At 43.4% G+C, this 72089-nt stretch overlaps 2 protein-coding genes across 2 annotated transcripts in view; one reads left to right on the top strand and one right to left on the bottom strand.

The window, feature by feature from the left end:
- Positions 1-591, bottom strand: part of LOC133349173 (growth/differentiation factor 6-like) — a 17704-nt gene extending 17113 nt beyond the window's left edge. The window contains 1 exon segment of the mRNA XM_061562441.1: positions 1-591. This exon segment is cut by the window's left edge and continues 519 nt beyond it. The gene's annotated coding sequence lies outside the window, so the exon portion shown is untranslated.
- Positions 592-35407: 34816 nt separating this feature from the next.
- LOC133349172 (tyrosine-protein kinase SRK2-like) lies at positions 35408-71229 on the top strand. Its single transcript, XM_061562440.1, has 8 exons — positions 35408-36300; positions 48572-48693; positions 52080-52246; positions 53620-53788; positions 55572-55730; positions 60880-61061; positions 63021-63177; positions 69333-71229. Exons 1-8 carry the CDS (start codon positions 35918-35920, stop codon positions 69542-69544), a joined length of 1551 nt encoding a protein of 516 aa, XP_061418424.1. The 5' UTR covers positions 35408-35917; the 3' UTR covers positions 69545-71229.
- The last annotated feature ends 860 nt before the right edge of the window (positions 71230-72089 follow it).

Genomic DNA, 72089 nt, shown 5'->3' with positions numbered 1-72089 from the left:
ATCGCGTTTGCCGCGGCTGTCGGCGAGAAAGATTGGTCGGGGGTTTGAGTTTCACGCAGCCAGGTAGAGCTATAATTAGTGAAATGCTCGTCCATGCGCAATGGACTACCACTTCGCATATATCAAAACCACCACCACCCCCCTCCTCCTCCTCCTCTGCCTTTGTTTTGATTTATGGAACGCTTCCTCGCGGTAGATTTACCACTACAGAACACCGTTCACGCTTCTCCACAAATCGAGTTGACACGGCAATCCGCATCTGAGCTCTCGGTTACGAGACGCCGCTGTACAAATGCTGTCGATGATATATATAGAGAGAGCGAGCGAGAGTGAGAGACGATGATGATGGTGGTGGTGATGGAAGCCGCCGGGAAGTTCCGGATTTGAATGCTGCAGGTTGGGAGTGACTAACACTGCTCCGAACGCCCCTGGCACCCAACACTAACTCCTCTCCTGCGCTGCTGCTGCTACATGTGCCGCTACGGAGCGCAATATAAGGCGTCGTCTTTTACCAAAACGGCTTGCGTCACCGCCGCCGAACGCACGCTGTTCGCGCAATGGGCTCGTTGCGTGGACCATATACCTACTGGGATCAGCGCGCGACGGATGTATGCGACCGATTTTCAGAGTTGCGGATTAAAAATGTAAAACAAATAGACTTACGGGGAATTAGAAACAAACACCGCCTCCCCCCCCCACCCCTCTCTCAAAAAAAAGCAAAGGAACTTTGAGAGCGGTACGCGCGTGTGTGTTGTGTGTTTTTTTTAAGTGTCCCACGTAATAGTTGTACACTTTTGTCGTGCCACCTACGGTCATCAACGTGAATTGGGACGAATCCCGCGTCGACAAATGGGCCCAGATAACGAATGCGGTTTTTTTTGTTGCAGTTGAAATGTGTTGATGGCTGTTCGCGATATTGTCACAATCAAACGTCGTTCGCGCTCCTGTGATGATGATGATGAATGGGATGAGCCACGAAGCACTTTATCTGCACGCTATATACACATCCCGCAAGGATGTTTATAACTGGAATAACTTCCAAGCTTTGTGAAAGACAAGGGGGGGGGGGGGGGGATGTACAGTAGACGTATGGACAGATATTACAGCAATGGCAAGGTGATGGGCCTACAAACGACGAACTTTTGGACCATCGTACATTGTAAGACATCGACAGGAAATACACGAGTTGGATTATGGTGATATCCATAAGACGTTCAATTAAATAATTGATAATTACCACACGGTTACGACAAAGAGTCTAACATGTCTCTAGTTAGCCTCATCTCGGCTACGTTATGCAAATGTTAAGTGGTATGAATGCGGTTAAAGATTCAGTTATGCACGATAACGCAAAGAATGAATGGGTAGTTATATATAAACCTGTATAAGGTTACTGCAGTAAGGCTACCTACACAGTTGACTCATTGTAATATTCCTACTTCCTAGGAGGTGTAATTGGTCTATATACATTATACAGTTTATGCAAACATCGTGACCTCATAGGAAAATGCGAGCTCAAAACAAGAGGCTATTTAGAGTCTGCTTCGGGATCCTTTATTGCAAAGCTTGTTCTAATTTCTCAAAGTAATACTTGGGCGTCAACATGACGTGTTTCCTTGCGTCAAGGCTCTCGGAAGCCCAAGGAATTCCCTGGGATTTGATTCCAAGAACCGCGCTCCACGGAGCCTCGCGTGAGCAATAGCAAATAAGCCACCGCCACCTCCTGAAGTCTTCATTTTGCAGACGTGGAACCAGTGGTAGTGGTGATGATGATGATGACAATGATAACGATCATGATGATGAGGATGGCGGTGGTTGAGTTTATGGTACGGCCAATTGTGAACACAGCAACCAAATAGGTTGCTAACGCTGTGTCGAAGATAATATAATTACATTAGAGACATTAGTGCCAGTGTTGTGCCCACCTTTACGGTTAGCAACAGACAATGGGTCCAATTATTTTACACACTCGGCTCTATACCTTTAACTGGCACTTGACATTGATGTGAATTCATCTGAGGTTGTTTTTTTTTATTTTTCCGATGGGGGGGGTGGGTGGGTTGGATTTTATCACGGATCATCGGGTTTCTTTCCTTACGGTTGATAATCCATCCGCTTACGCGATTATTACTCGGCCACGTACATTCCTCAGCTCGTGTGTTCTGCCGTTAACGAAAACTACTGCCAACACAAACAAAAACAAGCAAATGCCAGGAACTCTTTGCGCGTTCTATAGTTTATTTGACCAACGCTGACATTTACGTTGGTAGGAAAAGGGAACGGATGGTGGGTTTTTTTTTGTTCCTCGTTCGTTTAAAATGTATCCCCGCTTCTGCAAGACAGGATCGAGAAAGCGAAAAGCGAACTCGAGCGTGGCCGAGGAGAAAAACGCCGACTCCATAAACGAGTCGCGCTGTATGCAAAGTAAAAAAAAAACGTCAATCACGTCCCGTGATTAATGACCCTACCATCGATTAACGTGCGTGAACAATGCATTCCTTTGCGTAATCATAAAAACGAGAGGATACCTAGCGCGTTTATAGGTTCAAGAAATAATTGGCTACAGCCATGGCGGGCGGTGACCCGATCGTCGATGCTATGCGGTAGGCGGTGGTTCCGCTTCATATAAAACACAGCGTTGTGTGCGAGTTGGCCAGAGGTCAACCTGAAGTAAAAAAAATTGACCGCAGCATGAATGCATGAGAAATGCTACCGTATTGTACAGATTTTATGTTATATAATACGCAGCCTTTTTCTAACTCCCCCCCCCCCCCACATCATTCGCGTTTGCTGTAACGAGCATAGGTGAACGGCTGACATCTACTGGATTAATAAGGAACATGCAATTACAAGCCCCTAGAAGTTGGAAGAGATTCGTGTATCCAGATCAAAGTTTCTGAGTTTTTATATTCTGCACGGAGGCACGCGTCTGCCTCCAAAAGCATAGAATTATAACCTACGAATGTGTGTATGTTTAACGTACTTCACACCTTAATCAGCCGAAGGACAGATCTAATTACCACGTTCATTTTAGTTTAGTATATATATGCAGCGGTATAGGAACTCGATCAGCCTTGCTGGATGGATGTATAAGCCGCGGTTGCGGATTTAGAAGTTACTGTATGTGTATGCAATTGAACAACATACACGATAAACTCGGTGGTGACCTGAGTTCAATTCCCGGCCACGGCTTAACATGGGTGGCGAGCGATAACTGAAGCAGTCCTGCATTGGAGCAGCCCCCCCCCACCTCCCTCCACTATTTCACAAATCTGCATTGACCAGTGTGGTACAGCGTGGTGAAGTATGGTCAAACAAATCGTCGCGGTCATCGCCCCACGCTGATCGTCTTCACCCAGCAATGGATCGTTGCAATTTTCACCACACTTCACCAATTTTCACCACACTTCACCAATTTTCACCACACTTCAATTTTCACCACACTTCAATTTTCACCACACTTCACCAATTTTCACCACACTTCAATTTTCACCACACTTCAATTTTCACCAAACTTCACCAATTTTCGCCACACTTCACCAATGTTCACCACACTTCACCAATTTTCACCACACTTCACCAATTTTCACCACACTTCACCAATTTTCACCACACTTCACCAATTTTCACCGCACTTCACCAATTTTCACCACACTTTACCAATGTTTCACCACACTTCACCAATTTTCACCACACTTCACCAATTTTCACCATACGTCACCACCTCTGTTCAAGTGCAGGTCGACGAAGCAGCGGACCCGAGCGCTGACTTCGACATCACTCAACGGCTGGGTGAACGTAGACGTGTGAGCATATAAGTACAGTACAACGATATATTTGCAGCACCCTCCTGCGTTTGTTCGCCACGAAATGACAACGTCGCCCCCGCGGCCTATGCCACCTGTTATGCGTGGTGATCGCCCATCCTAGGCGCTATCGAGACTCGAAAGGCCACTTAGCCGCGCTGTGACTACATCACACGGAATTGCGCCCCACTCGTCACGTGCGTTAGTCAGAGCAACGAAAAAAAACACGCGTAATCTTTAAACGTAATATCGTTAACGAGACGGGCATTGCCTTTGACTTGACGAAGACAAAAAACCGAGTTCCTAAAGCCATAGAGGACAGGGTTACTTATCATTTATTCAGCAACGGATCACTAATTACTCGGCGAGAGGCGAGACGAAAAATGCTCCATACAACCCGCACTGACCAGCGTGGTGAAGTATGCTCAAACACCCGCTCCACCCTAAGGCCACCCGCGTGACAAACGCATCTCATCTAATTGAATATTGATAGAGCGCGCCTCCACTCAGAGCGCTTGACACCGTTTCAATGTCCTCCCTTCACCAACCCGCACTGACCAGCGTGGTGAAGTATGCTCAAACAACCCTTCCCACAGAAAAGACACCCAATCCGTAACGCACGCACCTCCAATCGCGGCAGTCAATGTCCCATCTCTAACAGAGTCCCATAACAATCGTACTCGGCACCGAGCAAGGGAAAGTTTGGCCGAAGACAGAAATGATTTGAGACAGGATTCGCTTTTACGAGCCGCGTTTATTATCCACCCCACCACCCCCCAACGTCGCAGCTGCAGTTGCCAGCTGCCTTTGCCCGTTGGATAGGCGCGGGCGTGCGTGGCGTGGAGGCAAACAACCGAACCACCGATAGAGGATCAATATTACACGCGGATACCACCAATGCAAACACCGCCCGGGCCACACGGACGGGCAAACATCGTGCGTGCGTGCGCGCGCGCGTGCGCTGTGGGTACGTGCGGCCAATGCCCCCACCCACCCCACCCAACCTCGTCTCAACTCGATGAGAAACGCCGCGTTCATTTGACGCTCGTGTCGACAGCTCCGAGAATCTCGGCACTTTTGTGCAGGGGTGAACGATTTGGGGGAAATATTCTCATTGCGATTTTTCCGCGAGATATTGCGATTAAATTTTGTTTTTTTTAAGTCAAGCTTCAGTTCAATATTCACCGTGTAATAGATTTAAAACATGTGATGGAGCATTGCCACATGATGCCATCAAAATATGAACTGCTATATGCATTCTAAGAAAGTAATAGGACTTTTCAAATCGCAGCCTTTTCGATTTTGCTGATCGCATTGTTTCAAATTGCGATTTCGATTTGAAATCGATTAATTATTGACTTAAAATTGATTAATCGTTCAGCCCGAGTGCCGTACGCGCGCTTTGCTGTTTCTCGTCGGGGAGTGCAGTGGTTTAGCGAACTGGGCCACCCGGGTTCGATTCCCGTTCGCGGCCATCAACACCAGCGACGATTATTTGAATCGGTTCTGGGCCTCCTCTAGGTCCACTCGGTCTCACATTAGTAACCTGGTGTGTAAACGTTGCCACTGGGGAGACAAAGGCGGTTGGGCGTGGTTCTGGCTACGCACCCCCTAGTATAACAGCATTTTCCCCAAAGGTCTGTTAAGGCTATAAGGAGGTCGTTGTCTTTGTTGTCTCTGTGCATGTGTGTTTGTGTTTTGTATTTATGAATGTATTGTATCGGGGGGGTGGTAAAAACAACCCCTATACTATCAGCCTACTAAAAGCACACAAACTCGCACTTGTTGCCGTGTTTTGGTTTACGATATTGGCACGATATTGTTGCTTTGTCTTGTTTTACAGTCTCGGACACATGTGGCGTGTAACGTTGTTCTTTACCTTGTACATACTCAAAGGTTAGATGTGTGTACGTTTTAGTACATTAACTGGGGGGGGGTTGTTGGTCGGTAAATGTATACAGAAATGGAACGCGGGCAATGAGGAGATGGAGCGATGGAATCAGCTCACGTGGATTCACGAGAGAAAACAACTCAACTTTTTTTTTATTTTACCTAGTCAGGCCCACTGAGCTAGGTAGCTCGATTTCAGAAGAGACCTGGGTATCACGAATGATAGCTCTACGAAGTGGCTGATCACGTGGAAATGTATCGCAGCCAAATACTCGGAACGCATGTTTCTAAACGTGTGGGGAAACGACCTTACGATCCGGAGAAAAACGCACGCTACCACGAGGAGAACGTGCAAAAGCAGGATTCGAACCCACGACCTCCTCCATACCAGGCGAGGTATATACAAATGTGGAGTGGGGAAGCCATAATCCAGCAGTGGATTGCTCATGGCTGCTGATAATGATGATGACGACGATAAAACACTTATTACCACTTTCTGAGAGCTGTCGGAGAGAGTAGCTTTCCCACCGAATGATGGACGCTTGTGTTGCGCCCGAAACGTCGTGATTTATTTTATTTTATACCTACGTGACTTTACCGAAAGAACCAAAGAGTCACAAAAGCTTCAAATCAAGATTGAGGAGCAGTGGTTACAATTCTCTAAACCTGACGCTCTGAGTTCAAATATTATCCGCGACTAACATTAGTGGCCAAGTGATATCTGAACCGGTCGTGGGAGCATCCCTACTCTCCACCGCTACTTCAGCCGTCCGCACTGATCAGGGTGGTTAAACATGGTGAAGATCGCGTTATTTATAAATGTGTCGTAATCCTCCACCACCCGACACGTCCAATCAGTAAAAAAGTGTCACGTTGACAAAAGACAAATAGTTCACTGCTTTAGCCCACCGGTGTGTTGAAGCGTGAAACCACAACATTTACAATTTGAGTACGACGTTTCGCTGGTAATTGCATCCAGCATCATCGGGCAATTCGCCATTCTGGCCATTCTGGCGAATTGCCCGATGATGCTGGATGCAATTACCAGCGAAACGTCGTACTCAAAAATTGTAAATGTTGTGGTTTCACGCTTCAACACACCGGTGGGCTAAAGCAGTGAACTATTTGTCTTTTGTCAACGTGACACTTTTTTACTGATTGGCCGTGTCGGGTGGTGGAGGGTTACGACACATTTATAAATAACGCGATCTAAACCCAAAAATCGTTGATTATGAATAATATTGGTCGCGAAAGCCTGCTACGTGTTAAACTAAACATGGTGAGGTATGGACACGTATCCCCCATGACTAAAACAAGTGAGATCTCCATTCAGCAATCATTGCAGTACTGTTAACACGTACGCGTAGGAGTTGCTTGGTTTGTTTCATGAATATCACGTATTACTAAAGTTATTACTTAACATACCGTGCCACAAATAGGCGTACTATATTTTACAGACTACATCAACACCATGACATAGCTACGATAACAACTTAACAATCCCAACAAACTGTGCACACACGCACGCCACCAACGCATTATGCCACTGGTTGATATATCTACGTAAACGTACTCAATTGAAACGAATATTTGACCCAGGTTTCCTCTATCTAATTGGTCGAATCCGTGCAAGTGTTTACGACGAAGCGATGAGTTCAGGTCGTGTACGGGAGTGAGACAGATCGCGGCATCGCGAGAGATTTGCGATGGAGGACTTCATCCAGCAGTGGAGAGACAAAGCAGTGATAACCACGTGTGACCTTTTTCCAATTCACTCCTTTGATGAAGGTTTCATAAACGGAAGCCACTCGTTCGGATCTCACTCGCCACCGATGCAAACCGTGACCGGGTATCGAACTAAGGTTGCCCAGTGTGTAGGGCAGTGTGCTAACAAACTGGAACCTGCGCCAACGCTCTACTCCTGGACAGACAACAGCTGATGAGGATGACCACAATGTTGATACTGTGACTGAATCACTGTGACATTTTATATTCGTCACAGATTTTACGAGTCGTGAAATTAATCTCACGCGTTACCATTTGTATAATGTGGAGTCAACTCGTAAGATCTGCATGTGCACGCACGTGTGTATATTTTCCTTGCAGATATGTATTGTGTTGAACTTCTTTCGCACCGTACGTAGCCAATCGTTGCTAATCGGAGGTGCTGTGTGAAGGACAACAAACGAAACACAGCCCTTTGACAACAAACGGCTCTTAATAGCCCAAGACCCTTCCACGCGATAACCACAGCGGCATGCGGTCATCAAAACAAAATAACACTTGGTAAATGCAAATTTTTTAAAACGTATATCAGTTTCAGATTACCAAAATATTTGACCTCTGTATGTGCATGCGCATGCATATCACGTGATGTGCCTGTAGACTCCTCAATATTTGAACCGTGTACAGTTACATTCTTCGAGTAAGACGTAGTACACACGGTCCGTACGGCCACGGATGCTATTCGGTGCATTCATTCGGGAGCGCCTCATCCTGCAAAAGTTTGACAAAAAGTCCGTAAAAGATGTCAACATAAATTTCGATTTAAAGCTTTCGTGACTGTAGGGATTCATCTTCTTGGTTCTTTCGGTAAAGTCACGTAGAATGGAAATAATAAAATAATAAAAATAAAACATAATAAAATAATTCTCACGACGTTTCGGCCATATACCTGCATTTCCCATAAATATGCTAAATTCCTCTTGATATGCAAATTCCTTTGTCAAGGCGCTCTTCCCCCTCCAACCCAGCTTAAATATACGCTACCAAACCTGGTGGTGTTCATTCAGACGCTGTCTTTCTGACAGACCTGTTCTTCACCTGACGACGGCTGCTTGCGTTGTGGCCGAAACGTCGTGAGAATTATTTTATTATGTTTTATTTTTATTATTTTATTATTTCCATTCTACGTGACTTTACCGACAGAACCAAGAAGATGTCAACGTTACTTAGAGGCTACGCTTAGTATAGCTACTAATGCAGATTAATTGGCACGCCGTGGACATTAATGGGCTTGAAACACGCAAAACGTGAACACCGCTAGACGTGTATTATTGCTCCTTGTACATGTTCACTTGGGTTAGTAGAGGTAGTAGTGGTGGTGGTGGGGGGAAATGGCTGAAGTTGTGATGTAAGTGGGTGTGTTGACAGCGATCCGTGACACAAAAAAAAACAATCCAGGGATCGTCATTACGGAGAGTCGATGCAGTCTCTTGCAATTGATAGGCACCAGAAGAAAAACCGCATTGAAGTCGAACGTGATTGAAAGGCGAGATTAGACAGCAGAGCATAGCGCAGTCGCCTCGTCTCTGTCTAGGCATTTTGAGAGCCCTAGCCTCAGTCTCGTGTGTCACGCGAATATGACAAATGCAATCGGATGGAAACATGTTTGGTGGTGGTGGGGTGGGTGGGGGGGAGATGTGGTCTCTTCACGACACCCCGGCGCAATGCTGAAATCCGATGTTGACCTTCGTTGTCAGTCCACCGAAGACCTCTGTCTTGAAAGCCCTCTATACCAGCGTGGACGGCACCCTCGTGTTCACCTTCTGAAGCGCTCGCTCGTCACCGTGGCGTGCGTGATGACCACCACCACAACCACCACGTGACTTTTCTTTCGTGATGTGCGCGGTGCTTTTTGCGCCACAGCGCGTCGATTTGTAGCGTTTATTTGCATTTGTTTGCTGGTAACTTTGTGTATTTCGTATCGAAATCGCCTCCAGTGCTTTTGCTGCTGGCGGCAATAAAAGTTGTTTAAAAGTCCGTCTTGAAGCTCGCACTGGAGAAGAGAAAGAGCCGTTGACACGCGTGCGATTCAATTGCCAAGCACGCGCTGCGAGCTAAATGTGTGCACTCCGTGTGTGTTTCACTTCTTTCGCACCGTACGTAAGACAACCGTGCTAATTTGAGATGCGGGAGGCTGGGGGGGGGGAAGGAAACGTGACCTGCTCGTGTGAATATTGGCCCTTTCATCATCATCGTCTTCGCTCATCGTCAGCCACTATTAATCCACTGCCAGATTAATTGGCCCATGAGCGTATTGGATGTTAACGAGTCCCAATTACCTGCGTGTTCGAATGAGCGTTGCGTAGTATTTACTTATAATAACTGGCGGCCCTGCGATAGGGGTTATAATACGGCTACAATATGAACTTGCAGCCTTCCAATTGGCAGCCAATGCGCCAGCATCTTCTTGGTTCTTTCGGTAAAGTTACGTAGAAGGGAAGTAATAAAATAATAAAAATTAAACATAATAAAATAATTCTCACAACGCAAGCAGCCGTCCTCAGGTGCCGCGACTCTTATAACCTGGTCTTCACCTGAGGACGGCTGCTTGCGTTGTGGCCGAAACGTCGTGAGAATTATTTTATTATGTTTTGTTTTTATTATTTTATTACTTCCCTTCTACGTGACTTTACCGAAAGAACCAAGAAGATGAATCCCTGCAGTCACGAAAGCTTTAAATCGAAATTTAATGCGCCAGCATTTGCGTATAACGTAATTAATTCACTGCCCTTTGCCAATCCACTGCTCGGTGAAGGCCTTCTCAAGCCATTTATTCGTAAGACAACATTTGTTGTTGTTGTTGTTGTTGGTGGTGGTGTCTTACTTGTTTACCGACTCTGACCAGGATATGAGTTCGCATATGCATGTGTTGTGAGTCCAGTCGCTCTACCAACTCAACTATATACCGAACATTCAACCGCGATCACGTGGAAGGTTAATAGTAAATGGTGGTAATCACGTCTTCTGAGTAATAATGTTTTTAATGTCAGGTTTGGATGTCGGGCTTCATCGAAACAAGCCTGACCTTCCAAGCCCCAAATAAAGCAGCTCTGTGAAAATACCAATTCAAGAATCGCCCTACGACGGAAACTTGCAAGAATTACGACGGGCGCCTCAGCTGTTGTGCTGCGAACTGCCAGTAGTGCTCGTAATCGAAGCTGCGAGATGCAACATGGAAATAACGCAATGCACATCATAACCATCCTGCCGCCAAATGTCCGCAGAGGCACGTAAACTGCAAGTGAGTGTACACGTGCTCTTGTCAATTACAAACCTACCTGTCAACCAAGAATAAATAAATAAATAAAAATCACGACGTTTCGCAGACAACACAAGTCTCCGTCATCAGGTGGGACCGTCACAGCCAGATTTGCTGCATCAATCTGGCTGTGACGGTCCCACCTGATGACGGAGACTTGTGTTGCCTGCGAAACGTCGTAATTTTTTTTTATCAATTTTAATTTTATTTTTTACCTACGTGACTTTACGGAAAGAACTAAGAGTATGAATCTTTGCAGTCACGAAAGCTTCAAATCTAGAATGTCAACCAAGACCTCAAAAATGTCACCTTTCCAACAACTCAAGTCCAGCTCCCCCAGCCTGGGCCGCATTGGGGCCATCCTATAATCTCAGCCAGATCTGGCAGGACGCTGGCAAACAGAGTGGAGCAACGACAGACGCTTGTGTGGCGCCCGAAACGTCGTGATTAAATTTATTTTGTTTTATATCTACGTGACTTTACTGAAAGAACCAAAGAATATGGAGCAACGTGGCCATTCAGAACAAAAAAACCCCCAACTTTATTCGAGACCAAAATATCGCTCCTCCCGGCTTTGACATTCCAAAAAGACATTGGTAAAACCATCAGCTGCATTAGGACTCCAACATGTTGATGCGCACATCTCCTTCATAGACACTTGTGCCATGCAACCAAAACTATGGACAATGTCGTAAATCACCGTTGTCTGCACTCATTTAACGAAGGAGGAATAGCATAACTACACAATCTCTCATGAAGCAATCTCGTGGCTAGCAGACATTGACATTTCACTCCGGAATATATTTCCAAAATCGACAAAGTAATAATATTTGCAATGATTTACCCAGGAAAATCTCACTGAGTTTTGAGGCAATTTATTTTAGTGACTGATTACTCTGCCAACTGTGCGTTCCATTATTCAGAAAATATAACAATGGAGGTGGGGATAAAAACAAAAGTCTCTCCCCTGTTCCCCACGTGTGCCACTGAACGGGAGGTGATGGGTGGTGCTCGGTGACGTCACCGCTTGGAGGGGGTTTCCCACCTTCAGGGGCCCAAATTAATCAATCGACGTAACGCTTTTGGCTGATTAATCCACTTTGCTGAGTTAATCGACGAATCGACCCAGCTTCGCACGGAATTGTTCTTCTCTCGTACCCGGGTCGATAGGAGGAAATCTCTGATTTCTGGTTCACAAAGTAAAAAAAATTAACCCGTAAAAACAAAGTTTTTCACTATAAATCCTTTATATGCGTGTTCAATGGGTCACAACCCAGCCCACATTGGTCTTTGAAACGGGCGGCTAGAGTCCTCTCGTCCTCTGGCTTGAGATGGCTGCCACCTATGGGTCAGATGATTGCCTGCCACCATTAAGCAATTGGTAATTAAATATAAAAAAAAATTCCTAAAATGTTGAAAAATTTGGAACAAAAAATTTCACGAAAATAAATTGTCACGCACAACGAGTTTGTGTGCAAAATGTCAGCTCGATTGGATCACAGGAAGTGGGTAAAAAAACGACCGAAAGATTTGCACGGTCGTAAGCGCGCAAGCAAGCAAGCAAGTGAACTTAATATAAAGGATTTAAAAAAACACTGGCTCCATGTTCCCCCACACCTAAGATTAGCACGGTTGGCTAGAAAGAAGTTCAACATACACACATACATCAAGTGGGCCCTTCACGCCGATCCAGTGCTAATCCCGTTCATGAGTGGCTTATTGGATTATGGGCAGAAACCGAGAGAAAACCAAAGCAGATAAACTAAACTAGAAACTTCTTCTTGGTTCTTTCGGTAAAGCCACGTAGAAGGGGAATAATATAATACAAATAAAACATAATAAAATAATTCTCACGACGTTTTATTTTATTATGTTTTATTTTATTATATTATTTCCCTTCTACGTGACTTTACCGAAAGAACCAAGAAGATGAATCCCTGCAGTCACGAAAGCTTTAAATCGAAATTTAAACTAGAAACTATTTTTATTTTACCAGGTAAGGCCCACTGAGCTATATAGCTCTTTTTTTAGAAGTGACCTGGCTACCAATGATAGCTAGTTCATCGAAGTGGGCTTTTCATCACGTGTGAATGTATAGCAGCCAAATATACTTAACACAGTTTGATTCTAAATGTGGAGAGAAAAAACAAAAGATCTGGAGAAAAATCCACGCGACGACGGGGAAAGAGACACTCGATCTCCAAATATACAGCAAGCGTCAGGGTCGAGGTCGAACCCACGACCTCCTGTAAACCAGGCGAGGGAGTTAACATCTCACCACCGTGGCACCCCGTGCATATGACGATAGATTCAAGGCACGGATGCAATCCATGCGAGAATCTGTGAATTGAACACAACGCTCTACTGCCATCTGATGGTCACCTCGTAGCCCAAACCTAAAACACCTGATAGTATCGACATCATGGGACCTTCTTTGCCAGTACCAAAATCTGAGAATAAGTTTTCCCCTTTTGTCTGGCAACAAAACAGGTGTTAAGATGTTAAAACACCAAACTGAAACCTTCTACAAGGAATCATGTCTGGATTAACTACAATATTTGTGGTCAGAATGCAAACAAAAACCGTACTCTGATAATATATGCATTGTCTTTGAAACTGATTGGTCCACACCAGAGACAGCTTTCTTTTGTTCCGAGTCTAAAAACGGTGTTAGACCAGAGGACACCAAAACGCTTCAGTTTAGTGTTTTAACATTTTAACACCTTTTTTGTTGCCAGAAAAAAGGGGAAAACATATTCTCACCTGATAGTATATATTTATTACATATGCGTGTATTTCATGATTAATTTATCTCGCGTATCTGGTACTCTAACTGTGTGACAGTGACGCGTAAAAGCATTCGCGACACAAATCAAATCCCAGGCAGTATCTCGCCAAGTCAACAGGCTCAACGTTGCTTAGCTTCTGGATTCGGATGAGATCGGTCTCAAAGCCCATGGCTATATACATTGACTGCATATAAGTAATGATTCTCACTCGGCTGGCTATATCGTTACAACACTTTAGAACGACATGCAGGAAATGGAGTGGAGCAGTGATTAGCACGCTGCGCTGGGAATGCGGCCACCTGAGTTCAATTCCAAGACACGCCTAACATCGGCGTGGATGAATTATGGTCAAGCAATATGATCCACACGGCGTAGGGAGATCTTCATCCAGTGGTTGAATGACAATTGTCCGTAAATTATCATTATTTTTATTTTGCTGAACGCTGGCAAAGTCATTTACCGCGGGTGTTCGAATGTGTCTCGAACAAACACAAATTAATACTTAACGTTATTGCTCATACGGCACCTGTCGCTGTCTCTTCGTGCCATATAACGCGTAAATGAGTGAATGTGGAAACCCATTGTTTCTTAAGCAGGTGCTTGTGTGACCTTTTTAAAAAAAAAAAGAAAAGGTGTATAAACAATCACGTTACACACTTTGCTGATAACGCACGTGAAATTGGTGGCGATAATAGCCAGCCCCGGGTTTATTACGGAGCAGGTGCGGGGAGAAATCTCTGTTGACTTTTATTTGTCCAAGTACACCGTCTCGTGTCGATAAACTACAACCGTGGCTCTGTGCTCATGAAGAATTTATCAGCGGCTTGAAGGCGTTGCGTATGCGTGTGAACGGTGATAAAGTCGCATTTTCTCTCTCTCTCTCTCCTTTTTTTTCAAAAATCCAGCCAGTGCAAACACGGTGGTGGGTTTTTTTTTGTTGAGGCTGCTACTTCGCACCTGAGCTCCTGCCGTGCAGCGGCACCTGTCGTACCGACGGTTGAACGTCACTTTGTGGGCAGCGCAGGTGGGCAGAGTCTATGCGAAAGTTGAATTGCAATTCCCTGCGCAGAAACACGGGTCGCTGTGGGGTCGTGCTCACCACCACACGTATATGCTATCCGTAGATTTTTTTTTTGCGGTAATGCAATCAAATGAGATGAAACCATTTTAAAGCTATGAAAAAAATTAACCCGTAAAAACAAAGTTTTTCACTCTAAATCCTTTATATGCGGTAGCGGCTAGAGTCCTCTCGTCCTCTGGCTTGAGATGGCTGCCACCTATGGGTGAGATGATTGTCTGCCAGCATTAAGCAATTGGTAATTAAATATTTAAAAAAAAATTCCCCTAAACAGTGTAAAATTTAGGAAAAAAAATTTCACGAACATTAATTGTCACGCACAACGAGTCTGTGTGGAAAATGCCAGCTCGATTGGATCACGGGAAGTGGGTTAAAAAACGACCGAAAGATTTGCACGGGCGTAAGCAAGCAAGCACGCAAGCACGCAAGCAAGCAAGCGAACTTAATATAAAAGATTAAAAAAAAGCATTTACCAGGTAAGGCCCACTGAGCTATTCAGTTCGTTTGTCAAAAGCGAAGCCGGCCACAAATGATTCCTCAACGAAGTCGCTTATTACGTGGAAATGTATAAGCAGCCAAAAATACTCTGAAGATGCCAACAAACTTACGGGAAATTTGCTTAAATGTCTAAGCCTAAAATCTCGTTGGGGGGGGGGGGGGGGTCATAATTCCATAAACATATAACGTATTTACCTAAGTGTAAATCATGGTTGCTGAGCACAGGTCCACAAACGTCGAGCGGTCAGTAACAAGCAGCAATATTAAAGATGCACGAGATAATAGTCAATACATCTCTTGAATTGAGCAAGGTTGTAAGGGACGGATTAAAGGAAATTGTGGATAGAAACGGATAGAGAAGCGTGTTTGACCTACAGTGCGGTGGTTATGTACGTGTTGAACTTATTTCACACCATTGGAACCTCATTTGCCAGTAAAAATATGATAATTGGTCCAACCCATTTGAGACTAGGCTCTAAGGAAAGCTGTCTCGGGTGTGGACCAATCAACTTCAAGGACAGTGCATACATTATCAGAGTTATGTTTTTTGTTTGCATTATGACTGCAGGTATTGTGGTCTATGCAAACATGACTCCTTGTAAAAAGGTGTCAGTTTTGTTGCCAGATAAAGGGTAAAAAAAACCAATGATCTTCTTTCACACCGTATGTAGCCAACCGTGCTAATCGGAGGCGCGGGGGAAGACACAACAAACTAAAGACAAAATGCAGTCCTAAAGAAACGAGTTTGCAATCCGGCGTGGTGGTTACATAGAGGAAGGGTGACACGAAACGGTCACGTCATCGACGTGAGTGCACGAACCGTGGTAGTCGCGATACGCGAGTGATACGGAGGCGGCTGACCGACGATACACGAGTGAATGCAGTGAATCAGTGAGCGCTGGATCATCACTCAACCTGAACCGTGTTGTCATCGACGATTGAAAAATCCCGTGAACAATCGCAGCGGAGTGCACGCCAACATAGCGGTGGAGGAGGGGTATGAAATGCAGAGGAAATGACGCAATGAGGTGCAATCGTCAGACAGTCGACGTTACAACAATGGTGCTTTTTAACACGTAGGCTTTCGCGACCAATAGTATTCATATTATAGGTTTTTGGGTCAGATCGCGTTATTTATAAATGTGTCGTAACCCTCCACCACCCGACACGGCCAAACAGTAAAAAATGTGTCACGTTTTTCAAAGGACGAAATAATTCACTTGTTTAGCCTACCAGTGTGCTGTTGATTCTCTCTTCAGCACACAGGTGGGCTAAAGAAGTTAATTATTTTGTCCTTTGAAAAACGGTGACACATGTTTTACTTTTCGATTTAGAGCTTTCGTGACTGCAGGGATTCATCTTCTTGGTTCTTTCGGTAAAGTCACGTAGAAGGGAAGTAATAAAATAATGAAAATAAAACATAAAATAATTCTCACGACGTTTCGGCCACAACGCAAGCAGCCGTGTTGTGGCCGAAACGTCGTGAGAATTATTTTATTATGTTTTATTTTTATTATTTTATTACTTCCCTTCTACGTGACTTTACCGAAAGAACCAAGAAGATGAAATTTTTTACTGTTTGGCCGTGTCGGGTGGTGAAGGGTTACGACACATTTATAAATAACGCGATCTGACCCAAAAACCTATATAATGGACGGTGCTGCCTTGACGTGCCATCGTGAGGGCTGGTCTGATGGCGACACCGCGGCTGATTGACCTTCTGACCTTGCCTGCCCCACCAAATGGGCAAATCGATTTGGAGTTGGCAGAGTCGCCACACCTCCTCGCGAGCGCCTCTCGCGGCTGCAGTGACGCATCATGGCACTCGGTGGTGATGGTGGTGGTGGTGGCGAGGTTCCAGTTTAATTTATTTCCAGTTTAATTTATTAGGTATAGCCCTGTGAGCCAATTGGCTCTTGAAGCGGGTGCAACCGCAACAAACAAAAAACTAAAACATGAACAAGAAAACATCTTAAAGTGACTAAGCGCAAACAGAAAAATACAGGAAAAAACAGCAAAACACAGAAAAAAACCTCCTGGTAGGGTTACCACCTGTCCTGGTTTTCCTAATTTTTTTTTTAGGGCTAGTCCAGTGAATTCTGAAGGTCTTCCCGAAACATTGATCATTAAAAGCCACGGTTATTGTTAATTACATAGAGTTACCACCTATAGCTCCCATTATATATGACGGTTTTTGTTGTGTACCTGTATGCATGCATATTGGACATATTTTGCAGCGTGCGTAACTAATGCGAGGTGGCTCACAGGTGGTAACCCTCTTGAAGAGGCTCGGATGCAGTATAACACAATGACAACCGCGAATGATTAATGTCACAATGATTCCTTCATTCTACCTGGGCTGAAGTATATTGAGATATCAATGGGAGTTAGCAAAAGTAGGGCAACAACGGAGGGGTGACAACACATTCCTGCGGAGGGAGCTGGTAGGAACGTTGGGTTGCTCGGTCAATGGTCAGGGTCAACGGCGGCGTGGTGTATTCCGCAAATATGGCCGACTGTGAGGGCGGGCACAAGCCGGCGTGAGTAGGTTAAACGTTGAGTTTTATAAGGGCACCACGGGGTGACCAGCCCCTCCCCACCCAGCCCCACCCCTCCCACCCCCCACCCAGCCCCACCCTCCCCACCTAGCCCCTCCCCACCCTCCCCACCCAGCCCCTCCCTCCCCACCCAGCCCCTCCCTGCACGACGGACGGACGGACACAATACTCCCTTGTGGGCTGGTGTAACCAGGAGGTTCCTACCAGTATAATTTGCGTGTCTCTGGGAGCACAGTCTGCTGTGGCCATTCGTGAGGAGGCGCTGATGCATCCATGAATGTGAATGCATTTCAGTGAATCTGTTAAGTTACGTGCTCTATACGTTACCAAACACTGCCACCTCTTGTCATTGACGGATATTTTGTGGTCGGTTATTTTAACACCTTTAAAAATACCTGCCCGTCCAGGGGCGCACGTGGGAACGCGTGTTATCGCAAGAGTCGAGGAAGAGAATTGATGATTATCGGTGGAGTAATCAAAATGGTTATAAAGTTAGAAGCCGATGACCGTACTTGGATATCCCACTCCACCCTGGACCTTTTCAAGCGCATTTGCCGTTCGCCTCGCCCCCCCCCCCCCGCTAATTATTATGAATGTAGGGGAGTGTCCATTTGGAGGAAGTCACCTGTTCATGATTATTAATGAGGTGGGCTGTTCGATGTGGAGTGACGTCACCCGCTCATGATTATTCATGAGGGGGGCTGGTCGACGTGGAGTGACGTCACGAGCGTTAAGGACATTCCTGTGTGATTATAGTAGATATATTCTTTGGGTCTTTCGGTAAAGTCACGTAGATATAAAAAATAATAGCAATTAAATAATAAACATTAAGTGAATAAATTTTTTTAAAAATACATTATTTTATTTTATTGTTATAATTTTTTCTATCTACTTGACTTTCACGAAAGACCCAAACTAACATGAATTCCTGCAGTCAAGAAAGCTTTAAGTCAAGATATAGTAGGTATGTTTAATTTTACTAGTTAAGGCCCACTATGCTATATAGCTATTTTAGAAGAAGCGAACTGGTCACAAATGATAGCCCAATGAAATGGCTTATCGCGTGGAAACATATAGCAGTCAGAATACTCTGAACGCCTGTTGAATATAATTATAAATGTGGAGGGAAAAACCGGAGGACCCGGAGAAAAATCCACGCGACCACGGGGAGAGAGACACGCAAACTCAAAATATACAGCAGCAGGCGTCAGGGTCGGGATCGGGATCGAACCCATGACCTCCTGTATACCAGGCAAAAAAACGCATCCAATATCCGCACTCTGAAGCTCAGCAGGTCTGAAGCTGGGCAGGTTCTATCAAGCGGGCTTGCAGAGGTGTTCTCGTGAGCTGCGAAATATGTGGCCGGCAAATAGCAGTGCCGAGTTCCACTCTCTCGGTGTGCGTGGTGGGTCTTTTCCGCACAATCAAGTTTCTTCCCATGTGCGCCCAAGGGGCCGTCCATAAATGACGTCACGCACCTAGGGGGCGGGAGTCAGACATTTGTGACGATGTGTGACGATGAGGGGGGGGGGGGGGTTGAGAAATGTGACGTCACATCAAAATGCGCAACTTTAAATAAATATAGACAACATGTTCTACTTAATTAAATAGACTTTTTAATCAATGTTTTCTCCTACAACATCAGAGTGCAGCGCCACATTAAATACGCGCAACAATGACAATAGTTTAAAGCGATTTGAAGCGTGTTTTATTTTCAAAATGGAAATATGGTTTTGGGGGGGGGGGGGCGCAGAGCTTTGTGACGTCACGTGACGCCGTGTTACGAGAGACGGGGGGGGGGGCGTTCAAAAATCGTTAAAAATCACTGTGACGTCATTTATGGACGGCCCCCAAACACTCATCGGTTGCATTGACAGAACGTCACAGGTATCGCAGGGTCAAGCTCTTTAATCAATGAACGCCACTCGGTTGTTCTGGGTGGACACGCTGACGTTTGAAGGCGGTCCGGTTGATTGGTTTAGACTGCACACGAATGCACTTATAGGCGTCTCTGTAAGACGGCTGTGTGTCCAGCGAGGTCCAAATGTCTTGTGACCCACAATTATCTTCTTGGTCCTTTCGGTAAAGTCACGTAGAAGGGAAGTAATAAAATAATAAAAATAAAACATGATAAAATAATTCTCACGACGTTTCGGCCACAACGCAAGCAGCCGTCCTCAGGTGAAGACCAGGTCTGTCGGGGAGACAGCGTCTGAATGAAACACCACCACGCTTGGAGCGTATATTTAAGCTGGGTTGGAAGGGGGGAAGGGCGCCTTGACAAAATAATTTGCATATCAAGAAGAATGTAGCATATTTATGGGAAATGCAGATATGTGATTAATACTACTTGTGAAATGCGTAGGAGGTGGGCGGGGGGTTTCAAAGTCATATTATGCCCGTGCATTATGCAGGATTAGCAGCATCAAAGGGAGGGGATATGGGTAGCATTAATAAAGGGAAGAAATGTTAATAGTATGTAGCTGCAGTAACTAAACAACCACGTAAAAAAACTAAAGTATAAACTACATAGTATCACAGTATCATCAGTATACACAATTAATTGACTCCCAACATTTCTTTCGCTTGCGTATTCATTTGTGTTTTCAATAAACTTTACTTGCAAAAAAATATTAAGTTTTAGAGAATTATAAATGGGGGTCACGAGACATCTGGACCACCCTGTAGATTCTGTGTGGCAGGTAACGGAATTGGACTCCAGATGCTCCGTTACGGGGTGCTGGCTGTCCAATATAATGATGATAATAATCCACAGTGTACGGCCAGATGAACCCCCCCACCCCCCTCCTCCAGACTATGATTGTTAATCCTATCTAAAGTACAGTCTATATATATATGTACTGTATACATGTCAACAACGTTTGCAGAGGGATCAATCCGGAGTTATATTTATAATCAACAAGCAACACGTCCTATGGACTTAACCGTCTGTCCTTACCTCTCTCCAGGCAGCCAACCAGACAGCAAAATCTTCTTGGTTCTTTCGGTAAAGTCACGTAGAAGGGAAATAATAAAATAATAAAAATAAAACATAATAAAATACAATGTTTTGTATTTTATTATGTTTTATGTTTTTTTAAACATAATAAAATACAATGTTTTGTATTTTATTATGTTGTATTTTTATTATTCCCCTTCTACGTGACTTTACCGAAAGAACCAAGAAGATGAATCCTTGCAGTCACGAAAGCTTTAAATCGAAAGCAGACAGCAAAACGTATTGTTTGTCATACTGTATAGTTATCAGAGGGATCAATATTGATGTCATTATAATTATAGGAACCAACACATCGATGTTAACTATGTATCCTAGCAGTTTTTTTGTCCATCCCGTATTTACCTTATTCGCATGCTATTATCCAACAGATTGGAGTGGTGGTGCTTCGTGCTTCCCGGCCACGCATAACTAAAGTGGCTACCACATTCTGATAAGCTCCCCCCCCCTCTCCTCCCCCGTCAACTTGTTTTTAAGGGCTTGCATCTTAAATCCCTGCCTCACTTGATGCAGCAAATCTGGCTGTGACGGTCCCACCTGATGACGGAAACTTGTGTTGCCTCTGAAACGTCGTGATTTTTATTTTATTTTTATTAATTTTAATTTCATTTTTTACCTACGTAACTTTACCGAAAGAACTAAGAGTATGGCGGGTAATTTACGTGCTAAAAATTAACCAGTAAAAACAAAGTTTTTCACTATAAATCCTTTATATGCGTGGCCGCAAGAGTCCTCTCGTACTCTGGCTTGAGATGGCTGCCACCTATGGGTCAGATGATTGCCTGCCACCATTAAGCAATTGATAATGAAATATAATTTATTTTTTCCTAAAAAGTGTAAAGTTACGGAAAAAAATTTTCACGAAAATAAATTGTCACGCACAAAGAGTCTGTGTGCAAAATGTCAGCTCGATTGGATCACGTGGAGTGGGTTACAAAACGACCGAAAGATTTGCACGGTCGTAAGCGCGCAAGCAAGCAAGTGAACTTAATATAAAGGATTTAAAAAGAAGGGCCATTGCCCAAAGAGCTACCTATTAACCATATGTTTCCTTTGAATGCATTGTTACAGACGATAGTGTTTAGTTTGGTTTAGTTATAAGTGGTGTGTGATATCTGTACACCTGCTACACTAACTTCCAGCGACCAGCCGAATAAAGTATGGTCAAACAAACCTTCATTACCGACATCACCGTGGGAGGCTTTAATCCTGCAGTGGAGTGACTCAGAGCTGTGAATGATTGCCCTTCGTTTTCAAAAAACTACTTGCAGAACGGTGTGCTGAGACCGAAATAAAATTCATAATGAAAGTTTCTGGGGGTAGATCGCTTTATTTATAAATGTGTCGTAACCCTCCACCACCCGATACGGCCAAACAGTAAAAAAAATGTGTCACGTTTACAAAAGACAAATAGTTCACTACTTTAGCCCACCGGTGTGTTGAAGAGTGATTTAACATCATTTACAACTTTTTTTGTACTCAAAAATGTTGTACTCAAAAACTATAAATGTTGTTAAATCACTCTTCAACACACCAGTAGGCTAAAGTAGTGAACTATTTGTCTTTTATAAACGTGACACATTTTTTTTACTGTTTGGCCGTATCGGGTGGTGGAGGGTTACGACACATGTATAAATAACGCGATCTAACCCAAACACGTTCATTACGATTAATATTGGTCGCGAAAGCCTACGTGTTCAACTGACCGAAATAAAATATCTGCGTCGTCGTTCTATATACATCGGTGGTGGTTACTTTTGATCGACACCTACGCTGTCTATGGGCTTATCATTTACAGCGCTAAGGTGCATTCCATTTGGCCCGCGTGTAGACTGTATTCGTTTGCGCAAGCGTGACTCGTAAAACCCGCCACGAGATAAGAAAAATAACGTTTAATAACCGCGCAAGACCCTTCCGCCTACGCATATTGAAGTCGGTGTGGCTCAGGTAGGTATGTAGGTATGTTAGTATGGGTCAAATATTCACGGCTTTCGTGGGCGGTGGGCGAGGGGACAGTTTCCCCCGCCACTCAAAGGCGAGGAGGCTTCGTGAATGTACTATGTATGTTGAACTTCTTTCGCACCGTACGTAGCCAACTGTGATTATCGGAGGTGCGGGGGAGGGGGCAACGGACTAAACGCAAAAAACTGTAATGTATAGATATGAAAACAAATTTAATCTAGATTTAAAAAGTGCATTGCTCCAGTGGCTTCCTGATAAAAAAAAAATGGATCTTCTTCTTCTTTGTATGGCTGATGCAGATGCAGAGCAACAGCTAGAATTTATTCATAATAAAGGTTGTTGGGTTAGATCGCGTTATTTATGAATGTGTGGCAACCCTCCACCACCCGACACGGCCAATCAGTAAAAAATGTGTCACGTTGACAAAAGACAAATGTTTCGCTACTTTAGCCCACCGATGTGTTGAAGAGTGAATCCACAACATTTACAATTTTGTGTTAAACTACAATTTAATATGGAATGAGGAAGGGGGGGGGATCAGAAAAGTAGGGGGGGGGCTAATCTGGATTTTTACCGTCGGCCCCCAACAGAATTTTTTTGCTGATCCTGACCGCGATTGGCATATTTTTTTTTTCAAAAATAAGTTCACCAACACAAGAATTGCAAGCAGGCCGTCAATGCGGAAAGTGCATTCGCTTCGCCAATTTGTATACGGCGACGTTCTAACTTACCCCCGTCCGACGGCAAAGTGACCTTTCGTTGGAATTCACCTCGAAGCAAATGTGAAGTGGGCCTCGAACGAAGGGAGATAATAAGTATAACCCGTAAAAACAAAGTTTTTCACTCTAAATCCTTTATATGCGTGGCGGCTAGAGTCCTCTCGTCCTCTGGCTTGAGATGGCTGCCACCTATGGGTCAGATGATTGTCTGCAGTATTAAACAATTGGTAATTAAATATTTAATTTGTTTTCCCTAAACAGTGTAAAATTTTGGAAAAAAATTTTCACGAACATTAATTGTCTCGCACAACGAGTCTGTGTGCAAAATGTCAGCTCGATTGGATCACGGGAAGTGGGTTAAAAAACGACCGAAAGGTTTGCACGGTCGTAAGCAAGCAAGCAAGCACGCAAGCAAGCAAGCACGCAAGCAAGCAAGCGAACTTAATATAAAGGATTTAAAAAAAGTGAATTCAACGTTAGCAGCTTTGTGAACGTGTGCAGGAGCTCTGCAGCGCTGCGCTACAAACCCCGGCCACCCGAGTTCGATTCCCGCTCACGGCCACCAACAGCAGTCACGATTATGTGAATCGGTCCTGGGCCTCTCCTAAGTCGACTCAGCCTCAAACCAATAGCCGGTGCGATGTACAAAAACATCGCCGCCCGAGAGACAACAGTTTGTTAAGGCCATCGGGCGGATATTGTCTCACTGTGACATCGAAAGATGGTGATAGACGGATTTAGCAGACAATCATTCACCAGTGGATTGACCATATAGCGTACGTATGGAAGCATATTCAGTACGGATCAACTAGTGTATAGCTTTAAAACTCATTTGACAGGGTGTGACCGACGCGTCGTGAGGAGGCTATTATCTAGAAGTAATTCTAGATTTTAAGCTTTCGTGACTGCAAGGATTCATACTCTTTGGTTTTTTCGGTAAAGTCACGTAGGTAAAAAAATCTAATAAAATAAATGAAAACAGCTAAATTAAATCACGACGTTTCGGGCGCAATACAAGCGTCCTTCTTCAATCGCTTAAGTGTGTTAAGTGTGTCTGACACTTAACACACTTAAGCGGTTGTGCTTTCGCTACGTTGTCCCCACCTGAAGAAGGACGCTTGTGTTGCGCCCGAAACGTCGTGATTGAATGTAATTGTTTTCATTTATTTTGTTAGATTTTTTATCTACGTGACTTTACCGAAAAAACCAAAGAGTATCTAGAAGTAGTTTGACAATGGACGATAAAAGATGATTCCCAACGGATAGAACCCATTATCAAACAATTAGCAGTTTGAGATAGGTCAATGCAACGACACACACACTTGGTAATGTGATAAACTATAACCCATCAATGTCATCCGTCCTATCTGAGTACCAGGTGCGTTCATAACATCTATAATTATATTATAATTATATAATAAATATTATTACATAACATCTCGGGTGCGATTGTTTACAACGCATTTTCGGATGACAAGCGTATGCATTGGTCGAGAACTATGCTGCCAGGAATCGAACATGGGATCAATTGCAATTGTCTGGATGTTGAACGGATTTTTGGAAGGAAAACAAACTGGCTTCGATCTGGCTTCTCGAAACCAGCGAAGTTGCTTCATAGTCACCATCGTCAGCCAAGGTCAATAAGGCTTCCCCCATGCAGCGGTACCTTGTACGGGGTGGTCTAGATATATTGTGACCCCCCCCCCCCCATTTAATTTTCTATAACTTAATCTATTTGGATAGCAATAGGTGTGAACATAGAAATGAATAAGCAAAGGAAAACAATGTAAGGGGTAAATTTTGATATAAAGCTTTCGTGACTGCAGGGATTCATTTTCTTGGTTCTTTCGGTAAAGTCACGTAGAATGGCAATAATAAAATAATACAAATAATACAAATATAAAACAATAAAATTCTCACAATTATTGTTTTATATTTTTATTATTAAGGGGTAATTTAATTTGGGGTCACAAAGCATCTGAACCACCCAATTTAATTCTCTACAACCTTTTTTTTAAATACACCAATGGGCGTGAAAACAAAAATGAATTAGTAAAGAGAAAACAATGGTAGGGGTCAATTTATTGGATGGTCACAAGACATCTGGACCACGCCGCACAAAACGATCCTTCAATGTGACAATTCAGCCGGCACCTGCACGCCAGTTGATTGCATCGCCACCCATCACCGTGGTGGACTCTGTGTTAATTATTTCCCCAACATCCATTCAGATCACCTCTAAGTCAGCGGCACTCGTGAGAAAAGGCTTGAGTCTCTACACTCCCCCAACTGTGTCGTGTTTTCTTATTCGTCGAATAACTGAATGAATGCTCAACAGAGTATTGGACTACTTAAATAACTATAGCTATCGCACGGCGCTGTGTATCTCACCTTTCGCAGCGAAGGTTCAACTATGCTCAGCATCTCGCCCACATACTCCCCGCCACACACTGTGGCTACATCGTTTGAATATCTGAACATTCCATCGCACGCGTGAATTCCCTGCACGCGTGCTTGTTTGAAGGGCGGAATGCGACTCATCCACAAGGGGGGTTAGCTGCTTGATTTCGATGCTAGACGTCGAGTGTAAAAAAAAAAAACCCAAAAAAACATGAAAATTACGAGAAAACCCCATGGCAACAGAAATATAGAATAACAAATGGTCTAATGGGCGCGGTTTTGCATCAGCAGTGACCCACGCAATTTGAAGAGGAAGGATCTTTGTTGTTGGTTGACCACGCGGATTCGTTGAAACTCTCGAACAAACCGCGCTACGAGGTGGCCAGGATCGTGGCTGAGCTCTAAATGTGCGAGCCCTTCAAATCCGTGCCCCGCGAAGCTCTCTGAATGTTACCCCGCGATTGATTTCGGCCGGAACAGTTCGGAATGATTTTTTTTACAGGATTAACTTTAGACCCGCGGCCTTGTCCCATCCAATAAATATATCACGCGCGATATTGCGGGCAATAGCCCTTATGCTCGTAGAAATTATCCACGTTGGAACACGGAATTCCTTCCCAAATTCAACGCAGTAATTGAAGGAATTCGCGCCCACAATCGTGCTTCTCGAAGAAAGGAAGAAAAAAAACATTCAAAACTCATTCATATTTTGTTCAAGGTTTTATTCAATTATATTTTTACCATTATTTTACACTTTGAGCTTAAAAAAAGTACACGCACACATTGTTTATGCAACACTGTTGAGACACATGCTGTAACAAACTGATTTTTAAAATTGTAACAAGTGGAAACTAATATACAATCTTAGTCTTGTGGCCAACGTGGTTTGATATGAATGCATATTGTCTCGAAGAAATATTTTCCCAATGCAAATGTTCATTCATTATTATCCACAAACATGCAATGTTATTAATGTTGACCAAACGGCTCAATGCAGGACCCTCCTGAAAGAAAGTATTTGAACTAAGTACAACTTTACTGGGTAAATACAAAAAGCACAAAGAATGATGCTTCTTTCCTATGGCTAATAATAACAAGGGGTACATTTAGTATTCGCATCATTCTCATAGCACGATGATTCATGATGGCGCCATGTTTAACATGCGCCTATAGTTTGTGTTTAAGTATGTTGAACTTATTTCGCAACTTATGTAGCCAAACGGAGGTGCTGCGGCCGGGGGTGGGGACATTCTAACACAAAAAAAAACAATTTTAAAGAAATGTGGTGTTGCCTAATGTATTAACACGCTGGTGATTCAACAAATGTTGCATAAATCTTGATTTAAAGCTTTCGTGACTGCAGGGATTCATATTCTTGGTTCTTTCGGTAAAGTCACGTAGAAGGGAAATAATAAAATAATATTTATATTACTGCTTTATATAGATATTATTTTATTATTTCCCATATACGTGTTTTACATAAATATTATTATATTATTTCCCTTCTACGTGACTTTACCGACAGAACCAAGAATATAAATGTTGCATAGTTTGCGTCATGGCGACAAGTGATTTGGCCTACTATTTTTAGAAAACACGTCACGAGGAACATTGCTTCCCGTAGAATGCGAAGCAGCAGACCGCGTATATTTTATTTCGTGTTGTGAGATACTCTCAGGATGAAGCAGGCAGGCCGACTGAGCTGGATCTGTTTCAAAAGCCTTACCGTCGTCTACAAATCCCTTCATGGCCTTGCCCTAGCACATCTTGTCGATCTTGTGTCTTCTTTCTCGGTCGCCTCCTCGCCCTCTACATTCCCAATCGTTGTTGCCTCTCTCTCTCTCTCTCGATGTTTCCTCCTTCTCCTCCTTGTGCTCAATCCACCCTGTCTCTTTCTCTCTCTTTTTTTTTACGATCAGAGGAAACAAGAAGATGCTCGGTGTAGTCGGCACTTTGCTTCGTTCATCATTTCGTTTTTTTATGCTTTGCTTTATGTAAACCCCACCCCCCCCCTTTTTTAATGAAATATTTCACAAAAGATTTAACGTTCTGCTCTCCTTACCTCGCCCCTCTCTCTCTACCCCCCTCTCTACCCCCCTCTCTCTCTACCCCTCCTCTCCCTACCCCACTTCGCTCTCTCGCTCTTTGATTTTTTTAAACCACGACAAGTGCTGCATCTGCACCCAGCCCTTCTCCCAGTCCAACGGCCTCCGACGGGTAGCTCACATCAGCATGCAGAGCTCCCCGTCATCTGCCACCGAGCACACGGCCTCCTCCATCGCCCACTGCTCCTTGAAGGCCGGCACGGCGTGGGTCAGCCGCGCATGGCGGAACTCCAGCCCACACACCCTGGGGGCTCCGAGCAGAGCGCGGAAGATGCCCAGGCTGCTGGCCGGACGTTTCCTCTCCACGGCCACCTTCCTCGCCCTGTGTACGGCGAGCTTGGCGTAGCCGACGAGCACGTTACTCTACTCGCCTCCCTTCACTGGAATAATCTTCCCCTCCACATCAAGTAGTCACCTTCCATCGTTCGATTCTGCTCCTTACTCAAAACTCAATTGTTTCCCCGAGCTCACTCCACGACCTCCCCCCCCCCCCTCACTAACCTCCACCCTTATTGTCCCCTCTTCATATTATCACGCTATGGCTATCACTCATTAACCCCCATTCATTCATTCATTCGGTCGTTTACTGTCATCAATTTCGCTTTCAACGAATTCGCGTTATCATCACACACATTTGCCCCCGTTGCTTCCTCTCTCATCGATGTCATTCATCTCATCTCCGCACATTGCATTCAGACATGGCACCGTTGCTAATTCGTTGTAAAGCGCGCCGCTGGTTGTAACGCCACGCAAATCCGATTAAGGTTGATATGAGAAGCGCAAACCTCGACAACGGGAAGGAAACGCGCTCGGCCATGTCAAGAAGAAACACGTTTCACTTGTTCTAACGTTTCACTTCAACCTATTACATATACACACACATACACACAACGATGAAAAACAGAGATAAAGATCCCCCGTATAGTCGTAGCAGACTTTGAGAGGAAGTGCTGTTAGCGAGCACCTATGAAGGCCGGCACGGCACACGAGGGGGTGGCTGGCCACCACCACGCCCGGCCGCCTTTGTCTCCCAAGTGGCGATGTTTACACACCGCACTAGGCAGTCGACCTAGCACCCTGCACGCAGAGAAACACATTGCAATTATATAAACATCCCGTGAATGGCTGTAACGCAGACGTGACTCACCCACATCGCCTATGGGGCCGTCCATAAATGACGTCACGCACCTAAGGGGGGGGTTCAGACATTTGTGACGATGTGTGACGAGGGGGGGGGGGATTGAGAAATGTGACGTCACGTAAAAATGTGCAACTTTAAATAAATATAGACAACACGTTGTACTTAATTAAATATACTTTTAAATAAATGTTTTCTCCTACAACATCAGAGTGCAGCGCCACATTAAATACGCACTAACATGACAATAGTTTAAAGCGATTTGAAGCATGTTTTATTTTCAAAATGGAAATATGGTTTTGGGGGGGGGGGGGGCAGAGCTTTGTGACGTCATATTTGAGGGGGGGTGGTCTGACTTTTTGTGACGTCATGTGACGAGAGGGGGGGGGGGGTCAAGCATCGTCCAACATCGCGTGACGTCTATGTTGAAATGCGAGGGGTTTGCGCGGAAGAAATCTGCGTGCTTGAAATGTCGCTCGACTGGATTCGCTTCTATCTGATCGCAGAGAACGAGACGTGCGTGGATTTTTTTTTGCGTGTTGTATTCAGACTATTTCGGTTTCTTCCCGCAGGCAAAAATTTCAGGCGCGGTCTTGAATAGACGCCCGTCTATTGCACCGATTTAAAAACGGGTACATTGTGTCCACCACGCAAATTACTTGATCATGCCACTGCAGAAAGCTCGATAAGAGACACTGGAGGTGCATTGAAACAAAACATTAAACATCCACAATGTGCACAAAATAATATTCATAATGGGCCGTCCATAAATGACGTCACGCGACTTTGTACGATTTTTTACCCCCCCCCTTCCGTCGTCACACTTCGTCACAAAAAGTCAGATCCCCCCTCAAATATGACGTCACAAAGCTCTGCCCCCCCCCCCCAAATAAAATAAAACATGCTTCACACCTTTCGATTTAAAGCTTTCGTGACTGCAGGGATTCATCTTCTTGGTTCTTTCGGTAAAGTCACGTAGAAGGGAAGTAATAAAATAATAAAAATAAAACATAATAAAATAATTCTCACGACGTTTCGGCCACAACGCAAGCAGCCGTCCTCAGGTGAAGAATGAAACACCACCAAGCTTGGAGCGTATATTTAAGCTGGTTTGGAGGGGGGGAGGTGGGAAGAAGAGCGCCTTGATAAAATAATTTGCATATCAAGAGGAATTTAGCATATGGAAAATGCGTAGGAGGTGGGCGGGGGGGTTCAAATTAATATTATGGCCGTGCATTATGCAGGATTAGCAGCATCAAAGGGAGGGGGAAGGGGTGTAGCATTAATGCTACCCCCTTCCCCCTCCCTTCACACCTGATTGCTTGTGTTGCAATCGAAACGTCGTGATTTAATTTTCATTTTTTTATTTTCTTTACCTACGTAACTTTACCGAAAGAACCAAAGAGTATGTTTCAAATCGCTTTAAACTATTGTCATTGTAGTGCGTATTTAATGTGGCGCTAAACTCTGATGTTGTAGGAGAAAACATTTATTAAAAAAAAAGTCTATTTAATTAAGTAGAACGTGTTGTCTACATTTGTTTAAAGTTGCGCATTTTGATGTGACGTCACATTTCTCAAAAAGCCCACCCCCCCTCGTCACAAATATCTGACCCCCCCCCCTCAAGGTGCGTGACGTCATTTATGGACGGCCCCTAAACGGTAAAAGTGCAGCCCTTCAATTTGTATCTCACGCCACTGAGCTCCTCGAAGAAGAATTCATTTGGCCGAACCGTCGTAGCTGGTCAGAACATGTGGGAATGCTCTCACGCTTGACGCACACCGCATGCCTGTGGGATATGAATGTCAAGGCCTGAATTAAGCGAATTTGACTATTATCTCACCGAACCAGTTTTATAGAGCAACAGGTTACAGTAAAACAACAAGTAAATAATTTACAGGCCTTTACAAATCTGTCCAGACACTTTAACAACTGCACAGAGCGTTAGGTAGACTTTTGTCGGTTTTCTGGGGATGTTTGACTATAAGAGTTGGAACGTCAGGTTCCGGGTTCAAGATGGACTGAGCTAATATCCCCCCACCCACCCACCCCCACTTCAGTTTCGCAACAAACTCAACAAGTTCGTCAATTTTTCGATTTATAGCTTTCGTGACTGCAGGGATTCATCTTCTTGGTTCTTTCGGTAAAGTCACGTAGAAGGAAAATAATAAAATAATAAAAATAAAACATAATAAAATAATTCTCACGACGTTTCGGCTACAAAGATTAATCCCTCGAAAATGGTGACACTTTTATTTTTGTGTTACCTTACCTGAATAACGTACCTTACGATTAAATGCAATCGATTGTTTTTGTTTGCCATTTTGTTTCGCAGATAATTAATCGGTCGATGTAAAGCTTTCGTGACTGCAGGGATTCATCTTCTTGGTTCTTTCGGTAAAGTCACGTAGAATGGAAATAATACAATAATAAAAATAAAACATAATAAAATAATTCTCACGACGTTTCGGCCACAACGCATTTCACAAGTAGTACTAATTGCATCACTGCATTTCCCATAAATATGTTAAATTACTATTGATATGCAAATTATGTTGTCAAGGCGCCCTTCCCCCCTCCATCCCAGCTTAAATAGTCGCTCCAAGCCTGGAGTGTGTCATTCAGACTCTGTCTTCTCTACAGACCTGCTCTCCACCTGAGGACGGCTGCTTGCGTTGTGACCGAAACGTCGTGAGAATTATTTTATGTTTTATTTTTATTATTTTATTATTTCCATTATACGTGACTTTACCGAAAGAACCAAGAAGATGAATCGGTCGATTGTTACATCGCAACATCGTGAGAGGTGACGGTGGCGTTGGGAGGACTTCATACAGCAGTTGATTGCCCATGGCTGATGGTGATTTTTGTTTCGATAGGATAAACGGTACGGCCGCATTGCATGTATCTAGTTTTGCAGTCGTGGGATGGTGGAATTGTGTTAAACGTAACGCTTATTGTTCTCCGGTTGATATTAAGAGGAAAAGAGTGAACACCTATTGTGTGTGTGGACTTACTGTGCAGGCCCAGGTAGGTTTACAAATTGCGTGGCCTGTGTTCTAAAGCTCGTTGGAGTGGGATGTCTATTGTGTGGGGTTCTTCATAACAAAATGAATGAAAATACGATAAAAAAAATAATCTATGCCTCGAGTTTCCTGCCTGGATCCTGGCTGGACTCCTTTCCAACCAAACAAAAACTCTGCTGTTTTTAGTGGCTCCTGTGGACTGCTGCTGCCAAATCGGTGGAAGAAGTTCGCAAGATAGCAACGCAGAAGGAGCGGTGGAAGTGATAAATACAGAAAACTCACACGGTTAATTTAAAACAGCTCTAACTTTTCAAATGTGTGCTTCTATAATTACGATTCTTTTCGCCCAGATTATTTACACTCTATAGAATGTAATACAAAAAATACGATACATATTGTTTTGGAATTCTACGGATTACTTTCAGTGCTCCGAGTGCAGGATTTGTGAGACGGTTATGAAAAAATTAACCCGTAAAAACAAAGTTTTTCACTATAAATCCTTTATATGCGTGGCGGCTAGAGTCCTTTCGTCCTCTGGCTTGAGATGGCTGCCACCTATGGGTCAGATGATTGCCTGTCACCATTAAGCAATTGGTAATTAAATATAATTTATTTTTTCCTAAAAAGTGTAAAATTTTGGAAAAAAAATTTTCACGAAAATAAATTGTCACGCACAACGAGTCTGTGTACAAAATTTCAGCTCGATTGGATCACGGGAAGTGGGTTAAAAAACGACTGAAAGATTTGCACGGTCGTAAGCGCGCAAGCAAGCAAGCAAGTGAACTTAATATAAAGGATTTAATGACAGCCGTCGATTATTTTCCGTTGGAGAGAAACAGGATCCCCACGAGTTGTTTTAATAATTATTATTTGGCGGCTGAACTAATCCATTGACCCATACACATGGCCGAGATTTATACACGCCGTTATTAATGTTTTTATTCATCAGTCGTAATTTCCTACTTTATTTAAAAGCACGTCACGAAATGTATACAAGTATGCCACCTTCCAAAAACATGCAATTGCAATTACATGCAAATATCAAATGCGGTCCGTTCCCGAAAAACCCCGATCTTTGCATCGTTTTAAACAATTAAATGATATGCCCATGTGCGTGTTTTACATTTCTGTACAGTATGTATGTTTGTATGTATGGTGCAATCCGTTTACATCCGTTCATACGTGCTCCGATCCAGTTGGATTTTGGTTATTTAGCCATGGCATTCCACGGGAGGCGAATTATTTATTATAGGAATGACACGTATTTGTGTTTAGAATGATACTTAACGCAATTTTAAACACGACAAGGCATCTCACGGACGTGTCAAGCCAAGAAGTCAAACAATTAAAACAAACACCAGAGACTACCGTACTTTTACAGGTAGGAACAACAGATTCCACACTGCCCACCAGGGATTATTTGTCTGTCGTGCATAGCCCCTCCCAAACGTGTACGCTCCCGGATTGGTTGAAGTGCGTCACGTGACCGCGAGCTTTCTGTCGCGCACGAATGCGCTGTCCAACCACGTTCCTACCTGCCCACTCCTAAGGAACGTGAATACATTTTACGCAAAGCATCATCATTACAAAGGGCAGCAGGTTGTCACAGCCATAAGCTGATGGGCTCCATTCCCGACTCCTGCATCTTTCTGCATGCGAAGTCTGTATGATTTATTCCTGTTCTGCATGGTTTTTCTCCGGGTTCTCTACTTTTCTCACGTGGCTAACAACAGAAAATTGTAAAAACTGGTATTGGCCAAAATTCCCGATGCTACGGTGAAAAAGAGCGTAGCTCAATGGGCCTTAGCCGAAATAAACTGATCTGAAAATTTCGATTTAAAGCTTTTGTGACTGCAGGGATTCATCTTCTTGGTTCTTTCGGTAAAGTCACGTAGAAGGAAAATAATAAAATACCTGTTCTCCACCTGAAGACGGCTGCTTGCATTGTGGCCGAAACGTCGTGAGAATTATTTTACTATGTTTTATTTGTATTATTTTCCTTCTACGTGACTTTACCGAAAGAACCAAGAAGATTATCTGTAAATTACTCAATTCGGATTACACAAAGCAACACCACCCCCTACTTTTAAACTCTTGGCAAAAAAAAGAGTTTCGAAACCCAGTCAGGCTTTGCGTTAATATAACAAACGTAATAATTACGCTAATTAAATATTATTAGTTACCTAGGTGTCAATTATGGTCAAAGTCCACATCATTGATGCAGAGTTTGCCAAAATATCTCACGGACAGTCTCTGTTGAGCTCCTTCGAGTGCAGGCTCTTCTGCTAACAGTGACGTGAGGCAAGACATTTCATGGCTGCACATCTTTTTAAATACTTTATATTAAGTTCACTTGCTTGCTTGCGCGCTTACGACCGTGCAAATCTTTCGGTCGTTTGTTAACCCACTTCCCGTCATCCAATCGAGCTGACATTTTGCACACAGACTCGTTGTGCGTGACAATTTATTTTCGTGCAAATTATTTTCCATAACTTTACACTTTTTAGGATTTTTTTTTATATTTAATTACCAATTGCTTAATGGTGGCAGGCAATCATCTGACCCATAGGTGGCAGCCATCTCAAGCCAGAAGACGGGAGGACTCTAGCCGCCACGCATATAAAGGATTTATAGTGAAAAACTTAGTTTTCACGGGTTAATTTTTTCTCTCTATCATTTGCCAAATATTTCGTGTGGTGCCAATCCCACCCATCCCTTTGGCTTAATCACTCCCAAAATTTCGCCTTTGGTCACGAAACGTTCACCGACGCATGCAGAGCAAGGATGAAACCCAGAGAGCGAGCGTGGAGAGAAGGGATTGCTGATGGTGGGGGCAGTAATCTAAGCTCTTTTTTTCAACGTAGCATCGGGATGATTGGTCAATACCAGTTTTTACACTAGAAATAGCGTGAGGTTAGCGCGCTGCGCTACGAGCCCGATGACCCGAGTTCGATTCCCGCTCACAGTGACGATTATCGTCACCGTTCCTGGGCATCCCCTAGGTCGACTCAGCCTCAAATAAGTACCTGAGTGCGGTGTGTAAATATCGCCGGCCGGGAAGACAAAGGCGGTCGGGCGTGGTCTTTTCCACCCACCCCCCCGTGTGCAGTACCGGCCTTCATAAGTGCTCGCTAACAACACTTGTTAAGGCTACACGGGACACCTTTGAGGTGGGGTGATGTGTGAGGGGGGGGCGCAGTTTGTGTGTAGATACGAATCCAGCTTCACCTGGATGGCCCAGGTAACGTGAGCGCTTGGGCAATGCAGAGAACGAGGAAACGCGTACGCAAGAAAAAAGGCTTATCGCCTACGTGATATAGCGAAGGACGGGTGAAGCGCCTAGCAAAGCCGCTCACCACCCCCACCCACCTCCCACCTACCTACCTACCTACCTGGGCGAGAGCTGTCTCGCATGCACGCGACTCTGGCAAAGGAAAGCTTCTAATAATAACGAAGAAGGTCGCGCCCGTCCGGTCGAGCCGGATTCCACGCGCGCAACTTCCTCCTTCCTGATCGAGCGCCGGCGGGTTTCGCGACACGAGCGAAGAAGGGGTCGTCCCGGCTTTCTCGGCAAAGCTGCGGGGAGCTTGTCAACGCGGCCGGCGACTCGCGCGTTCGCTTAAACACCGCGAGCAAACGACTACGAACAAAAAAGCAATTTTCGCTTACTTTGAAAAGTTTGGCATCATGGCTCCCCCCCCCCATACCCACCCACGTCTTGAGAGAGGGAGAGCCAGCTGTGTGTAGTTGAGATAATGACGATTCGTGCGAAAGGGTGAAGTTGTGTGGGTAGCCGATTGCTGCTGTCGTTTTAGGTTGTTGTTGTTGTTTTAATAGCCTCGTACAATCTTCGAAGAAGAACGGCGAAGGACCTGCTAGACGAACACCATGGGGACGTGCTTAAGATCGTGCTGCCCTTGCTGCGAATGCCTCTGGAAAATGTGTTGTCCCCCGGCCCCGAGAAGTGATGATACTGACTTCCGTCGTCCAACTCAATTGTCGAGTACAGCCCCACTACCGCCGATAACTACACATAACAATCCGACGTTCAAGCCGCTGCCTCTCTACGTGGCCCTCTACGACTACGACGGACGAACAAACGAGGATCTGAGCTTCAAGGAGGGCGAACTCCTCGAGGTGACGGACAAGACGAACCCGGACTGGTGGTACGCGCAGAAGAAGACGGCGAGCACCAGTAACGCCCGCAGCAACACCCGGGGATACATCCCGGCCAACTATGTCGCCGAGTTTCAGAGCCTCAACGCCGAGCCGTGAGTCGCTTCACAAAGCAACAACCACACACACACACACAATGCCGCCTCCTTCTCCTCCTCCTCCTCCTCGACACCTTTTCCCCTCCTCTGTGGTCGTGACTTGTCTCGCTCGCCAACTTTTGCTGCTCCTCCTTTTTGCGCACCGCCACGGTGCGTGGAGGAACGCAACAAGGGTTTTGTTGTTGTTGTTTTTGTTGTGTTGTTGGTGTTGTTGTGTATTGTGGTGTGTGCTGGGGAGGGACAAGCCCCGCGCGCGCAAAGCTGCCGCCTTCACCTGTCCTCACCGATGCGGGCGGTGGGAATATCGGACACGCGCGCAACGATGCGCTGTTTGTTTTTAACTCGTACATGATGCAGCAGCAGCAATGTATTCAGGAGCTGAATGACCAATGTCTGAGGTCTTCTAGCCCACGAGAGGGCTTCAGGAACGATAAACATGGAACGATTGTGGATAGGCGTCCGCGTGTACTCCTCAAGTCAGCCGAGCAGCGTTCCGGAAAGTACTTGTCCTGTACGGTATATAAATATGTGACTTATAAGTCCTGTGTCCCACACCCCCCCCCCCCCCCTGGGCAGCTGATATCAGGGGTGTAGGGAAGAGGGAACGATGCCCATGCTGGGGGGAGGAGCTGGGAGCACAGGGGGAAAACGGGAGGACAAATGGATGTTTGCTCTCCTCGAAAAATGCATTCTGGATAGCGGGGTATACGGCTGAATAATACCAATAATAGCAGTACAAATTATGCCGTGTTCACACGCGGCTTTTTTTAATCGTCGTATTATTGTACCGTGCAGGAAATCATTTGTTTTTCGAAGGTTGCAACTTGTGTATATGCAGAGAGACGCTCTCGCCAAAGTGATCGTTATTAGAACCCGAAATGTTTAATCCGATTAACAACCTCGCATCCTATCCGCATGGCCACAGACCCCTCCACGCAGCATGATTACGCAGATTTTTTTGTCACGAGACAATTTGTCTCAACTCCAGCCTTTTATGACTGGTGGGTTGAGGGGTTATAGAAAAATATACACGGCCATGAATTTTACTAATAGGTGAAAGTCGCGTATTGGTGTGTACATGATCTACTGGTAGTCTCGTGACGTTATAGGTCTCGGTTTTTTGTCATTTGCTTAATAGCACACACCACTCAAGACGATTTAATTCAGGGCAGTTCTCCCTTCTTCTGAGTCAAGGCTGTAGCCATGGAGTCAACATTGGGGGGGGGACCAAATCTTCCAGGGGGTCTGGGGGTCCCAACCCAGAAAAAAAAAAATCTCAATTTGAAAAGAATTTCCTGCCTAAAATGTAAAAAAAAATCACTAACACATAGGATGGACTTTTTATTTATTTATAGTGTATTGTATTGTATTACATTCTCTTAGTTTTTTCGGTAAAGTGACGTAGGTAAAGAAATGAAATTAATTTTTTTGTATTAATTGTAATTAAATTTTTTTACCTACGTGACTTTACCGAAAAAACTAAGAGTATGAATCCTTGCAGTCACGAAAGCTTCAAATCTAGAATTGTATTACATTGCTCTGTTTTTTTTACCTTTTCTTGTTTCATTGTATGTAATTGCAGATATTAGGGATTAATAAAGTACAACCATAACCACAATTATATAAACAGAAATCTATTTACACTATGGGGACCTCATTTGCCAGTAAAAATATGATAATTGGTTCTTTACCCTTCTATCTGGCAACAAAACTGACACCTTTTTGCAAGGAGTCATGTTTGCATAGACCGCAATACCTGCAGTCATAAATACAAACAAAAGACATAACTCTGATAATGTGCACTGTCCTTGAAGTTGATTGGTCCACACCCGAGACAGCTTTCCTTCGAGCCTAGTCTCATATGGGTTGGACCAGATGACGCCAAAAGGCGCACAACTCAAGGACAATGCACCATCAGAGTATGAGAGCTCGGGGCAAGCATCTACACTATGGGGACCTCATTTGCCAGTAAAAATATGATAATTGGTTCTTTACCCTTCTATCTGGCAACAAAACTGACACCTTTTTGCAAGGAGTCATGTTTGCATAGACCGCAATACCTGCAGTCATAAATACAAACAAAAGACATAACTCTGATAATGTGCACTGTCCTTGAAGTTGATTGGTCCACACCCGAGACAGCTTTCCTTCGAGCCTAGTCTCATGGGTTGGACTAGGCTCGAAGGAAAGCTGTCTCGGGTGTGGACCAATCAACTTCAAGGACAGTGCACATTATCAGAGTTATGTCTTTTGTTTGTATTTATGACTGCAGGTATTGCGGTCTATGCAAACATGACTCCTTGCAAAAAGGTGTCAGTTTTGTTGCCAGATAGAAGGGTAAAGAACCAATTATCATATTTTTACTGGCAAATGAGGTCCCCATAGTGTAGATGCTTGCCCCGAGCTCTCATACTCTGATGGTGCATTGTCCTTGAGTTGTGCGCCTTTTGGCGTCATCTGGTCCAACCCATATGAGACTAGGCTCGAAGGAAAGCTGTCTCGGGTGTGGACCAATCAACTTCAAGGACAGTGCACATTATCAGAGTTATGTCTTTTGTTTGTATTTATGACTGCAGGTATTGCGGTCTATGCAAACATGACTCCTTGCAAAAAGGTGTCAGTTTTGTTGCCAGATAGAAGGGTAAAGAACCAATTATCAGAAATCTATTTAATAGCAATATATTGGGTGGGACATTTTGAGCATATTTGAATATTACGGCCTAAGTTCTCATTCTTCCCGATGATATGTCCCAGCTTTTTGTTGTTGTGGTGGCGAACTCGAGAGACAGCTGCTGGTGCATGCAGGGAAAAAAAACACAACGTGCCCTTGCACTCTTCTGAATGGCCACTTTTTGATAGCATTGACACCCGGCTGTAATTTTTGTTGTCAAAACAAAATACGAAGACATTTCAATTTAAAGCTTTCGTGACTGCAGGGATTCATATTCTTGGTTCTTTCGGTAAAGTCACGTAGAAGGGAATTAATAAAATAATAAAAATAAAACATAATCAAATACAATTATCACGACGTTTCGGCCACAACGCAAGCAGCCGTCCTCAGGTGATTCAGACGAAGTCTTTCCGACAGACCTGTTTTTCACCTGAGGACGGCTGCTTGCGTTGTAGCCGAAACGTCGTGAGAATTGTATTTTATTATGTTTTATTTTTATTATTTTATTATTTCCCTTCTACGTGACTTTACCGAAAGAACCAAGAAAAAATACGAATGTTTGTACAGGTGACTCCGACAAAAGAAGCCTCTCCTTTAATAATCCCTGCAGTGAACACACAATGTGGAGAGCTTCTATAGACATTATTATCGTTATAATTTATGATGATTATTTTTAGCCATGCCAGTATTCAAGACCTAATATCAATCTTCACTGATCTCAACACCTCGGCCGGAAATCAAACTCAGTGGCATTGCTTGTTAATGCCAACCCTGTAAACCACATATATATCTTGATTTGAAGCTTTCGTGACTGCAGGAATCTAGTGGAACTGGATTATTTTTTCCGCCTGCGGACGACCGCTTGTGTTGCGATCGAAACGTCGTGGTATATTATTTTTTGTTTAATTTTATTTTTCTACCTACGTGACTTTACCGAAACAACCAAGGAGAACACATATGTATAGTTTGGAGGTTAATAATGAGTACATGGCTATTGCTGGACCATATTAAACTGCCCTGTACTATTGACAAAAGACATCACTTTGTTGTACAACAATTCACTGCAGTTCAGTACTGCACTATATTGTCAAATGAAATTGCGTTGTATCACACTTCATGCAAAATTATGTGGTGCTCTTTCAACCGCATATTATTTACACATTAAAAAAGTTACCAAAACATGATCTCGGTGGTAAATGGTAGCAAAAATCACCGTTATTTACCATGTACACGTACTGTACTGACACGATAGAGGCATTTGCTGTTGCAAGCAAAGCTCTTTGTAAATCCTTTATATTAAGTTCACTTGCTTGCTTGCTTGTGCGCTAACGACCGTGCAAATCTTTCGGTCGTTTTTTAACCCACTCCCCGTGATCCAATCGAGCTGACATTTTGTACACAGACTCGTTGTGCGTGACAATTTATTTACGTGAATTTTTTTTTCCATAACTTTACACTTTAAAAAAAAAAAAATATTATATTTAATTACCAATTGCTTAATGGTGGCAGGCAATCATCTGACCCATAGGTGGCAACCATCTCAAGCCAGAGGACGAGAGGACTCTAGCCGCCACGCATATAAAGGATTTATAGTGAAAAACTTTGTTTTTATGGGTTAATTTTTTTGCATTTGTGAAAAGGTTACACTTCAAAAACGCCCTTACTCCATCACTTGCAATGAGTAACCTGTTAACATGATCAGCGCCGCCATTCTCTACTTCCTTGTGTACGTAGCACATTAATTTTAATGGAGCTTATCCCAAGCAAAGGTTTGCGTTTACCTTGGGCTCACTGAGTTATTTGCATTTTGTACAAGGCAAGGTGCATACCGTGTTGTAGGCAAAACCGGATTCGATCTTGACAAAGCAATTCTTACCAGCTGCATCTAACCGAATATGCCGGTGTACATAAGTTAATCTAGAGGACTCTATTTTCTGTCCTGTGGCTCTGTATGAGAACTAGTGAGTGCTATTTAATGAGTAACACACATGAGTGGTAATGTAACCTGGTTTGTAAAGTGAACTATTTAACACGTAGGCTTTCGCGACCAATATCATACATAATAGAGGTTTTTGGGTTAGATCGCGTAAATATATTAACGTATCGTTGGCTCTCCAACCACACCGGTGTGCTGTACTAGTGACGAATTGGCCACGTTCTGTTTACGTGACAACCCTTACGAGTTGGCTGTGTCGGGTGGTGGCGGGTTTTAATGACACATTTATATTTTCACGCGATTTAACCAAAAAAACTTTTTATGGATGTGAACTATGTCCAGAGTCAACATCAGCAATGAGGAAGCATAAACATCCTACTCCTTCGGCTAAACATTTGTAAGGCTTTGTGGCACAGCCTTATACAATATTTATCTTTAAGTCACCAATGTTCTGTTATTTCCCTGCCAATATTGATTAATAGATTGTCGGTGATGTTTTGAGCAGCAATGCTACTCCTTCACGACACTTAGGGGCAGGTCAGAGAGGCCTGTAACTCGGAAGTTCCCACCATGGCTGGCAGGTGTAACAAATAACACTGGTCAACACAGTTTTTCTGACATAAGGTATTCCAACGGTTTTAATGTAATTTTGGGGTGCTGATTCCAAATCTGGCATCAGTTTTTGTCTATCGCATCAGGTTTATGAGATATCAAATATTGCATTTTCAATAAAAACTGCAGAAGAAAAATATTAAATAAGTGTGGATATCTACTTAAAATTATATTATAAACACACTATCCTAAAAATACAACACCATATTTTAACACTAAAGCAGTCACTGACTCGCAACAACTTGCAATCATAAGTCACAGAGTTAATTTCGGGTCAAATCAATGAAAATGGGGTATGCCGCCAGCATAAAATGATATGTGATAGAGCAAATCTGAGATCAGATTTGGAATTAGCACCCTGAAATTAGGCTAGAACAGCTGCAAAAGTCCAGGCCAGAAAAAAAGTTTTTTTTTGTTGACCAGTGTAATCGATTGCTTTAGGGATATCCAATTAAACAAATGCACATGAGATTCCGACCATGCTCCAACATCCAAAACCTCCATTTCATAATAATTTAACATTTTAATAGAATGAATGCGTCATGGAAATGTCTCCTTCCGTGGCATCAAAACCCATGGGGGCATCGAAATGCCCTCATAAAAATATTTAACTCCCCCCCCCCCTTTCCTGCGGTAAATACCTGCCTTTCTACACTGAAATGCCAAAGCTACAAATGTAGAATAAATGACGTAGACTACCAGAAAACCGGGCCCCAATCCATTCAAACCCCCTCCACAAGCCACTTTGTAAGCCACACAAATATCAGCCATGGGAATGGCTTTATGCTTGCTTACTATCACCATACTCACACTCTAGGAATGTTTACCCCCCCCCCCCCCAGACCACCACCCCCTCTTTCCCCTGTATATCCCCCTCCCACATATCTAACAATGCAACGCTGTCATATGTGGTTACAAATTATGATTTGATACACTTGTATTGTTTTAATGATCGGTGATGCATCCCGTTGATTTGTTTTAAACTAGTTTTCTTAATCGTTTTAGCATTTATTATTTGAGGTCATTTAATGGAAAGATATACTGTATGTGAGAATTCGGTGAGAATCCTGATGATGTTATTTAATCCTTAAAAAAATAGTTGGATGCAAATAACTTGATGCTGTATGCCCCCATATTCTTAATCTAGAAATCTAAATCAGCTCAAGCCTCACTTGTGTGGCCACCACCACTCTGAATCTCCCCCCCCTCTCCCCACCCACTACGGGAACAGATTCTGCTCCACGCAGCTTTACTTCTCGCTTGCTCCTTCTCTCTCCCTAATTCCCGTCTTTCGGCACCATCTAAAGGGATGAGAGGGTGATGAGAGATGACCATAAACCATCACGGCAACTCCGGTCATATTCTTAGGTTTTTTCGGTAAAGTCACGTAGGTAAAACATTAAAATTGATAAAAGTAAAATAAAATAAAAATCACGACGTTTCGGAGGCAACACAGCCACGACAGCCGTATCAAGTAAATGAGCTCATTTACTTGATACAGCTTTCGTGGTTGTGACGGTTCCTCCTGAAGACGGAAGCTTGTGTTGCCTCCGAAACGTCGTGATTTTTATTTTATTTTACTTTTATCAATTTTAATGTTTTACCTAGGTGACTTTACCGAAAAAACCTAAGAGTATGAATCCTTGCAGTCACGAAAGCTTCAAATCTTGAACTCCTATCATCCTCGCAGTAGCGGCTTTTGGCTTGCCATCGAACAAAGACGGCCACGGCATCGCGTGCTTTCAGATACGTTTCTGCGGCCGTCTGGAACGCTCTTCCTTCAGATATTAGGAAGCAACACGAGCAATGCAAGTTTGCATTTATATTGAAAACTAATTTCTTCAGAACTGCTTTTTGTGTTGAGTTTGTTGTACTTGTCTGCACCTACGACTTGTACAGTTGGCTACGTACGGTGCAAGATAATTTCAACACGTATACAGGCATGCATGCATCCCTGACATATTGGCCTGGTCATTCCTTCTTCCCATCCTCCTCCCTTTCCTGCCTGGTGCTGCTTTCTTCCATCTGCTCATCTTGAGCTGTGCCCTCCTTTTGGCGAATTCCTCCCCCATCATCCGTACCTTGTCCCGGTTATCTTGCCACCTCTGCATTTTGCACGACGACTCTACGCCCCTTGCCCCACGGTGTGTCGCGGGTAAAACTTTGTATAAGGTCCAACACAATAATCTCGTCTGTACAAGCACATTCCTGTGCATGGGTCTGTATGAAGGTTCATTACCTGTTCAGCTGGTTTTTGGCATCCAACAAATGCAGAATGGAGTTCAAGTTTTACCTACTCATGCGATGCTGTATCTATGAGAAGCTCTTAAAACATAAAAACCCCAGCAAACCTTAAAACCTAACGCTTTTTAACGCAAGAAAATACACTACAAATAGAAATGTACTTTAATCATCATCACCAGTCATGATCAATCCACCTCTGAAAGCCTCTCAATCCTTTGCCATCCATCATGATACCTGCTTTTTTTTACATATGATCTCTCTGCAGAATATTTAAATGGCCTTTCAGGTTTAAAAATGATACTACTCTTAACTACTGTACTCGATGTGAATGTAAGTTACTCTGTGCATTTGGAAACATTGAATATCATATCTCGGCCAAATAAACCCCCATGATCTGCATGGCTTAGGATGCCCTCGTCAAAGTAGTAGATTGACAGATAGACCTGTACACATAGGTGTGTAATAAATCATGAGATCTTAGCATAGGTTTGAGATCCCGAAGACTGGGGGTGAGCAAGCGATCCTCGGGCTAGATTTCCAGCGAGGACCACAACCCCTTTTACGTCGAGATCCGGGAAGGCACGGAACCTTCCATCCCCACCACCACCTCAGGCTCTCTAAAATGATCATGGAAGGCCTCATGGTTACGATCCAAAGTAGCATTGGGCTCGCGATCCCTCGGAATCTTCAGTGCGAGCATCGCTTAGATCCACCGAAGACATTCTCGGCTGTGACTAGATTGGAATGGCATTTTTTGTTGAGAAATTCTTCTTACTGGAATCTGGAGTTATCTTGGTCTGCCCGTATTTCCTTGTTCTGCCCGGATTTCCTTGTCCTGCAATGAATGCACCTCTGACCGGCCAATGAAAACCTTGAACGCTTTTGTCAAATGTCTTTAGTGTGCACCATTTTACCAAACGTATGCCTAAAATATACGTAAAATAGAGCACATACCTGTAAATCCCAACTACGCTCACAATATTTTGAGAATTTGGTTCAAATAATCCTTCACCAACGTCATGGTTACACTTGAAAATGTATCGTCATCATCATCAGCCATGAAATTAGATTTTTTGAGGACCTTTCCCGGCCAATGCCATCATTCATCGTCTTGAAATTTCATGATTGATCTTACTCCTGAATACTGATCAATTGATGGGTATTTATTAATTCATTGCAGAATATGAAAGTGCATGAGAACCACTTTTTTTTGTATATTGTGTATACAGTATATTCACATGAGACCCTCCAACCATTTGTAGCTGCCATATTCATCACAAAAATACGATTATTAAATCGAATGGCAGTCTTGAGTCGTGATAATCAATAAACATAGATTCAAAAAAATACATCTTAGAAAAACACACCAAGATGCTTAATTCTATGCATCTCAATGTACTGTATTGTTAATTACAGCTTGTCATAGAATGCAGTTATCACTAGGCGTATTTAAACAGCAGTTGCTATACACAGTAACCTCTTTGTTTGGACCCTTCTGTTCTGGTTTATCTTTGGGGCAGGGAGAAGACCAATGCACTCGCCCCAGGGATCAAGGTCCATAAATCATAAATTCGATCCAACCCAGGTGTCGATGTTGTGTTACAAGTCAGGTACATAGGCACACAATGGCATTTGATTCAGGGCAACAGTGAAGTTTAACCTTACTTGAGAGATATAATTGTTTCTATGCTTGGAATTCATAACTGCCGGAATCTTCTTGGTTCTTTCGGTAAAGTCACGTAGCAAGGAAAACATTAAAATAATTAAAATAAAACATAGTAAAGTCATTCTCACGACGTTTCGGCCACAACGCAAGCAGCCGTCCTCAGGTGAAGAACAGGTCTGTCGGAAAGACCTGTTCTGTCGGAAAGACCTGTTCTACACCTGAGGACGGCTGCTTGCGTTGTGGCCGAAACTTCGTGAGAATTATTTTATTATGTTTCATTTTTATTATTTTATTATTTCCCTTCTACGTGACTTTACCGAACCAAGAAGATGAATCCCTGCAGTCACAAGACAACTTAGATTAAGGCCATCGGTCTTATTTCGTACTACAACAAACAAACATGGCCAAACCAGTAAACTTTTCGTAATCACCAAAATAAAGCAATGAAACAGTGATCATAGGAACTGTGACGGAATTTTCACAATAAACGACAAACAACATGTACTACCAAAACCCTGCAGCCATAGCTGGCTGCGTGAGTTCACTCCACAACAGCAGGAGCATCAATCAGAGTATTAGAAGTCAGTGATCGTTAGTGAAGGGGAGTCCAGTACATCACTCGCCACTGATGCTCGTTGTAGCCGTGAATCGAATGTAGGTTGCCAGGTTCAGAGCGCAGCGTGTTAACACTTGTGCAAGCAACTTTCCAGTGCTCTCTGAGTGAAGGTAAATGTTTGGCTTCAGTGTTGCAATCGTGATGACTGTTGAAGTGACGTGGTGGTTGAAGCATATTGGCACGTGAGAGAGGGCTGCGTCACACAGTCTGGCACACAAATACATTTTTTTCGCTAATTGAGTACAAATTTGGACCAGCACAGAACATTGACGTGATGTTTTTAAAACAATATGGTCAATTATGATTTATTTTTTGTGTGTAAGCTTTGGTGCTTCTGGTAAAAAAAATAGGAATAAAAATAAGAGTGATTTTCGCCAAGGAAAATGCATATTTATTTTGTTCATGTTGTAAGAATATGACATGACATTTGTAAATATTTTAACCAAAATTCCACAACAGCCATACAGAGTAACCAATGTATTAGCAAATTACTTTTCACCACTTGGCAAAGATGTTAGTTTTGTGAGCTGCCTTAATTTACAATGTACATTCAACTTCCACGATTCTGCAATTAGTATTTTAATTGTGAACGTATAAACATGTTTTTCATTATCATACTTACTCTGTAGTAAAAAAAAATTTAAGAATTAGTTAAATTGTCTTAATACTGTGCTCGAGTATTTTGAGACAAATTTTGGGCGAGCATAGTAAAAAAAAACGTAATTAGAAACGATTTACATGTACAGTGATTTGAGCATAGTAAGTGATTCATATTACGTAGTATAGATTTTTGTGTTGAGCAATGAGGCTTATTTGCTTCAATACCTCTATTTGTCCATAAACACATTTTATGAAATTTGCCAAACTTTCCAAGGCAGGACCCTTCTAAAAGAATCCGTGTGCTTTATAAACATCGCTATATAAATAATGGGATCGAACGACCCGAAAATTATCACGCTTATTTTAACCCAACGTTATTTTAAATGTTAACTTTTTGCAGAAATGTTATACTATACTGTGGTGCTCTTTGAGTTTTCATGTGCTAACCTTCATCAGAAATTAATGGATTTCAAATTAATTTCCCCCCCTATATTCAACAATCTATCTTACTCATGACCAGGATATGAATGTATGGACTTTGTGGAATGAATGCATTTCATGATCCAGTGAATAATTTGTAAGTTGATGTAAGTTGTGTGTGACAAATTCCATCCAATTCTAAAAGAGATGCTCCTGTAATAAAAACTTTTCACATACAGCACAGGATATGACAAAACAAACACTGTCATTGTCTCTCCTTAACAGTGGCTGTCTATTTTTTAAACTAAAACTATTAAAATTACACATGCATTTGCATTCAATTAAGCCGAGTTATTTCTCAAATGTTTAAATGGAAATCCAGTAAGTTGGTGACTCGGCCACCCTGAATACTCTAGCTATTTTTACAATTGCTCATTTGTGTAAACTATAAATTATTTGAACTAAACATTTAATTTGTATTTTACCAGGTAAGGCCCACTGAGCTATATAGCTCTTTCAGAAGCAACCTAGTGACAAGTTGTAGCCCAATGAAGTGGTTTATCACGTGGACATTTCTAACAGCTGAATGCTCTAAACACATGATTCAAAATTTTGGGGGAAAAACCAGAGGACCCAGAGAAAAATACACACGACCACGGGGAGAACATGCAAACACCAAAATATACAGGCGTTCGGGTCTGGATCGAACCTAGAACCTCTTGTAGACGAGGCGAGGTAGTTAACATGACGTTCGACATCTCGCTCCACATGCTGGGAGCTCGAAGTTCCTGAAGAAGCTTCCAGCATGCTGTGCGAAACATCGGACATCGTGCCTGTACAACACGCGATATAGCCCGAAAGTCCATCCGAGGACTATGTGAGCACAATCTCGAAAACCTGTGCTTAAATACGTTGAGAATTTCTCCCATAAATCGGCCGGTGATAATTTGGGTGTTTCATTATTGTCGAGACTTATTACCCGCCATTGGTACATTCTCCTGTCACATCCACGAAGTATCAGGTGTGGATGAGGCGAAGAACCAACTCTTGCATAATGTATATGCTATTCTGTGCTCATGTCATGATGATGTGGGTCAAAAGCTCACACAATCATGACTCTCCACAAGATGGTGTGAAGGTGCCTCAATGCAAACTTGCCGTATACAGCCAAGTAATTTCCAGCAACAATGTGGTTGCAGTCAGTAAATATGTATTTTCTGAAATGTGATTAATTTTAATTGGCAGATTTTTGCTGCCTTTGCTTTCAAGAGAAAAAAATATATAACACAAACCTCAATGACTATTATCCGGTATTAAAATTAATGTACAAAGACTTAACACGAATGTACATGGAGAATACATGATTTGATGCGTTCGTCAATGTCGCTTGACACGCAAGAGCGGATATGTATCCGATACAAGTCTAAACGCATTGTAACCGTTATGCAGCCCCATGTCTCGAGATTGTTTAAAACGTGTGTGTTTTTTTGTCTTCTCCTGCAGATGGTACTTTGGTGATATCAAGAGAGCAGATGCCGAAAAGTATCTGTTGGCAGACGTCAATACAACTGGCGCCTTCCTCATACGGCAGAGTGAGAGCAGGAAGACCGACTACTCACTTTCAGGTACCTACTCTTAGTTCTTTTGGTAAAGTCACGTAGGTAAAAAAATGAAATAAAAATTACTAAAAAATAAAATAATAAAAATCACGACGTTTCGGAGGCCACACAAGTCTCCGTCATCAGGTGAGACCGTCACAGCCAGATTTGTTGCTTCCGAAACGTCGTGATTTTTATTATTTTATTTTTATTAATTTTAATTAAATTTTTTACCTACGTGACTGTACCGAAAGAACTAAGAGTATGAATCCTTGCAGTCACGAAAGCTTCAAATCTAGAATTTCAGGTACCTCTTCCTGTTCCTGTGTTCAAAGGCCTGCACCTGCCAGGTGCAAAGTGCCACACTTTAATTGAAATTAGTTATGAGTGTTTTTCTCCCACGTGTTTACCCTATTGTGCTAATGACGGTTACGTCACGGGGCGAAGGATCCATTTGGGCACTGGCGGAGCCAGTTGGAGGGGGTGGGGTGGGGTGGCACGTGCCCCCCCCCCCCCCCCCCCAATGATCCGATCGAAATTAGAGATTTCGATCGGATCATTGGGGTTTATTAGTAATAAATCGGTATTTTGTGACCCCACTGCCACTGTGTAGCATATTATTATGTGCCAGGGACTCTATGAGATGATATGCCAATAGTCTGAGTCCATAATTGTCAATAAGTAACGACAAAGCAGTTATAAGTGACTCAGAATTGTGCAGAGTTGCGTATACAGCACACACGACTTCCCTGAAGGCATTCACCTTCAGCGAGCGCGATGTCGATCACACAACTGCGGTTCGAATTCGACCCTCGATCGATGGCTGCGCCATCGCCGCACACGCGTCGAATAAAAAGCAAGGGACAAGTCCTTACTTACTAACAACTTCTCTATCATTTTTCCATTGCTGGAGGGGTTGCCCCCCCTCTACCTGGAAATCCTGGCTCCGCTATTGCATTTCGGTCTCTCGAAGAGCGGCAATGCAACTCTTCGTGCTACAGAACGGCCTATGGAAGTGGATGTAGTAGAACTACTCATAAAGATCCCTTGAAAGTGATCTTTGGCCCACATAGTAGCAGGCGAGTATTGTCTGCTGAGTCACAGTCGTAGAAATACTTTTTTTAAGCTGTAAATTAGCTAATCCATAAGTGAGCAAACCACACTCATGATTTTTAATTGATAAATTTTTTTCCGGTGTATTCATTGATGATTGGCTTTATAGACCATCAAATCGCGAGACTCGAAAACCACTTTTTTTTCTATAAACGCAGGCGACTGAAATCCGATTCGAACCGATGGGTGGGTGTGTCGGTGGTTGCCAACGTCGCTGATGTCCGAGTCGCCTGCCCACCTCACAAGTGCCCAGTGGCTAATCCTCCGGCAACGACCAACGGGAATGGATGAGATGTTGTGATGATCGCCGCCCGCTGCTGTTGCTCCTTCTTTTGTTTGCGTACACACCCTCGTAGAGAGCTTCCACAGTGCGGGTTTCAGGTGGCATTGATGTTTGTATTTGGTTACGTAGCAACCCTGCGTGCGGCGTGTTATAACACACACACACACTACATTCATTTAATATACATTATAGCAGCAATGGGAACAGGTTTTGGGAACAGGTTTTGAGTACTGGCACCAGTCGCGGCTTCAGAGTCGTATGTTCACGATTTGTTGTATCTTGATCATGTATTAACCACGAGCTTGTTTGCCGGAGGGAAGCTGTAATATTTACAATTGTATCTTGTGTAAATGTAATGGCAGTTAATCTTGCACAAAACTACGTAATAAAACACCTTGCTGCATGTCACTGTAGCACTGTATATAACTCATCTTCAATTAGTTGAAATTCACTGCTCTGATACTGTGTATTCTTTTCTGCTTTCAGGTCGCTGGGGTTGAAATGAATTGGAAATCGATGCAATATCTGAAAAATCACAGAGAAATGTCGATTTTACCATAATGTAGAAGCATAAATTAGACACTTTTGTCTCAAGTGCTGAAGAAATAAATAAAGACACAAAATGCACTTTGTTGCTGCGTATAATTATTTATTAGATTCACTTTCAATAAAGAAACGTGAAACTTAAAGCGAATTTGCGGAATTAATTTTATTTCCGCTCGACCTTCTGCGTGAGTGTAAAAATCCACCCGCTCATGAATATTAATGATGGGGGGGGGGGGTGCGGCATGTGGAGTGACGTCAGGTGGCATGTTGGTTGACGTCACGTGCGGGACACACAAACAGACATTTTTATCTCATTATAGTAGTAATAAGTGCATAAATAAAGCTGCAGTCGTGCGACTTGGTGCCACGTGGACGTGGACTTTGATTTATTCTTCTGGCTGAATCTCCCCGCTCCCCCCCCCCCCAGAAAGAGTGTCTTAGCTCTATGGGCTTTTGCTTTTAATACACTTGTGATTCCACAAGGCTCTTTGAGATGCTGCTCGGGCATTTAAGTATGCCAAATATATGCAAACCTTTTGATTGTGAATTGTGCTTTTCTGGCCGCATTCCAAAAAAGTTGTGAGTATACACATATATGAAAGCACAGCATATCCTGCGTGTCTTTGAATAAAATAACGTAGGAACAATGCACAGCCTTTATTTACTGTTGCATGGCCTCCTTGCTCTGTGTCAGTCGTGGGAGTTGTGAGAACATGCTTCAGCAGGTCAGTCGGTGCGGATTGGCGAGGGGGTTGAGACAGGCCAGTACCAACTCGTGCATCACTTGGCCACCAATGTTAAGCGTGGCCAGGTATCGAACTCGCGTGATTGGGTTCACGGCACATGCGCTAACCGTGATGCCCATCGCTCCACCAGCGGGAAATACGGTGATGTGCGTACCGCACAATATCATGGCCACAAACCAAACGTGCGCGCAGTTTAATGCCAAATGTTACACTCGTGAAAGAAAGACGTCCTTTAATTTTTGTTTCTCATAATGGCTATTATACAATGGAAATAAAGACCTCTAGGAGTGGGCCAAGGTATAGTTCACAATATCCTTGTGAAACTAATCACTTGCCGACGCAAAAAAAGACAAAGATGAAGGTCCTACCTCTGGCCCCAAAAGACTGTAGGGGCAAGTGCTGTTAGCGAACACCTATGAAGGCCGGCACGGCACACAAGGGGGTGGGTGGCCAATACAAGGCCCGGCCGCCTTTGTCTCTCCAGTGTTGATGTTTACACACCACACCAGGAACTAATTTGAGGTTGAGTCGACCTAGGGGAGGCCTCGGACCAATTCAGAAAATTGTCACTGGTGTTGGCCGTGAGCGTGTTGCACTGCCCACTTGCTGAGACAAGGGTATGAACACACAGACACACCACAGCCGAGCTAGATGGCCAGTCTCTCACCATACCACCTCGGTATCATTTTTAATCCGGCCTGTTCTGTGATTGTGTCTATTTTCAGTGCGCGACGGCAGTACCGTGAAGCATTACCGGATCCGGCAACTGGATGGAGAGGGTGGTTTCTTCATATCGAGACGGGTCACGTTTCAAAATCTGATTGAACTGGTGCAGTACTACAAATCGAACTCTGATGGGCTCTGCATGGCCTTACAAAAAGCTTGCGTGGTGGTGAGTTTTTTTTGGGGGGTTCCTTCCTTTTCTGTGCTCCGTTCTCAGGTTCCCCGACAAGGGATTAACGCGTCGTGACAAACAAAGAAAAAACTTGGCCACGAGACAGGTGTTGCACGGAGCTCCGATTCCCTACAGAACACCATGTGATTCTGTGAGGCATCATTAAACAAACAATTTGGTGAAAGTGTTCATTTGGAAACATTTTTTTAATTAAATTCTTCTCAAGCCCCATGGTTTGAAATGCAGCCTCCAAATGTTATCCATTCAGCTTTTCTGCCTGAAAGCTCGCTTATTTTGCACATATTTTTAGTTTTTTTTTTCCTTTTAGCAGTATTATTGATGAATTTGACTGTTTTTGTGAGGCATTGTGGACATTTGCTGCCTGCAATTAATAAGACGGAAGTGACATTCACATGAGCAGATCCGTGTTTCTTTTGGAAAGCTGAACTTGTAATGAAAAGTAATGTACAGTACTCATGTGCTACAGTCTGCTATGACGTGTTTCAGAAAGATGGTTATGAATAAAAATTACCCAAAAATATAGAACAACTGGAAAGTGTACGATAAGCATGGAGAGATACATGCTTGGAATTACACTGAGAGACGGACTGATGAACGCATGGATTTAAACTACTAAACTTGACTAAACTTTTTATTTTTATTACGTAAGGCCCACTGAGCTCTATAGCTCTTTTTCAGAAGCGAACTAGTCACAAGTTATAGCCAAACGAGGTAGCTTATCACCTGCAAATTTATAGTAGCAGCCAAATCCTCTAAACGCATGTTTCTAAATGTGGAGGGATAAACCGAAGGAATTTGGAGAAAAATGTACGCGAGCACGCGGCAAACATGCAAACTCCAAATATACGGTCACCAGGGTTGGAGTCGGACTCACAACCTCCTGTATACCAGGCGAGGCAGTTAACATCTCATTTGTGTGTGTGAGAACGTACATAAGTTAATAAGATCTTCAAAGCTATGAAGACAAAGTGGGTAGGACACTTGGCGAGAATGGGTGACGGATAAGGCCAAGGAATATGGAACACTTCGTAGAGGAAACAATGATGAAATGGGTTCATGCAAAGGTTTTGGATGGATTTGGTGCATAGCAGGATTGTGAGATCTGGTGGGGGTTTTGTGGGAGGTCTTCATCCAGCAGTGAGTTCTTCATGGCGAATGGTGATGAAACCAATGTGTGCCAATGACCTGGACAAAATAAAACATGTTGAAATTACCTTTAACTTCAGGAAAATTATTCAGGAATATTTTTTTTGCAGTATTTACAAAGTGCATCGTCGAGTTGCGTTAAACGTTGCACGACCAATTAGTCACGTAACAGCACGCATTCTTGCGCCCTTTTGTGATGTCAGATAGAAGTTCCCAACACGATGGGACTGTCCTACAATACGGTGGATAAGTGGGAGATCCCGCGGGCCTCGATCCAGCTGCAGAAACGGCTGGGGGCTGGCATGTTCGGCGAGGTTTGGCAAGGCCTCTGGAACAACAGCACTTTGGTGGCGGTGAAAACCCTCAAGCAAGGTCTGACGGTCGTCATTTGTGCACCAAATCACCAGCACGCAGCAACCACTGCGCCACGGAAGGGGGCAAAACAATTTGTCGATCGATCGATAACACTGGTCAACACACGTTTTCTGGCATAAGGTATTCCAATGGGTTTAAGGTAATTTTGGGGTGCTGATCAGGTTTTTGAGATATCAAATATTGCATTTTCAATAAAAACTGCAGAAGAAAAATATTAAATAAATGTGGATATCTACATAAAATTATTATAAACACACTATCCTAAAAATACAGCACTATATTTTAACATTAAAGCAGTCACTGACTCGCAACAACTTGCAATCATAAGTGACAGAGTTAATTTCGGGTAAAATCAATGAAAATGGGGTATGCCGATAGCATAAAAATGAGATGTGATAGAGCAAATCTGAGATCAGATTTGGAATCAGCACCCTGAAATTAGTCTAAAACAGCTGCAAAAGTCCAGGCCAGAAAAAAAGTTTTTTTGTTGACCAGTGTTATTCATTCATTGGCTCGTGGTACTTGTGTCGAATTGCGTGCGTCTGCAAATGATGTGCAACCGATGCTCGTGCATGTGTGCGTGTTGAACTTGTTTCACACCGCACGTAGCCAAACATGCAAATTGGAGGTTCGGGATACGCTAATGTACCGTGTAGAATGAAATGGCGCTACCAGATCGCGCAAGCAAGAATAATCTGTGGGCATGGGAGGGTCGCACATTTCACTTTAAAGTGCACTCTCTCTTCACATAATTTTTTTTTTAAAGGTAGCGAAATATGTTGAACGGTGTTGACTTGTATGCTGTACATGAATATAATGTCCTTCTACCTTCGCGAATATAAATTAACGATTTTATAACAATGGCACCTTCACTGTGATTACCATACACCACGCATCCTTTCTCTCGTTTTTATTTCGTAACATCGACAATGCCACCAACTTGGTACGCTTTAAATGAATAACATTTTCATGGCGATGACGCCGTTAGAGGATTTCCAGTGATTTCGCAACAAAATTGAGTGACGTTCATTGTGCGGCTCAGGGCTCGAATATCAATGAACTGGCTTCGAACACTGGAGGTTTTGTTGAAGGCAGGTGGAACGTAACTGAAGAGATGCACACTTTTTCGATTTAAAGCTTTCGTGACTGCAGGGATTCATCTTCTTGGTTCTTTTGGTAAAGTCACGTAGAATGGAAATAATACAATAATAAAAATAAAACATAATAAAATAATTCTCACGACGTTTCGGCCACAACGACAGACTCTGTCTTCTCGACAGACCTGTTCTTCAGACACTGTCTTCTCAACAGACCTGTTCTTCAGACACTGTCTTTCCGACAGACCTGTTCTTCAGACACTGTCTTTCCGACAGACCTGTTCTTCAGACACTGTCTTTCCGACAGACCTGTTCTTCAGACACTGTCTTTCCGACAGACCTGTTTTTCACCTGATGGCTGCTTGCGTTGTGGCCGAAACGTCGTGAGAATTATTTTATCATGTTTATTTTTAATTTCAGACACTGTCTTTCCGACAGACCTGTTCTTCAGACACTGTCTTTCCGACAGACATGTTCTTCACCTGAGGACGGCTGCTTTCGTTGTGGCCGAAACGTCGTGAGAATTATGTTTTAATTTTATTATTTTATTATTTCCATTCTACGTGACTTTACCGAAAGAACCAAGAAGAAGATGCACACTTGTTGCAATAGCGTGTATCCAATTCTGCGATGTTGACTTTGGCTATGCTTCTTCTTCTTCTTGCACCCGCCACGCTGCTCAGGAGCTATGAAAAAGGAGGAGTTCATCGGGGAGGCGCAGATCATGAAGCAGCTCCGCCATGCGAACCTCATCCAACTGTACGCCGTGTGCAGTCAAGAGGAGCCCGTCTACATCATCACCGAGCTCATGAAGCACGGCAGCTTGCTGGACTACCTGAGAGGTATAGACATCGACACTGCTGATCTGGTTTGGTTTCGGCGATTCACACGTACAATGTTCAACTTGTACTAATCGATTTTTGCAGATTTTTTTTTTGATGACTCCGTCTTGTTTTACCAATTTTATTCCATCGTGTCATGAGATCAAAAGAGACGTCCGGAACTCTGGAAAAAGCGGTGCATCTCTCCCCGTTAGAGAACGGCCCCCACGGAATTGGATTTCACCAAAAATTACTTCTGTGACCCCTTCTAGTGACCTTTGGTTCACACAATAGGAGGGGGGGCAGCGCTTTCCCATCCGCCCAACCACCAGGAGTAATGTTCATCACAATTGAATGCGATTTATTTGTGATACGCAATCGTTGGCGACCAAACAAAACAGAGACCATAGATTCGCTGCGCTCGTGAATCCGCATCGGCCGTAGACAGCTGCCCAGAGATTCGAACCCAGGAATTTTTGCAGTGACAGCTCAGTGCTCTGGCCTCTTACCCACACAGCCACTTCCTCAATCTCGTGTAAATCCATGCATCTGTATGCCTGCACACACTCATTTGTGAAGTTATTTGTCAATACATTACCTATTTGTACGTTTCAAGGGTAGGCTGCAGACATTTGAAATGCTGCATTCTTCATTTATATTCAAGGTCACCAATTTATTTGCTATTTTACATCCGTTTCATAATTAGAACTGAATGGATTGACATATGAGTGGCATCTTTTTTCTTCTGTAAGTTAAGCGCTAACTTTATACTGGTAGGAACCTCCTGGTTACACCAGCCCACAGGGGATTATTGTGTCCGTCGTCCAGGGAGGGGCTGGGTGGGGAGGGGCTGGGTGGGGAGGGTGGGGAGGGGCTGGGTGGGGCTGGGTGGAGAGGGGAGGGTGGGGAGGGGCTGGGTGGGGAGGGTGGGGAGGGTGGGGGGGGGCTGGGTGGGGAGGGAGGGGAGGATAGGGGAGGGTGGGGCTGGGTGGGGAGGGGAGGGTGGGGAGGGGCTGGGTGGGGAGGGTGGGGAGGGACTGGGTGGGGCTGGGTGGAGAGAGGAGGGTGGGGAGGGGAGGTTGGGGAGGGTGGGCTGGGTGGGGAGGGTGGGGGGGGCTGGGTGGGGAGGGTGGGGCTGGGTGAGGTGGGGCTGGGTGGGGAGGGGCTGGTCACCCCGTGGTGCCCTTATAAAACTCAACGTTTAACCTACTCACGCCGGCTTGTGCCCGCCTTCACAGTCGGCCATATTTGCGGAATACACCACGCCGCCGTTGACCCTGGCCATTGACCGAGCAACCCAACGCTCCTACCAGCTCCCTCCGCAGGAATGTGTTGTTGGGGAGATAGCATAGGAGGATGTATGAGGGGACGAGTGGGGAGTGAGGTACTGGGCTGATGCAATGTCACATTTCTCGGTAAGACACAAGGCAGTTGTTCTGTAATGCATGGGACCTATCTCTCCCTGCTGTTAGGAGCTGCCTTTGTTTGGCTGTTACACACCGACTCTTAATAATCCTAAACATGGTCCGGTGTGACTTGGGTAACTAGCGACGACCCTGCTTGCGCTTTTTGTTGACCTTATTCTTGTTATGAATATGAATAATGTGTCCGTGTCTCAATGCCATACATGCCCTGGTTTCCTGCATGATGCGACTCACGCTGATTGGTTCCTGCACTCCACGAGTATGTAGCCTACCATGCTAATTGAAGGTACAGGGGATGGACTACAAACTAAATGCTAAAAGCAGTTCTAAATAAATTAGTTTTTTCAATCTAGATTTAAAAGAGCACAACTCCAGTGGCTTCGTAATATCGGAAGGAAGAGCTTTCCAGACGGCTGCAGAAGCGCTTCTGAAAGCACGCTGATGTGGTGACCATCTTTGTTCGATAGCCAGCCGAAAGCCGCTGTGAGGATGACCGGAGTTGTTTGCGTGATGATGGTTTATGCTCCTTGGCGAGAGTATGTGGCACTGGTCATGCGTCACTTTACCCTCGTACAAATTTGTGTAAAAATGTAAATGTTTTACATCGTTAAATTATACGTGCTAGTGATTCGAATTTCCATATGTCACAAAAGGGGGTGAAGGTCTTTGTCTTGATCTTGATCTAAACCTCATATTTGTTGACAATGCTTGGGTGAAGGAGATCGAGATATCTGTAGATTGTAAAAAGAGAAATAAATAAAGATGTTTAGTTTGTGATTAGTTGTAATTGTAAATATTAGTAGGGGGGGGGGGGGTTACTGTAAAAGTTCCCTGCAAGTCAATTTTACTTTTAAAGGACCGTATATAAAGTGGCTGTAGTCTGCGTGCCTTCACTGGAGGAGTAGCAACACTCCACCAACTCTCTCCTGCAGGCCTCTCGTCGTTGGCAGGCCTCGGCATTGGCATTTAGCTCCTGGGCATCTTGCGATACGCAAGATATGAAATGGAACGAGTGTGTCACCGTTTCAAGTTTCGCCCCGGAATGTCATTAATTACACCTAGGCTACAGCTTACCTTGGATAAAACACTGAATCATAGATAAAATACACTAGTTACAAAGCCACAGGAAATTATAGATTTAACAAAGAAATTGCAAAAGTTAATTGATTTTCGTCATTACAAACAACTCCCAAGACAAGGCACGTTTAGCGTTTACTAAATTGGGCTTCAGTATATCATGTTTAACAAGATTTACAAGTTTGGCATACTGTATTATGCCTTTCTTGAATCTCAAAACAAATATTTATATTTACAGTTCTTGTGAAGCTGGCTTTTATAGAAAACAAAAATGACAACTGTCATATGGTTGTTATCATAGCTCTACCATTGTAAACCCGAGATGGTTGATATTCCTGCATTTGATGTTTATAGCCATTTTTTTTCCAAACCAGATTTTGGAGAACCTCATAACATCGCGAAAATAAACCTCCATGGCTTGGATCCTCATCACAGTTACCTTCATGCAATATTAGTTTAACTGTCCCATTCTTGTAAATAGTTTAAATTGTCTCTATTTTTGTGGGCTGTTGTTTGTGGAATCGTGGATGACCGCATCAATTTCCACTGAGTCACGTTGCTTCTCGTAGCCTATAATGGCCAAGCACAGTGGAATTTGATGTTCGTCAGTGTGTCCCCTGAATGTGACTGATTGGATGTTGTTCGTAGTGGAACAAGAGATGATTCCTCAATTTCGATGTAAAGCTTTCGTGACTGCAGGGATTCATCTTCTTGGTTCTTTCGGTAAAGTCATGTAGAAGGGAAGTAATAAAATAATAAAAATAAAACACAATAAAATAATTCTCACGACGTTTCGGCCACAACGCAAGCAGCCGTTCTCAGGTGAAAACCAGGTCCGTCGAGGCGACAGAGTCTGAATGAAACAGCACACGAGCTTGGAGTAGCTTATATATATGCTCCAAGCTCGTGTGCTGTTTCATTCAGACGCTGTCGCCTCGACGGACCTGGTTTTCACCTGAGGACGGCTGCTTGCGTTGTGGCCGAAACGTCGTGAGAATTATTTTATTGTGTTTTATTTTTATTATTTTATTACTTCCCTTCTACGTGACTTTACCGAAAGAACCAAGAAGAAGATTCCTCAAGTCTGGCCTGTTAATGTTTTTGGTCGGTATACGTGCAGTAAGATATACATGGGTCTGTTATTCTTCAAGTTAGTATTGTCACCCTCTTTGATTAGCAGAGAACAATGGGAATGAAATACACGGAAATGTAAGAACATAATAAAGAAAGCTGCAAAGTTGGGCTCAAGATAAATATATATGTAAGCAAAACCAAAAAAGGCATTCACAACAAGTTCACTTCACAAATGAAGATCTTTGTTGGACGGACAGAACTGGAAAACACATCGGAGTATTTACCCAAGTCGAATTATGAAAGTGCGATGAAGACACGAGTGATTTAGGGGTTTAAGTACTTTTGGATAATGAAAAGTCACGTAGAAATGTGCCTAAAGGAGAGAGATTTAAATCCTTGTATATCGCCTGCTATGACATGCATCAGCAACATGGAAACTGACAAAGGAAATGGAACAAACGTTTAAAAGTGTATGAAGAAGCATGGAGAGATACATGCGTGAAATTATGTAATACAGAAAGCAGAACACGTATAAGAGCCAGATGTATCATATTGACATTCATTCAGCAGTGGATAGATCATAGCTGCTGATGATTATGATGATTTATCGTCTATTTACAAACTAAACAATTGCATGTGTTGCATGTAGTTTTCATGAAGAAAAAGCTTCTCCAGGATAAATAAAGGTTCCGATTCTGTAAAAAAAAAGAACAATTGCATTCATATATTTTTTACAGTACCAATGTCGTTTCTAAACCATCTTAAAGGCTATTGTCCTCTGACCACACACTACCTATAACTTGGTAGATAATAGTCAATTAGCAGGTCACGTGGGATATGATCAATTATGGGTTACTGCCCAACTTTTCCCAAGTCATTTGACTAGCGTGGAAGAGTAGGCCAAATTACCTCTAGATGCCCTCTCCTAGGGCTCCGTCTAGTGGTGGTCCTTCTGAAAGCATTTGTGTGAGCAAATAATTGCAGGGCCGCACGTTAAACCCTATTTTAGGAACGTCTTGACTGTGTCATTCATTACACTGGTCAACACACTTTTTCTGGCATAAGGTATTCCAATGGTTTAATGTAATTTTGGGGTGCTGATCAGGTTTTTGAAATATCAAATATTGCATTTTCAATAAAAACTGCAGAAGAAAAATATTAAATAAATGTGGATATCTACATAAAATTATGTTATAAACACACTATCCTAAAAATGCAGCACAATATTTTAACACTAAAGCAGTCACTGACTCGCAACAACTTGCAATCATAAGTGACAGAGTTAATTTTGGGTAAAATCAATGAAAACGTGGTATGCCGATAGCATAAAAATGAGATGTGATAGAGCAAATCTGAGATAAGATTTGGAATCAGCACCCTGAAATTAGTCTAAAACAGCTGCAAAAGTCCAGGCCAGAAAAAAATGTTTTTTTGTTGACCAGTGTTATCGGTCCCATCAAGTTGTGTGAAGTCCTCTCAAGCATTCAACGAATGCAATGATTCTCTTGCCTCTCAATTTTAACACTCAAAGCAAGGGAGCTCTTCTTCCCCGCGACGGTTAACCGTGTGAATGCTGCTCCTACTCCTGTGTCCAGGACCCCTGGGGAGTCAACTCAAGGCACCGGAACTGGTGGACATGGCTCGCCAGGTTGCCGCTGGAATGGCCTACCTCGAGAGCCAGAACTACATCCACAGAGACCTGGCTGCGCGAAACATCCTTGTTGGGGAAGGCAAAGTGTGCAAGGTGGCCGATTTTGGGCTCGCCCGGATTATCAAGGTATGCGTTGCAAGCGAGCAATCTCTCTCTCTCTTTCCAGCTCGCCAGTATGGATGTGCTTTGGGTCGTTACTGGGTGTTGTTCAGAATGATATCGGACATTTTGCTCCGTGTGCCTGGAGGGTCGTCATCATTGGCGAGATGTTAACTACCTCAGCTGGTATACAGGATGTCATGGGTTCGATCCCGACCCTGACACCTGCAGTATATTTTAAGTTTGCATGTTCTCCCCGTGGTCGTGTTGATTTTTCTCCGGGTCCTCCGTTTTTTTCCCCTCCACACTTAGAAACGTGCGTTTCGAGTATTTGACTGCGATACATTTCCACGTGACAAGCCACTTCGTTGAGCTATCATTTGTGGCCAGGTCGCTACGTATCTCAGTGGGCCTTACCTGGTAAAATAAAAAATAGCTTGGTTTAATAGTTACTGAAGAATCTCTCGGCATGCGGAACCCGAAAGCACATTAGATGGCTGTACAACACAACCGTGAAAAGCCTACGCAGTAGACTTTCTCTCTCTCCCGTATCCTGAAGCATTAATTTTGATGCAAACGCTCCAACACTGCCACTTGTTCATGCCATTAACAATGATTCCTCTTCTCACATTGGTCCTATGTCTCCTTAATTTTGGAGGGGTCTACCCTTCAGCTTCGTGTCTTCCTGTTTACACTGCAAGAGCCCCCTTGGTATTTTGTCGTCGATCATTGTCAATGGTCTTCTGACATCCAACCAATCCCTATATTTCTATTCTCGTGGTGCATATCAATACGCCTGGTTATTATTACTATTACTCCGTGACTGCAGGGATTCATCTTCTTGGTTCTTTCGGTAAAGTCACGAAGAATGGAAATAATAAAATAATAAAAATAAAACATAATAAAATAATTCTCACGACGTTTCGGCCACAACGCAAGCAGCCGTCCTCAGGTGGAGAGCAGGTCTGTCGATAAGATAGAGTCTGAATGACACACTCCAGGCTTGGAGCGACTATTTAAGCTGGAAAATGTACACTGCAACTTAATTGGGGGGGAAAGCCCCCACATAGCAACGTTGCCCCCTACTGGCAGACTAATTGGCAGGCCGTGCTGCTTACACTTCGTGCCCCACGTATGGACAGCTGCCATTGGGGTCCCCTTGGCTAGATGGCAGCGGGGCATTGAAATAGTTGATATAAGGCGTGATGTAAGGAGCTTTGATTTTCTGAGCCATTCAAGCATCCTCTAAATGAAAGTCGTCATTGTCAATGTTCAAGAGGTGTCATCATTGTAAACCTAATTTCAAACGTTGTTTAGTAATGTACAGTAGTCTATGAAATATATTCATATAGCATAAGCTTGTTGGAAAAAAAAGATATGCTTTTTATACGATTACCGTCATATATAACTTGGACCGATGCAATTACAATAACATTTTTTTTTATATAATATTTAGTGGGGCTTTTTTCTTTTTAAATCCTTTATATTAAGTTCACTTGCTTGCTTGCACGCTTACGACCGTGCAAATCTTTCGGTCGTTTTTTAACCCACTTCCCGTGATCAAATCAAGCTGACATTTTGCACACAGACTCGTTGTGCGTGACAATTTATTTTCGTGAAAAAAAATTCCAAAATTTTACACTTTTTAGGAAAAAATAAATTATATTTAATTACCAATTGCTTAATGGTGGCAGGCAATCATCTGACCCGTAGGTGGCAGCCATCTCAAGCCAGAGGACGAGAGGACTCTAGCCGCCACGCATATAAAGGATTTATAGTGGAAAACTTTGTTTTTACGGGTTAATTTTTTAAAACTCGTAGTCATAAAAGCACTCTGCAAAGTCCGCCCAAAAAAATCCATGCCGTATAAATGAACATTCGCGGATTTGATTGGCAGCGTGTTCTGTGTGACGATGCGAGTCGCTGCAGGTTGTGTACGCCTGAAACACATGGCGCGTTCCTCGGAATGCAACTTTTGTTTTCCAGGAAGACGAATACGAGGGGAAGGCCGGGGCCAAGGTGCCAATCAAGTGGACTGCCCCAGAAGCTGTGAATTATCACCGTTTCTCCGTCAAATCCGACGTCTGGTCCTTCGGCATCCTCCTGTATGAGCTCATCACGTACGGCAGGATGCCTTACCCTGGTTAGTAGCTGCTCACTTCGTTTGCTACAATGGAGTGCATTCTGGGACCTCCCTTGCCAGTAGCAAAATAAAAGAATAGGTTTTACCCTTTCTAGCAATAAAACAGGTGTTAAGATATTCTTGGTTCTTTCGGTAAAGTCACGTAGACGGGAAATAATAAAATAATGCAAAATCCACGGCAAATTTTCTTGCTGTGGATTTCACACCTGATGATGATTTGCTTGTGTTGCAGTCGAAACGTCGTGAGAATTTTTATTGTTTTATATTTATTTTATTTTATTATTTCCCTTCTATGTGACTTTACCGAAAGAACCAAGAATATGAATCCCTGCAGTCACGAAAGTTTTAAATCAAAATTTAGGTGTTAAAACACCAAATAGAAACCTTTTGCAAGGGATCATGTCTGCATTTACCACATATAATTGTGGTCAATATGCAAACGAGAAATCATTCTCTGGTAGTATAAAACAGCATGTATATGCATTCACTACCAGAGCGTATTTTTTTATTATTATTTTACAATGGAGTACATGGCTCACATCCTGGTGGTGAGATGTTAACTACCTCGCCTGGTATGCAGCAGGTCGTGGGTTCGATCCCGACCTTGACGCCTGCTGCTGTATATTTGTAGTTTTTTTGCATGTTCTCTCCATGGTCGTGTGGATTTTTATCCGGGTCCTCTGGTTTTTGTCTCCACTTAGAATCGGCGTATTTGGCTGCTATCAATTTCCACGTGATGAGCCACTTCGTTGAGCTCCCATTTGTGGCCAGCTCACTTATGAATAAGAGCCATATAATAATTGGTTCTTTACCCTTCTATCTGGCAACAAAACTGACACCTTTTTGCAAGGAGTCATGTTTGCATAGACCGCAATACCTGCAGTCATAATACAAACAAAAGAACATAACTCTGATAATGTGCACTGTCCTTGAAGTTGATTGGTCCACACCCGAGACAGCTTTCCTTCGAGCCTAGTCTCATATGGGTTGGATCAGATGACGCCAAAAGGCGCACAACTCAAGGACAATGCACCATCAGAGTATGATGCTTGCCCCGAGCTCTCATACTCTGATGGTGCATTGTCCTTGAGTTGTGCGCCTTTTGGCGTCATCTGATCCAACCCATATGAGACTAGGCTCGAAGGAAAGCTGTCTCGGGTGTGGACCAATCAACTTCAAGGACAGTGCACATTATCAGAGTTTTGTTCTTTTGTTTGTATTATGACTGCAGGTATTGCGGTCTATGCAAACATGACTCCTTGCAAAAAGGTGTCAGTTATGTTGCCAGATAGAAGGGTAAAGAACCAATTATCATATTTTTACTGGCAAATGAGGTCCCCATAGTGTAGATGCTTGCCCTGAGCTCTCATACTCTGATGGTGCATTGTTCTTGAGTTGTGCGCCTTTTGGCGTCATCTGGTCCAACCCATATGAGACTAGGCTCGAAGGAAAGCTGTCTCGGGTGTGGACCAATCAACTTCAAGGACAGTGCACATTATCAGAGTTATGTTCTTTTGTTTGTATTATGACTGCAGGTATTGCGGTCTATGCAAACATGACTCCTTGCAAAAAGGTGTCAGTTTTGTTGCCAGATAGAAGGGTAAAGAACCAATTATCATATTTTTACTGGCAAATGAGGTCCCCATAGTGTAGATGCTTGCCCCGAGCTCTCATACTCTGATGGTGCATTGTCCTTGAGTTGTGCGCCTTTTGGCGTCATCTGGTCCAACCCATATGAGACTAGGCTCGAAGGAAAGCTGTCTCGGGTGTGGACCAATCAACTTCAAGGACAGTGCACATTATCAGAGTTATGTTATTTTGTTTGTATTATGACTGCAGGTATTGCGGTCTATGCAAACATGACTCCTTGCAAAAAGGTGTCAGTTTTGTTGCCAGATAGAAGGGTAAAGAACCAATTATCATATTTTTACTGGCAAATGAGGTCCCCATAGAAGAGCCATATAGCTTGGTGGGCCTTACGTTGTAAAATAAAAATAGTTTATAGTTTAATTTAGTTTGTTTAGTTTCAATGTGCCCAAACACGTGTTTACTGACACACGCCAATGAAAATGTACCACAATCACAAGAGGTATTCATTTATTTTTTACGTTTCAATCACATTCAATTTTCTCAGTACTTAAACATTTTACCTGCCAAGTTAATTTAGCAGTGTTAGTTACTGTTGCCCCAGATTTTTGTTTTACATTTGGCAATGATTGCATTTCTTTTCATCCGCTGAGCATAATAATACCATTTTAATTCAATTCAAATTATCAAATTTGTAACATGTAACGAAATAAATGCATGGCATGTGTGCACGAAAATGGCATGCAATGTCATGGAAAATTTATATGAAAATATTTCTCAGAGTTTCCCATTGTCACTCAGAGTACTGAGTTGGCACCACTGAGGTCCCCAGGTTCAACTTCAGGCCTGTGATTAAACTGGGTCCTCAAGTGTAGTGAGTTTTATGGCCTCAGCCTGGCCGCCAATGAATGCACACACACAAAAACACCTTAACATTAACTTTGGCTTGTCCACAAAGTTTAAGAATGAATATAATAAAATTTCATTTTTAGACACATTGTTTGATTGTCATGCCACAAATCTTAAATCTCAAATGAAGAGCGAGTGCGAGGTGCTGCCCCCTCTATCTACTGCGTGTCGTAACAGAGGTCGCTTGGAGGGATCTCAGACGTGGCTCTGTGAGATCCGCTTCCATTAAGGTTGATCATGCAGGATAATTCGTCTTAGTGGCACAATCAGGGCGGGAAAAAAAAAATTGGGAGGAAATGACTGTTTAAAGAGTTTACCATTGTATAAAAAAAAGTATTAATGAAACAGTATAATTATTGATGGTTTTGGAAACATTTCCAGCCTAAATAAATATGTATACAGTACTTGGGCCAACATGATCCCATACCATTAGTATGTGATGTTGGCGTGGTCTCTTAAACTACAGGTTAATAATTAAAATTATGTATTTTAAAATGAAAATCCTTTATTTGATCCAGTTAATAATCCATGGAGATGAGGTGCAGGATATGTGCAGTACATTTATTTAGAGATTATATCAGTGTCCGAAAGCATGCTTTTTAACCAGTTAAACCACATTAGGGTGTGTGATTAAGATACAGTTATTTTATTTGGTTAGTACTGATTAGATTCCATTTGGCATTTTCCCACGACCTGCAAGAGCCCTAACCTATATGCGTGATCTTTTGGGGCTAAAGTCTAACCCTGCCAGTTGTCTAGGCAACCTCGGTGTTTTGAAAAGGCTGCCCATTTGGTTCATCACACACTTGCCAGCGTTAGTATCAATCACATCGCTCACAAGGCTTGCCCACATGTCCATCACACACTTGCCAGCGTTAGTATCAATCACATCGCTCACGAGGCTTGCCCACATGTCCATCACACACTTGCCAGCGTTAGTATCAATCACATCGCTCACAAGGCTTACCCATATGTCCATCACACACTTGCCAGCGTTAGTATCAATCACATCGCTCACATGTGCCGATGCCTTTTCTTGTTGTTTTCGGTGTAAAATGTCACGTGACGATGGTTGTTATGCTAGCGCGTTGTAAAGCGTTGGCTTATTCACCATGACCAATTAACCACCCACTCTCAGTGCGGTGTATGCGTGCACAGTTTAGCTGTCATTTCCAAAAGGTGTTCACATATCCGACCTTTTCGCACATACCTGAGTTGGTTTGCGACGTTGTGCATTCTCTCTGTAACCGAGGGTTGCCGCTGTTTCCTAGAAACAAACTTTGAATCGTTTCTCTCTCAAAACCGGGCAGTGGACTGGAATACATTCGGATAGAATACCGGTACTAGGTCTCGGTATGAATCGATTCTTGCCATTGGAGCACAGATGTCAATCCGTGGACTGCCTGGTTAAAACCTAGACATGTGGCAACTCTAATGTATCCAGTCCAGATCATTGAGCTCTTTCATGAGGCTTCTTCTTGGAATGTTTAAATCCTCGGGGCTGTATCATAGCCACAACGATGAATGCAGCTGTTTATTTATATTTTGGCTTTGAACTCACCCTCTATGGCCTCATTAATGATTTGAGCATTATATTTATATTTACTGCGTAGTGTAGCATTACATTGTATATTTGACTTCCTGGAGAATTGGTACAGACAGCGAGAAATTCACCTCCGTGGGTCGCAATTGGTTTTGTTTGCCGCCGCATTATGAACACGGCAATCGGAGTTCGATTTCCCGCCACGGCTGCTATACGTGGCAAGTCGTATCACAACCAGTCATGCCCTCCATGCCCCCCCCCCCATCCACCTTAACCAGGCTGCACTGACTAGCATGGTGAAGATGGTCCTTAACCAGGCTGCACTGACTAGCATGGTGAAGGATGGTCCTTAACCAGGCTACTCTGACTAGCATGGTGAAGGATGGTCCTTACCCAGGCTGCACTGACTAGCATGGTGAAAGATGGTCCTTAACCAGCTGCACTGACTAGCATGGTGAAGGATGGTATTTAACCAGGCTGCACTGACTAGCATGGTGAAGGATGGTCCTTACCCAGGCTGCACTGACTAGCATGGTGAAGGATGGTCCTTAACCAGGCTGCACTGACTAGCATGGTGAAGATGGTCCTTAACCAGGCTGCACTGACTTAGCATGGTGAAGGATGGTCCTTAACCAGGCTGCACTGACTAGTATGGTGAAGGATGGTCCTTAACCAGGCTGCACTGACTAGCATGGTGAAGATGGTCCTTAACCAGGCTGCACTGACTTAGCATGGTGAAGGATGGTCCTTAACCAGGCTGCACTGACTAGTATGGTGAAGGATGGTCCTTAACCAGGCTGCACTGACTAGCATGGTGAAGATGGTCCTTAACCAGGCTGCACTGACTTAGCATGGTGAAGGATGGTCCTTAACCAGGCTGCACTGACTAGCATGGTGAAGATGGTCCTTAACCAGGCTGCACTGACTAGCATGGTGAAGATGGTCCTTAACCAGGCTGCACTGACTTAGCATGGTGAAGGATGGTCCTTAACCAGGCTGCACTGACTAGCATGGTGAAGATGGTCCTTAACCAGGCTGCACTGACTAGCATGATGAAGATGGTCCTTAACCAGGCTGCACTGACTAGCATGGTGAAGGATGGTATCCCCCCCCCCCCTGCCCATGATTGACATGGGTTCGCAGAGGGCTTCATCCGCTGATAATGTCTGTAACGCAATTACTTTTATCATCTATTATTAAAAAGGAAAATTGTGTTCTCTCCCCCTTCTACTTAAGGGTATTGCAATGCCTCCCTGCGAGGTAGTGGTGGAAATTCCACATTTACATGTCAGGTGCATCTCACAATAGGGATTACCTCTGTTGACTTTCCACACGTTGGTGAGTCTCGAGAGAGAGTGGAGAATGTGTGCATAACGATGATAATAAAACATTATACACTATTTTCATTTGCACAGGTAAGGCCTACGGAGCTACATGAGTTCTTTCGCAGCGATCTGGCCACAAATTATAGCTAAAAAAATGATAGCTGAACTCTAAAGACATGTTTATAAATGTAGAGGGAAAAACCGGGAGGACCCGTAGAAAAATCCACGCGACCACGGGGATGAGATGCAAACTCGAAATATACAGCAAGTGTCGGGGTCGGGTTCGAACCCACGTCCTCCTGTATACCAGGCGAGGTAGTAAACATCTCGCCACCGTGGCATCCACTAATATCACGTTGCACATCTGACTCCCCAGGGAATTGTCATAGTCAGTAGTAATAATAATAATACTGGTAGGAACCACCTGGTTCCACCAGCCCACAGGGGATTCTTGTGTCCGTCCGTCCATCGTGCATCCAAAAATGGGGGGAGGGGTGAGTAGGGGCTGGGTGGGGAGGGTGGGGAGGGGCTGGGTGGTGAGGAGAGGGTGGGAGGGGCTGGGTGGTGAGGGGAGGATGGGGAGGGGCCGGTCACCCCGTGGTGCGCTTATAAAACTCAACGTTTAACATACTCACGCCGGCTTGTGCCCGCCCTCACAGTCGGCCATATTTGAGGAATACACCACGCCGCCGTTGACCCTGGCCATTGACCGAGCAACCCAACGTTCTTACCAGCTCCCTCCGCAGGAATGTGTTAATGTTGTCGTCATGTGATGTTTTTATTTTATTTAGAAATGAACAACATGGAGGTGATGAAACAGCTGGAGCGGGGCTACCGGATGCCGCAGCCAGAGAATTGCCCGCCGCTCTTTTACTCCATCATGTTGGAGTGCTGGAACAAGAAGGAAGAGGAGCGACCAACGTTCGAGACCTTGCAGTGGAGGCTGGATTACTTTGACTCGGACCCGAACAACTACACAGATGCACAAGCCTTTGTCCGTTAGGAGGTTGGAAAGGGGGCGATATGGGTGATCGAGGTATGTGTGACGTATGGAAGAGTGGGAGTTGGCACTCGCATTGCGGATGTGAAAGATGTCGTAATGACGGCAAATGTTATTGCCATATCGTTGAATAAAAACAGTACATGCAATCATTTGTATATAAAATACGGTAATCGTGTTGTGGTGAAATGTGACCTCTGATATAAACACAAGAATATAGCGGTATGATATTAATGTACAGATTTTAGGAATCGCACACTACTACAGTCATTGGATATAATAGTGAATCTGAGGTGTCTTCATAAACAAAAAACTATATTTTGTATTCTAGATTTGAAGCTTTCGTGACTGCAAGGATTCATATTCTTAGGTTTTTTCGGTAAAGTCACGTAGGTAAAAATTTAAAATTAATAAAAGTAAAATAATTAATTTTACTTTCATTAATTACAATTTTTTATTTTACTTTTATTAATTTAATTTTTTACCTACGTGACTTTACCGAAAAAACCTAAGAATATATATTTTGTATCTCTCTTTGCAAGTCTAATTCCACACACAGACACACCTATTTCTACACTTTTCTGTCGCATTATAATAAACCAACGCTTAAGCATAAACATTGTCACTCGGTATGCGGTGGCATTGTACAATTCACCAACACCCGTTTCCCACGTGGAACACGTGAGTGTGTTGCAACTTAACTGCTTGGCCAGATTGCAAATATTTCCGTACAATTATAAATCACATTCATCCTAAAAACGTCAACCAATGCTAACTTTATATGATGTCAATTAAGTATAAAGCCATAAACAACGTAATAACTGAATCAAGTGCTAAACAAGTAGGGTTTCACGACCAATATTATCCATAAAATAGAGGTTTTGGGGTGAGATGGCTTAAATATAAATGCGTCGTTAAACCCACCACCACCTGACACGGCCAATTAATAAGGTTTGTCATGTAAACAAAACACGTAAATTCGTTACGAGTACAGCACACCGGTGTGTTGGAGACTAAACCCACAGTTACTCAAATTGTAAATGTTGCAAAACGGACACGTTTACATTTACATGATCTAACCCAAATACCTCTTGTGCATTACGAATCAAGTGTGTACATTGCCGTTGCAATTACAATACAGTTGCAGGCAGGAAAGAGTCGGGTGTTAATGCCAAGGTCACACTGTTAGTCTATGACAGACGCTCGAGTCAAAAGCAGCCCTATTTTTCTCGCGGTACATCGGTAGGAGCACATGTCCACGGGGACATGAAAATGGTCAGATGTAGAGCGGCCTCGGATGAATCTTGGCCACATTTCTCAGTTTTCCTGCGGCATGTGCAGCACAAGCTGCATGGCCATTCCTCAAGCTCTTTCTGCCTGTGCAATAAATGTCTCTCGTTGAAATCTCCGCGAAATGTGCACAGTCCTCCGACGCGGTCACGTTTTGGACACTGCAATGTGTCGTGTGATGTGCAAGCTGTAGCACAGTCACCTGTTTTTTTTAAATCCTTTATATTAAGTTCACTTGCTTGCTTGCTTGCGCGCTTACGACCGTGCAAATCTTTCGGTCGTTTTTTAACCCACTTCCCGTGATCCAATCGAGCTGACATTTTGCACACAGACTCGTTGTGCGTGACAATTTATTGTCGTGAAATTTTTTTTCCAAAATTTCCCACTTTTTAGGAATTGTTTTTTTCATATTAATTTTAAATACCAATGTGATAAAAATGAAACTCTTACTCAAGAAAAACAGAAATGAATAATTCATTCATAATCAACGTTTTTGGGTTTAGATCGCGTTTATTTATAAATGTGTCGTAACCCTCCACCACCCGACACGGCCAATCAGTAAAAAAGTGTCACGTTGACAAAGACAAATAGTTCACTGCTTTAGCCCACCGGTGTGTTGAAGCCACAACATTTACAATTTGAGTACGACGTTTCGCTGGTAATTGCAACCAGCATCATCGGGCAATTCGCCAGAATGGTGAGGTTCTCCTGTGTCTCCCGTTCTTATATAGAGCAGCAGCAGGGTGACGTCATCATTAACTCATTAACTCATCATGGCATGCATGTTCTGCTACTGCCGACAGTTGTGTTTGTCGGCAGTAGCAGAACATGCATGCCAACAGGGACACTCAATTGATTTTGACAACGTGGAAGTGTTGTGTAAAACTAGTTACTACTGGCAAAGACTAATTAGAGAATCGATTGAAATTGAGAGAAACAGAAATAACTTTAATCGCTCAGACAGCTACAGGCTTAGTGCGGCCTGGAAGCGTATAATTAAATAAGATACATTACAATTACTTATAAGGGAAACAACCACTAACTGATTACTAATGTAGCATAATCACAATTAAACACATTCCAAATGATTACTAATCTACAACTCGCATCGTAACAATAGCCTGATTACTAATCTAGTATATAATTACAATCACTCCCCCCTTGAATCTTGGCACCTGATGAGTTAATGAGTTAATGATGACGTCACCCTGCTGCTGCTCTATATAAGAACGGGAGACACAGGAGAACCTCACCATTC

This window comes from Lethenteron reissneri, chromosome 29 (genome assembly GCF_015708825.2).
Source record: "Lethenteron reissneri isolate LAM-NWPU_2019-01 chromosome 29, ASM1570882v1, whole genome shotgun sequence".
Classification (NCBI taxonomy): Eukaryota; Metazoa; Chordata; class Hyperoartia; order Petromyzontiformes; family Petromyzontidae; genus Lethenteron; species Lethenteron reissneri.
The sequence above is the reverse complement of the archived record's forward strand: the minus strand, read 5'-3'. Positions and strand labels throughout refer to the sequence as shown.

Coding starts and splice junctions, on each gene's coding strand:
- LOC133349172 (XM_061562440.1), top strand. CDS start 35,918: ATGGGGACGTGCTTAAGATCGTGCTGCCCTTGCTGCGAATGCCTCTGG. Junction 52,247..53,619: donor TACAAAAAGCTTGCGTGGTG/GTGAGTTTTTTT, acceptor TTGTGATGTCAG/ATAGAAGTTCCCAACACGAT. Junction 53,789..55,571: donor GGTGAAAACCCTCAAGCAAG/GTCTGACGGTCG, acceptor CACGCTGCTCAG/GAGCTATGAAAAAGGAGGAG.